This window comes from Strongylocentrotus purpuratus, unplaced genomic scaffold (assembly GCF_000002235.5).
Source record: "Strongylocentrotus purpuratus isolate Spur 01 unplaced genomic scaffold, Spur_5.0 spur5_scaffold_3, whole genome shotgun sequence".
NCBI classification, from domain to species: Eukaryota; Metazoa; Echinodermata; class Echinoidea; order Camarodonta; family Strongylocentrotidae; genus Strongylocentrotus; species Strongylocentrotus purpuratus.
Window position 1 is genome coordinate 36,697,501 of NW_022145609.1, and position 72,089 is coordinate 36,769,589.

General features: G+C 37.5%; 5 long non-coding RNA genes across 5 annotated transcripts; all 5 read left to right on the forward strand.

Moving 5' to 3' along the window:
- The first annotated feature begins 12,109 nt into the window (after window positions 1-12,109).
- On the forward strand, window positions 12,110-14,208 carry LOC115928872. The gene is made up of 4 exons (XR_004066264.1): window positions 12,110-12,184; window positions 12,817-12,984; window positions 13,431-13,496; window positions 14,027-14,208. It is a non-coding gene; the product is annotated as an uncharacterized LOC115928872 (long non-coding RNA).
- A 13,920-nt stretch (window positions 14,209-28,128) lies between these two features.
- On the forward strand, window positions 28,129-30,322 carry LOC115928871. The gene is made up of 4 exons (XR_004066263.1): window positions 28,129-28,187; window positions 28,861-29,028; window positions 29,494-29,559; window positions 30,136-30,322. It is a non-coding gene; the product is annotated as an uncharacterized LOC115928871 (long non-coding RNA).
- Window positions 30,323-38,514: 8,192 nt separating this feature from the next.
- Window positions 38,515-40,676, forward strand: LOC755440. The gene is made up of 4 exons (XR_972648.1): window positions 38,515-38,573; window positions 39,240-39,407; window positions 39,873-39,938; window positions 40,490-40,676. It is a non-coding gene; the product is annotated as an uncharacterized LOC755440 (long non-coding RNA).
- Window positions 40,677-48,181: 7,505 nt separating this feature from the next.
- On the forward strand, window positions 48,182-50,313 carry LOC115928890. Its single transcript, XR_004066273.1, has 4 exons — window positions 48,182-48,255; window positions 48,813-48,980; window positions 49,426-49,491; window positions 50,128-50,313. It is a non-coding gene; the product is annotated as an uncharacterized LOC115928890 (long non-coding RNA).
- Window positions 50,314-55,152: 4,839 nt separating this feature from the next.
- On the forward strand, window positions 55,153-57,583 carry LOC105443148. The gene is made up of 4 exons (XR_972647.2): window positions 55,153-55,203; window positions 56,133-56,295; window positions 56,740-56,805; window positions 57,398-57,583. It is a non-coding gene; the product is annotated as an uncharacterized LOC105443148 (long non-coding RNA).
- The last annotated feature ends 14,506 nt before the right edge of the window (window positions 57,584-72,089 follow it).

The window sequence follows — 72,089 nt, forward strand, 5'->3', positions numbered from 1 at the left end:
ACTAAAAGAGACCATAATTAAACAAATACCGTATCGGGACAATTACCCACTGGGCAATCACCCCCGGAGAATTACCCCCCGTAAAACAACCCTCCCCCACAAGTACAATAACCCCCCAGAAAATTACCCCCGGAAAATTACCCCCCCCCAAGACAACTACCCCCGAGGGCAATTACCTCCCGAGGACAATTACCTCCTGAGTACAATTATTCCCCAAGGACAACTTGGGAGTAGTTGTCCTCGGGGGGTCATTCTCCGGGGGTGGGGGGGGCGGTTCCAGGGGGTAATTGTCCTTCGGGGGTAGTTCTCTGGGGGGTAAATTCCGGGGGTGATATATCCCCCCCCCCCAATATTTGAGGTGGGGGGATGGCCTGTACAATCATCCCCCCCCCCAATAATTCACCATCAAAAAAAAAAGAGAAAATTAACGAGGAGAGCCCGGTAAGATTAGTTAATGGTTATTACTCGAAAGATGACCATCAATATACACATTTTGCTATCTCATTTCATAATACATACATATATAAATAGAAAACGAAGTAAATGAGACGACCGTATATGAGACAAGAATAAATTGAATTCTCGCTTATACGGCTTCATCAGGAGTTGATGAATTCATTCAATTTATTCAATCAACAGCATCATAGAAATGCAGTGCGCCAAATGCAAAGCCGCTGCGTTAAAAAGCAACGAGCTTAGTAAATGTTAAGCACGAAGCGCAAAAGTACAAAAAAGAAGAAGAGAGTGCGATAGAGAGATAATGAGAGACAGAGAGGATACAGGCGCGTAGCCAGAAGGTGGTGGGGGCGGACGCCCCCCCCCCAACCAAAAAACGCCGACCAACAAAAAAAAGAGAGAGAAAGAAGAAAGGAAGAGGACGTAGGAAGAAAAAGGATTAAGAGTCGAGAACGGTACAACGAATAATCTTCTTTCTCTAATAATTTAATGAAACGTCAAAGCTTCCGCGCTTCGCGCGGGAAGGGGGGGGGGGGGACTGAATTCAGCAAGGATTAAGAGTCGAGAATAGTACAACGAATCGTCTTCTTTCTCTAATAATTTAATGAAACGACAAAGCTTCCGCGATTCGCGCGGGAGAGGGGAACTGCATTCAGACAAGGATTAAGAGTCGAGAATGGTACAACGAAACGTCTTCTTTCTCTCATAATTTAATGAAACGTCAAAGCTTCCGCGCTTCGCGCTGGAAGGGGGTGGGGGGGGGGAGGAACTGAATTCAGACAAGTATTAAGAGTCGAGAATGATACAACGAATCGTCTTCTTTTTCTAATAATTTAATGAAACGTCAGAGCTTTTCATTACCAGGTTCCTCAGAGAGGACCTAAAGCCGTCGGCCGTCTGTTTGCTTACTTACAAGCATTTATGTTTTCTTAGCAGTCAGGTAAAATAATAACAACCAACCAACCAATCTTCAGTCTGTGTTTCTTCATTTAAGGATGCCTAACTAAATGAGGTCAATGTGCGATACGCTTGACGTATGTGGCGCCATCGAGAGCTTCCATGAGTCAGCTTGTAGATACAATATGCGCATGGGCAGATAAATCTGCGTATACAAAACTTGGTCAATCCACCTAGAGGAATATTTGATACGTGCTCATGACAGCTATGTACTTATTATTAATGCACGCACCAACGGCCCATTTCGTTGTGCCTAGGTTGAAGTATTCGTCGCAATAAGGCAAACGAAAATTATTTACGATGCAGAAATTATTCTAAAATGCCCAAAGTGGGACTAATCTATGTGTAACAGATTTTTGCATAATTGGGGTCAATTGTAATTATATACTTATTACGAAGTGGTCTATTAATCAGATATGTGAATTATATTATTATTTTGTTATTAATAGTGTTAGGAAGATTAACCGTTTCCGCTTATTAGCCAGTGATTTACCTAGCCACATTTACACCCGAACCAGTTTGTACATATAGTGTTTTTATGGAAAGCAAAAGTGAGTCCGATTTAATTTCTTAAGAAAATCGACATGAATTATTGTTATATCCCAACATTGCTGATTCAACCTTTGTTCATTTTTGACAAAAAATTCAATAAGTAAACCAGGAAAGTTAATCTGTACTGCTACCATTGTATAAAGCTTACATGCTAGAATAATTCGAGTTCATATTCATTGTCTTCTGTATTTTGATGTATAGCTTTAATGAGTTGATATTCATAATTGTTATTGAATATTGTTATGTACTAAACAGCTCTTAATAAAAACCACAACTATTGGTGAAATTATGCTGTATGAATATTAGAAAAAACAAATCTAATTGACTAATTAATTTTACGATACACATACTGATGATAATAATACTACTACTAATAATAGGAGTCATAGAAATAATGATAATGGTGATAGTAGTATTAAATCAAAATGATAATCATATCAATAATACTAATAATGAAAATGATAATATTAATTAACAAAAATGATCTCATTCACCATGGTTCGGCATATCATTATTAGATTAAAAATTTCTTTATTTCACTCATTCTTATAAAATACAATACCTGTAAATTACACGATTACATTATTAAGTATACAACTAAGAAGAACAAAACATAACGAGTAATAGTTTAGTGTAAAAACGACAAACATAGAATGAAGTATCCGACGTGTGATTATTGATATAAGCTCTATGGAAATCATCTAATAATATGCTTGAGCTTACAAACTTTCCTTCAATCAATCATTATATTCGTTTCATGAAGAGAATGCATGATGTCTCTTTGCATGAGAAGCTAAGCGAAAATAAATGAAGAGACTCTACTTTGTGTTTGTAAACCTCTCTCTTGTCACTCACGGAAGGTGGGCTTCAAGCAACATGGCCTCTGGCTGAGAATGCCTTATGTCGAAGTAAATGTTAACACAGAAAGATGACGATGACCCTGGCTTATGCCAGAAAACAATATCATAAGTTCAAGATCAAGCACGTTTATCCCTTACCTTCATAAGAAGAAAAAAAAGGATTTACTGAAAAACATATGGATTGGATATCCGTAGTTTTTTTTTTAAATGACAAGATGTTTTTTCAGGGCTTGTTACAAAAATCATTAGTCTGTTTGACTGGTATACGAGTAATCAAGTTTTTTTTACTTCAAATAAAACTGAAAACATTAAGACTCCCATGTTTAAATTTCTAATGTTGTGTTTATATTCTCGGAGATCAAAAGATGAGGGGCATGCCCTGATCTAGATCTAAACTTAATATATTTCATATTTTTATAATAAAATAAGGGTCAACCTTTATATGAGTTATGTTTCATTTCAGGTTGCAACATATTCAGTTTAATTTATTTATAGCTGATTGTTATATGAAATGTTGTCTTTTTAACTGAATGAAATAAAATTCAATTGAATTGAATTGAATTGATTTAATCGTTATCTGGCTGCCAAAGCATTCTAACACTATAATCTAAATATAAACTTATATTAGTCACAATTCTGACCAAAGCTTTTGATGACGCCATAATTATGTGGCATATGTATCGCACATTGACCTCACTTTACCGCTACTCCTGCTGTTAGGCATATTTAATTAAAGATTGTCGACCTAATTAGTTTTGCTGAATTAATAGGGTGTGACAATTGGTCAAAAACATATGTTATTCAACATGGTAAAATTACGGTGCTGAATTCCTATAAATACAGAATGTCTTGTGGACAACGTCGTTCAGTTGCAGATCTCAAAGATATTCAACACATTCCTACTCTTCTCAATGTAAGTCAATTTGTTTTTATTTTTGCACTCATTAACGATCTTTTGTTTAAGCCGGTGTGTTGGCAAGGCTCCTTTGGTGTCAAAATAATATAAGACTGTGCAGAACGGTATTCACCTTTGACCTAACATTTCATGATGACTGTTTCTTATGCTTTTTGTTGGTTACCCTGTAACTGGGTAAGCGCTTGTGCGTTATTATAACCCGGGTCACCGGACTCTGTTACGATTCTGCACTTTAAAGTGCACACCCTCCACTCCCTGGGAACATTCCGGCTAGTTGCTCATTTGACAGGCGCGCACGCGCTAATCCATCCATATTTGATATCATTTGTTTTTTTTATCAGGAACAAACCTTGCATAGGAAATGCTACCGAAAACCTCAATTGATTTTCATGTAAAAGAATATTCTTTACGCATCTTTCGAAACAGAATTTTATATAATTATGTCATTTCATAATCTCATATCTTGTTTACACGACAGATTATCTGAAAACCAATAATCGAAATGGCCAAGGCTCTGTTCATCGTCCTCGCTTGTGCTCTCATCGTCGCCGTCATCGCTGATTACGAGCTCACCGACGACACCCTTGAATTATTTGAGGCCGAGAAGAGGGGTCTGGGAAGGAAAATGAAGAAGTACAAGCGTGAGTTCATCAAGCCATTAAACTTTGTGCCCCCACCCCCACCGTCCTAAATCTTCAACAAATTCAAGAAACTTGGAGGAAAAATGGGTTTCCTTAACTTAAAAAGTAAAACTATTTTGAAACAACCATATTGAATCATAGCGTATGCATTTGTTATAAATAATTTGTGAACACAGGAACATATAATCCTTAATAGCATGTAAATAGTAACAGTAATGAAATCATTTTTCCTTTAAGAATTTATCCTTGTAAAAAGTTTCAGAGTTAATATATGGTTTAATTTTCTTGTTCGATTGACGCAAATAGCTCAATCATTATCAAAATTGTATTGAATGAGCGAATGCTTCAAGTTTTTGCCAATCACAAATGTGTTGGAATTTTTTGAAAATCATATCCTATCTTTTCCCTTTCAGCCTGTCAACAATATGGCATGGAATGCTGGTGCAACAGGCGTGGTGGTGCAGTCGTATTCTGTAACGGTAAGTTTGAAGCCTAACAAAGCCGCTTTCAGATAAACTGCGCTGGTATTTTTTTTGTGTGTATAAATGATGACATAAAATATAATACACTTTACATTGCATATCATATAGTTCAGGGCTAAGCAAATACGCGTAGGACTTGTGTTGCGCACTGGGGGTTGTTTATGTATGTTTGACCCCCCCCCCCCATTTGTTTCTTTTTTTGCGGCGTTTTAACGTGTCATATCTAAATGAACCTCTAATCCTTGGTGTGACATCCTTTTAATACCAAGCCGACGAGAAGTCCCATTTTAAAGAGGATCAAGCCGTCTTCCGATCATTAGTCCGGAGCCCCGAATCGAACCTCTTTTAGTAATTCTATATTTTAATTACGAATATATATACATACTCCAGTGTATTCTAACAAACAGTAATGGGATATACATGTATATTATATCGTACACAAGCAGTTACATTACCATAGCGAAATTGCATATGATCAGAACAATTCTGTACAGAGAATTGCTGTGAAGGGGTGTCGCTCTCTTCAAATCCCCAGACTGCAATACTGACTTACCATCTTGGGTTGTTTAAAGAGAATTATGGTACAATTAAAAAGGCGAAACCCCGATTTTCAGAAGGGTCGGGACGAATTGTTTCGAAACGAGGAAATCGTATAATCGTATAAATGGTCACAGTTCTCTTTCCCCCCCCCCCCAGACACAGGTGACGCTAAATAATTGATAACAGTAATAATAATACAACATATTATTATTTTTATCTGACATTATAAGCCCATCTGCCCTGTAAGAGGAGTTCTTACTGGGTAACCATTTACTGCACCTGGGTAGAGAGACATTGTAACCATGATATGTATCACGAAACTAGAAGGCATCTACGTCCGTCATGTTCTTCCTTTATTCTCTATTGCAGGTGCCGGAAATGGAGATAGCATGTAAACTCTCTGATAGCACCAGCAGACCGATACCGGATCAGAATGGAATGACGTACGGAACAGTCTTGACCAATCACAATCTCTCTTTTTCTTTGATTTTCTTTACTTTCAATCTTATGGATTCCAATATTCAGTGATACTGTAATAAAGATATTTTAAACAAATTTTTCTTTGGTATCTAATGTCTTTCATGACGGAGCTTTTAATTGTGTGTGCGTGTGTGTGCGTGTGTGTGTGTGTGTGTTTGTGTGTATGAGTGGCATTGGTGTTGCTATCAAGCCCATAATGGATGATCCATGAGTTTACGAGGAACATTTTAGACATGCAAGTAAAAGAGTGAGCAACCTGAGATGAACACTGTAGTAAAAAGACTAAACATTGACTAGTGAGACGGTTCGTTTGATTGATTGATTGATTGATCCACCCATTTATTCAAAACACGGAAAATAACAAGTTCTACTACTAGGCTCTTTGACCCCACAAATATTAATAGCGAATAGCGACCCTCATTTCGTATTATGAATAGCGAACCTTTACTCGTATTATGAATAGCGTCCCTTACTTCGTATGAATAGCGACCCTCTACTCCTATCATGAATAGCGACGCTCATTTTGTATTATGAATAGCGACCCTTATTTCGTATTATGAATAGCGACCCTCTACTCCTATTATGAATAGCGACCCTCATCTTGTATTATGAATAGCGACCCTCATTTCGTATTTATTTATTTATTTCTAATCTTTTGACAGGGTAGCCCATTCACCAACAAGTAGTGGTCTTCCATGGGGCCCTGAATGAACATATTTACATCGTTTATAACATTTATACAGAACAGTTACAAAAATGATACTCGTTTGCAAAATAAAAATATATCATTAACCTAGTAAACAGTAATGTCAATAGGAAAATATTAATTAAGTCGCATAGCATTATGAATAGCAAACCTCTTCTCGTATTATGAATAGTGACCCTCTACTCCTATTATAAATAGTGACCCTCATTTTGTATTATGAATAGTGACCCTAATTTTGTATTATGAATGATAATCCTTATGAATAATGAACCTGGTGAATAGCGAACTTTGGAACAGACAACCTTTAAATGTCAAAAACTGTCTAACTGTTAACTTTTTCAAAACTAGTCTTAAGACACATTTATTCAAAATCGCTTTCGATGATTAATTAACTCTGTTCACTTTGATGTGTATTCCATATGTATTATAATTTGAAGGTGTATTTGCACTTTTTTGTTTTGTTTTAATTGTTTATTCGTCTATTTTGTTTGTTATAGCGCTTAGAGACTTCGGTGGTAAGAGCTTTATAAGTAACGTTTTTATTATTATTATCATCATTATTATGAATAGCGACCCTCTCCTCATATTATGAATACTGACCCTCTTCTCTGATTATGAATAACGGTCTTTACAAATAGCGACATACCCGATTATAGCAGTGTAACATATAAAGTGAAAGTATGACGACGGTTTATCCTTCTAATATTCAGTTGGGAAAGTTCGTGTTATAATTATTGTTATTGTCATGATGTTGATATTCAGGTAACAAGAAAACATCCTCTTTTAAATCTCAAGTAACCGCAAAAACGAATTCTGTGTCCTTTGTTACTGGAATGTAATGTATATTATTAATAATACCCAGAATAGCCACGTCAGTTTTAATATTGTTCTTCATGCGGGCCCTTCAATTATTATTACTTCATCAATTGCCAGCCTGTGTGAAGATTGGCAAATTCTGATTTACATCATTAGAATCCATCTCTGTGGAGTATTGTCTCGCTAAAGGATATTGGTGCGGGGCTGGGATTCGAACCCTCAACTCTTGGATTGAGAAATAAGTGAATGAACTATACCATGACGCCTCCGTTTGATTTGTATTGTATCAAATGTCTTCTACAGTGGCGGATCCAGGGGGGGGCCGAAACGGCCGCGGCCCCCCCTATTGGCGGCGCAAAAAAAAAAGAGAAAAAAAAAGAAAGGAGAAGAGAAGAAAAAAAGGAGAAGAGAAAAGAAAGGAGAAGAGAAAAGAAAAGAGAAGAGAAAAGAAAGAAGAGAGAGAGAGAGAGAAAAAAAAAGATACACCCCCCCCCCACCTCACTCCCACTCCAGGGTCGGAGGAACCAATTTTGTGTTCCCAAAATTTCCGATAAAGGGTTACTTTTCACGCAACAAAGTCCGGCCCGTAATACACACAAAACCGGCCCGCACTGACTTTACACACCGAAGATAAAGGGGTGCTTTCAAAGTAAGAGAGGGAACATACATGCGCGTACCCTAGATAACACTGAGTGGGTGGGGGGGGGGGGGGGGTGGTGGGAAGGGGAAGAGAAAAGTCGGGTGAGAAAGGGGAAAAGACAAGAAAATGGCGCTAAGTGACAGTAACGACGAATAAGGGAAAAACTGTAATCGGGAGATTTGGGGTCATTCCAGAAGGCTTGGGAAACGTTATTGAATAGAGGAGGCCGGGCCGGCCGCATAAAATCTCGAGCCACGGATTCAAACAGCCCCTGCTTTTTGAAAAAAATTGAAAAGGGCACAATATTTTAGATGTCTTTCAAATAGAAGCTATATACTAAACAGTCAAATTTTAAATTAACGGTAGGGCCGCTTCACAACTCTCATGTTGCCCTTCATTTGGATTCAGCTCATAACAACTCGCTTCTGCTTATATTTGAACTCATGTTGGTAGTGAAAATGGACAGCGGTGGCGATCCTGGGCCCGATAGAGGGACACGTCCCCCCGGAAATTTAGATATATAGCTAGAAAGAAATATACATGTAGCGGAAAGAACGTACATATTGGACTAAACGATTTTCTAGAATGCATAATTTCAGCATTCTACATTGCAAAATCTCGCTTGGTCGCTACGCCCCGGCTCTCGCCCGATATTAAACACAAAACTAAGATATGACGCTCCCGGTCGCGAATATTTCATAGTTAGTGTATAAATAGATCTTTTTTCCCCTTTCATTTCTACTGACCTAATTGTATGCTATCACAATCATGATTGTTTCATTTTCCCTTTAAAGCATGCGTAGCTAGGGCGGTAGGGGCAGTAAGAGGACATAGGACAAAGAAACATTTTTGACAAGTCTAAAACGGTACAACAAATCATCTTCTTTCTCTAATAATTTAATGAAACGTTAAGCTTCTGCGCTTTGCGCTGGAGGGGGAAACTGAATTCAGAAAAGGATTAAGAGTCGGGAATGGAACAACGAACTATCTTCTTTCTCTAATATTTTCATTAAAATATGAAAGTTCAAAGCTTCCCCGCCTCGCGCGGAAGGGGGAAAATGTATTCAAACAAGGATTAAGAATCGAGAATGGGACAACGAATCATCTTGTTTCTCTCATAATTTAATAAAGCGTCAGAAGCTTACGCGCTACGCGCGGAAAAGGAGGAGGAAAACTGAATTCAGACAAGGATTTAGAGTCGAGAATGGAACAACGAATCATCTTCTTTCTCTAATAATTCAATGAAACGTCAAAGCTTCCGCGCTTCGCGCGGAGGGGGTATGGAAACTGAATTCAGACAATGATTAAGAATCGAGAACGGTACAACGAATCGTCTTCTTTCTCTAATAATTTAATGAAACGTTAAGCTTTTGCGCTTCACGCGGGAGAGGGGGGAACTCAATTCAGACAAGGATAAAGAGTCGAGAACGGTACTTTTTCTATAATGATTTAATGAAACGTCAAAGCTTCCGCGCTTCGCGCGGCAGGGGGTATGGAAACCGAATTCAGACAATGATTAAGAATCGAGAACGGTACAACAAATCGTCTTCTTTCTCTAATAATTTAATGAAACGTCAAAGCTTCCGCGCTTCGCGCGGGAGAGGGAAGGGGGGACTCAATTCAGACAAGGATTAAGAGTCGAGAACGATACTCTTTCTCTAATGATTTAATGAAACGTCAAAGCTTCCACGCTTCGCGCGGAGGGGGTATGGAAACTCAATTCAGACAATGATTAAGAATCGAGAACGGTACTCTTTCTCTAATGATTTAATGAAACGTCAAAGCTTCGGCGCTTCGCGCGGGAGGGGGTATGGAAAATGAATTCAGACAATGATTAAGAATCGAGAACGGTACAACGAATTATCTTCTTTCTCTAATAATTTCATTAAACTATGAAAGGTCAATGCTTCAGCGCTTCGCGCGGGAGGGGGAAAACTGAATTCAGACAATGATTAAGAACCGAGAATGGTACAACAAATCATCTTCTTTCTCTAATAATTCAATGAAACGTCAAAGCTTCTGCGCTTCGCGCGAGAGAGGGGGGGGGGGGGAAACTCAATTCAGACAAGGATTAAGAGTCGAGAACGGTACTCTTTCTCTAATGATTTAATGAAACGTCAAAGCTTCCGCGCTTCGCACGGGAAGGGGTATGGAAACTGAATTCAGACAATGATTAAGAATCGAGAACGGTACAACGAATCGTCTTTTTTCTCTAATAATTTAATGAAACCTCAAAGCTTCCGCGCTTCGCGCGGGAGGGGGTATGGAAACTGAATTCAGACAATGATTAAGAATCGAGAACGGTACAACGAATTATCTTCTTTCTCTAATAATTTCATTAAACTATGAAAGGTCAATGCTTCAGCGCTTCGCGCGGGAGGGGGAAAACTGAATTCAGACAATGATTAAGAACCGAGAATGGTACAACAAATCATCTTCTTTCTCTAATAATTCAATGAAACGTCAAAGCTTCTGCGCTTCGCGCGAGAGAGGGGGGGGGGGGGGGGAAACTCAATTCAGACAAGGATTAAGAGTCGAGAACGGTACTCTTTCTCTAATGATTTAATGAAACGTCAAAGCTTCCGCGCTTCGCACGGGAAGGGGTATGGAAACTGAATTCAGACAATGATTAAGAATCGAGAACGGTACAACGAATCGTCTTTTTTCTCTAATAATTTAATGAAACCTCAAAGCTTCCGCGCTTCGCGCGGGAGGGGGTATGGAAACTGAATTCAGACAATGATTAAGAATCGAGAACGGTACAACGAATCGTCTTTTTTCTCTAATAATTTAATGAAACGTCAAAGCTTCCGCGCTTTGCGCGGGAGAGGTTGGGGGGGGGGGACTCAATTCAGACAAGGATTAAAAGTCGAGAACGGTACTCTTTCTCTAATGATTTAATGAAACGTCAAAGCTTCCGCGCTTCGCGCGGGAGGGGGTATGGAAAATGAATTCAGACAATGATTAGGAGTCGAGAATGGTACAACGAATCCTCTTCTTTCTCTAATAATTTGCCAAAATAATTGCCCGAATAAGAATTTGTTATATCTTTTCTCGTATATTTTGGTTATAAATAACACTTTCACAAAATACATATTATCCTCAAATTTTTGCTCGCTCGCTTCGGTTACTAGCCGAATTGTGAAACCAGAAAATCACTTTTTCGGGCAAGAGGCTTCAGCCACCACCCCCCCCCCCCCCGATGAAAATGTCAAAAAAAAATACCGGTATGGTGCTTCTAATATGACCTTGTCAGTATTGGTATGTTGAGTTGAAAAACGGTCTGCGCAATTTTCCGGCCCCCCCCCCCCCTATTGGAAAATCCTGGATCCGCGCCTGTTCTATATGAAGAACAATCTCTTTTCTTGTGTCAGTCGTTTGTAAAGTCATAAAAAGTGGTTTTTATGTAATCTTGGTTTCTTTCAGTTTTATTATTAGATTAAATCATTACATCTTGAATCAACTTGTTGTATATGATCATTTATGTTCAGTAAAGCATACTGCCACGCAGCCGGTGGCAAGAATACAGAATCCGAGGTGTGACTTTTGATAAATATGCGTATGTGCTTGATCTTACAAACTTTCCTCTAATCAATCACAATTTATTCATCTTCTGTTTTTATGTTTCATGAAGAGATTGCATGATGTCTATCTGCATGATAAGCTAAGCGAAACTAAATGAAGAGACTGTACTTTGTGATTGCGTTCCTCTCTCTTGTCATACACGGAAGTTGGGCTTCAAGCAACATGGTCTCTGGCTGAGAACGCCTTATGTTGAAATAAATGTTAACACAGAAGGCGAAAGGTGACGATGGCCCTGGAAAAAGATATAACAGGTAAATCAAGCTGAAGTTCAAGCTCGTTTACTACAAACCTTCATAAGAAAAACATTGGCATCACTTCCCCACTACTCCTGCTGTTAGACATGTTTAAATGAAGAATCCCATACAGCTGACCTTCTTAGTTAAGCTGAATTAATAGGGTGTGACATTTGGTTTTAAAAAAAACATGTTATTCAAACACGATATCATTACGGTGCTGTTAGAGGTTGAATTCCTATAAATACAGAGTGTCTTGTGGACAACATCATTCAGTTGCAGATCACAGAGATATTCAAGATATTCCTGCTCCTCTCAAGGTAAGTCAAATGTCTTTTTGCATTCGTAAACGATTCTTTAAACCGGTTTTTGGTTACACTGTACACTCTCCACTCCATTGGAAGCATTCCAGCTAGTCACCCGTCTGACGGGCGAGCACATTACTACTCCGATTTTATCACATTGCTGTTCGGTTCCGACATGGTACCCATTTAACAACTGGACGGAGAGGACCAATGTAGATAAAATACCTTGCATCAATGTCGAACCCACGATTTCCAGGAAAATGATTAGACCACTCAACTACGACACCTCTACGTACGGTATCTTTTGAAAGACTGGTAAACGAGTAATCAAAGTCTTTCTAAGCATAGCATCATTCATGAACATTTTTGGCTTCGAGAACTGGTCTTGAGATCAGGGAAAATAGGGAGATAGGAAGGATGAACTAGAAAGAAGACAAAGATGCATGAGAGAGAGAGAGAGATATGAAAGCGATTATTGATCGTGGACGTGCTTTGATTTCAATTTGTATCAGGGAGAGGCTTCCGTATAAAGTGCTAAAATAAACCTCAATTTAATTTCTTGTTTAGGTATATTCTATACATAACTTTCGAAACCGATTACTACATGATAATTGAATTTATAAACTCATGTCTCATTTACACAACAGATTATCTAAAAACCAACTCACCAATCAAAATGGGCAAGGCTCTGTTCTTCGTTCTGGCTTGTGCCCTCATCGTCGCCGTCATCGCTGATTACGAGTTCAACGACGACACCCTTGATCTCTTTGAGACCGAGAAGAGGGGTATGGGACGGAGTCTCAAGAAGTACAAGGGTGAGTATATCTAGCCATTAAAATTTGAATTTGTGCCCTTCCACCCTCTTAAATCTAGAAGAAACACAAGAAACTTGACGAAGAAAAAAGGGATTCTTTTCATAAAAATAAAGCCTTTGCGCAACCATCAAATCAAATCCTAGCGTATGCATTTTTATTGAATAACACAAGGAAAACTGGAATTTCAAGAATAACAGTAATGAATTAATATCTTACTTTGAGAATTTCTTCCTGTAAACAGTACAGTGTTGATATATAGTTTAAAGGATTTTTCCGATTGGCATGATATCGTGAATTCAATTAAGAGGCGTCAGAACATAAAAGTGAAAGCTTCTAATATATCCTCCCAAATCATTGTCATGCTTGTATTGAATGAATGATTATTACAAGTTCTCTTGTATTGGCAACCTTTAAAAAATATATCATGTCCTCTCTGTTCCCTTCAGCCTGCCAACAATTTGGCATGGAATGCTGGTGCAACAGGCGTAGTGGTTCAGTCGTCTTCTGTAGCGGTAAGTTCTACCAGCTTTATAGTAAATAACTGCAAGGTTGGTCCTACTACATGTACTACTATACTTCTACAACGACTGCTACTACTACTACTACTACTAATAATAATAGTAGTACTGATGGTAGCCACAGTTACATTGAGTAATTGTTCCTATCAAGGGATGCTTGAGATACACTTCGTCTGTCGAATAGCATATTAAATTTAGGTCCCGTGTGTAGGGGAGTCCTTTCCTTTGTACGTTAAGAACCCTTTAATCTATTAAAATAAGAGTAGGAGGAAACTCCGATGCAAGACAAGTGATGATAATAAGTTATCTCGGGAGGAGAGACCCGGTGGTCTCATCTCCCCCAATAATTCATAAAAATAATAATAAAACAACATATTGCCTTTATCTGACTTGATAAGCCCATCTGCCCTATAATAGGCACTCTTGTGAGACCTTACCAGGTCACCACTCACTTCTACTGGGTGGAAAGATCCAATGTGAATATAATATATACCACGGACTTCTTCCTTTATTCTATTTTGCAGGCGCCGGAAATGGAGATAACATGTAAACTCTCTGATAGCATCCGTTGACCAATCCCGGATCAGAAAGGAATGACGTACGGAACAGTTTTGACCATTCACATTCTCTCTTTTTCTTTGATTTTCTAACTTTAAATCTCATGGATTTCAACATTCCGTGAAACTGTAATAAAACTATTTTAAACAAGTTTTTCTTTCGTATCTGATATTTCATGACGGAGTTTTTAATGTGTGCGTGTGTGTGCGTGTGTGTGTGTGTGTGGTGGTGTGTGTTTGTGTGTGAAAGTTTGTGTGTGCGGTAGTGTGTGTGTGTAGCATTGGTGCTGCTACCAAGCCAATAATGGATGATCCATGAGTTCATGAGGAATATTGGAGACATAAGAGTGAAAGAGTGAGCAACCTGAGATGAAAATTGTAATAAACAGACTAGACGTTGACTAGTGAGACGGTTCGATTGATTGATTGATTGACTGACTGATTGATTGATCCACTGATCTACTCTAAACAAGGAAACTAACAAGTTCTGCTACTAGCCTCTTTTACCAATTTGCCGTGTAGGAAATACAATCAGATATACAATCACATACATGCAAATATTGACTGCCTTGAGGAACGGTTTAAATTATTGCCCAAGGTGATCTCGAAGCCGTACTGTGACCCAAGACGTAGTCGATGGTCATAGTGTTGCTTCGAGATCACCGCAGAGCTATAGTTTTACCTGGGATCCGAAAAAGCACTCGTTATGTGTTTTGTTTAATTGAATTGAATTTGAAAGGTATTTATTAAGAAATCAGATTGCAGCTGAATTGCAAGAAATACATGCATGATACGAAAAAAAAACACAGAATAATTGACAATTTGATATACACTTTGATTTACATTCATAGTTACAAAAACGGCCATGAAATAACAAACTAAACAAAGAGATGCACACATCTGGAGAAAAAGAATGAGAGGGTTGTTCGAAACATGCCCCTGCGACAATGGCTTCACGTCAATTTACTTACCGTAGGCTTAACTTTAACTACACACCAAACACCATACCCAACTCTAACCCATATACCAAAACCAACTGCAAGCACTAACTTAGAGCATAGAAGCAGGTCCATAATATTTGTATTATTTTTACGTTTATCATGAAAATCATTCTCACAGAATAAAAAGTCAATGAATACATACTGTATATTTGCCACTTGTGGCTCCATCAAGATTTTGTAATACATTTTTTTAAATTATTAATCAGCGGCTTGTTTTTGATGAAAAAGAAACCAATTTGTTATGGGGCGTAACAATTTTTACCGGGAAGCAAGATAATAGTCTATTGAACATTTATCTGACAGTTCCTGGCTCAAAGTCAAGGTCAGCAATATTGTCTCTAATGTCTGAGTTACGTCTACTTTGGCATAAGGCACTCTCAGCCAGAGGTGATTGTGTCGAAAGTGCACCGAAAGAAGCAGAGAAGTTCAATATCATAATCTTTTCGCCTAGGTCTTTTGTTGCAGAATGGTGGGATATCGTGCAGTGTTTGATCCCAACTCACCGTGCTCCTTTTCCCGAATGCTTGCCCACAGCCGCCTTTGGGTCGGAGGCCAAATCCTTCTATTCGCACGTCTGTTTTTTTTTTATATTTCAATATAACAAAATGTAACATAATTTTTCAAACAAATACACATCAAACAGTCGACATAAGCAAGAAAATTATATGCCATTAAATTGAAAAACAATATTAAGAAGAACGAATGAACTTACAACGAAATAAACAAAACTAGAGTAACAGACGGCTGGATAGCCCATCTTTAGCTGCACTGGCATAATGCAGCTGGTATTCAAAGGGTACCACATCTTTGTTTACGATTCCTCGCGAGCGTCTTGTGCGGTCCTTTAATCACATACCCGCCTCGCACCTGCAAGAACCATTGAGGTGAGCGTACAACTCCCGTCAGGTCAGGTGCCATACGACTGCTGGCCGATGTTTTACGGCTCCTCATGCGGCACATTGCTCTTTGAAGTCACTGCCAGAAGCCCGTGCGAAGTTCGCAAGAAGCTATTGCCATGTTTTCATGAATACAAAGACTGCACATGTCACAAGCATTCATCAGGAAAAAAACCTGGCAACATACAGACCAAAGAATATTGCACACGTCCAACACACTCCAATAGGCTCTTTTGTGAACATGCGTCTGTGCGCCAATACAAAAAAATTGCAGACCGTGTGTCTGACGTAGGAAATTTCTGTGAAATTCCGTCGAAGATAGACGCAGGGAGGCCGATACACGGGCCTCAATTTAACTTAGAATCATGGATATAGAATTTGTTTTCATTGTCCTCCATAGTTATTGATTAAATATAATTCTAAAACATGATATATAATCGAGGAAATAGTCATGAGGGATATGACGTCATCTTATTAACTTGATTCTTATGGCGGATTACGAAAAGAATCTTGATTGTTTCTGCGATCTGCCACTAAACAACATCCGATCTAAAACGGTCTATATTTATATATGAATTCAAACAGGGTCGGTACTGTATTAGGATTGTGTTGAATAAAACAGGCCCTATTTAGATTCTTTCATAACAATTATCTTGCCCTATTAATTCGACATCAATAATTAGCTCTTCACTCCGTGTTTCTTCATTTAGCATGATCTAAGCATGCTAAATGAGGTTAATGTCCTATACGTCTGACGTATGTGGCGCCATCGAGAGCTTCCATGAGTCAGCTTGTAAATACAATAGGTGCATGGGTAGATAAAGTTCATGAAAGTTTATGAATGTTGTGATTTTCCAACACTGATGATTCGACTTCTTTACATTGTTGACAAAAATCAAAATAAGTAAACTAGGAAAATTAATAATTACTGCCGCCATTAACCAAAATTTACATTCTAGAATAATACGAGTTTATTTATATATTTTGTTGTGTGTTAATTCCCTCTTATAAATTTATATTCATGAATGTTATTGAATATTTACTAAACAGGTCCTCAATGAAAAGCATTACTATTGGTAAAAGAACATGGTTTTCCGTATGAATATGGAATAAGTTATTAAATTGATTGATAAATGTTGCGATTCAGAATAATGGTAAAAATAACACTTCTACTACTACTAATAATAAAATGATATTTGAGTTTGAGTTTGAGTTTGAGTTTATTAACAACAAAAATAATAACAAGTAAAACACAATGTATCAAGCATGATTACATAAAATATAACAATATAACACAAGATCGATAACATTACACATGAATAATATAAATATTGTTTTACAAAGTATGTCGTATACAAATGGAATAAAATATTATGTGTACACTTTTGTTGTTAAAGGGGGTACCAGAAGTTAGCACAAGTGCTAGTCGAGTCTGGTTCCCTGTCTTTGGCAAGAATTTTAAAACTATTTTTTTTTTAATTTTTTTTTTTTTTTTACTATACTACATTATATACATGTAACATAAACTATATAAGTAAACAAAGAAATAGAATTGTCCTTTAGAAATATTCCTTACTTAATATACATGGAAGTCAAATGTGTGTCGACTTCCGTATCAATACCAAACATACAGTAAATAAAAAATATATCATTATCTAGTGATCTTTTTAGAAATTCTCTAATCTGAGATTTATTTTTGCCATTTTAAGAAGTTTTAATTTTTGTTTAACTCAAAGTATTTAGATGTTTCGTTAACCCCTTCCGAAAAGCATTTTTAGATCGTATTCCTCTTAAATCGTATGGTATACTATTCCATATTTTCACGCCCATAAATGATGTCGAAAATTGACCTTGTGTGGTTTTGCATTTAGGCAGATATAGTTGTCCTTGTTCTTTGCCCCTTGTGCCATACCTGTGCTCTATTACCTGACAGTATTCAATTAAGGAGTGAGGAAGATTGCCATTTAATAAGTCATAGATGAAGGTTGAGACGGATAGGAAATGAAGATTGTAAATATTTAAAACTTTTATCTTTTGGAACAAGGGTTCCGAATGGGTACCTCTTGGGCTAAAAGTTATCGCTCTCATTGCCATTTTCTGGGTAAGGAAAATACAATTCAAGTTGGTTTTGTATGTGGTTCCCCATACTTCAATTCCATACAAAATATGTGGCTGGATTAACGCTTTGTATAATAGCACTAAAATGTTCTGTGGGACATAATGCCTTATTCTGAACAAAATTCCGACTTTTGAACGAATATTTCGATTTACCAATTTTATATGTTCAATCCATGTGAGATGCTTATCAATTTGTAGTCCTACAAAAGTTGCCTTATCTACTTCAAGTAATTTAGATCCAGATATTTCAAGAGCACCTTTTACTTGGACAGATCTCCTTTTGCCCTTTATTATCATATAATTTGATTTGCTTAGATTAATTGTGACTTTGTTGGCATAACACCACTGCTGGACCTTATTCAAATCCGTATTCACCTCATTCATATCAATATCTTTCTGACCAGTCTTAAAGGTATGGAACAAGTTTGAATCATCAGCAAATAACCTGAAGTTGAAAAATTTTGTAGAGTTTGGCAAATCATTTATATAAATGAGAAAAAGAGTTGGGCCTAGAACAGATCCCTGTGGAACACCGCATGATGTTTTAAAATATTGAGACATTGTTTCCCGGTATTTCACAAACTGAAATCTATTGCTGAGGTAATCTGCGAACCACTGGAGCGCAATGCCACGTATTCCGTAATGAGATAATTTACTAATTAGAATGTCATGGTTTATAGTATCAAAAGCCTTCTGAAAATCAATGAACACACCAATAGTTAGTTTTCCCTCATCTATTGATTTCAATAATGCATTTGACAAATTAACAACAGATAACTTTGTACTGTATTTCTTCCGGAAGCCATACTGATGTTGCTGCAGCACATTGTTCACATCTAAGAAATCCATCAACCGACTATTTACTATTTTTTCAAAGATTTTTCCAAGTACTGGTAATACAGAAATTGGCCTGTAGTTTCCTGGGATGTTTTTTGGCCCTTTCTTGTAAATTGGTGTTACTTTTGCTATTTTTAAGGCATTAGGAAATTTGCCTTCCTGTAAAGACAAATTAAATATGTGAGATAATGGTAAACTAATAAAGTGACTTGCATCTCTAAGCAGTCGCGCTGATATGTTATCATACCCACATGACTTGTTAACATCTAAGGCAGAAATGTGATTCTCAATTTCTTTTTCAGTCACTGGTTTCCAAAAGAGAGTTTTACTCAGCTTAGGTCCTAAATATGCAGTGTAATCTGCATCATTCTGTGGTATTTTATCTGCCAGGTTTTTTCCAATATCAACAAAGAACTTATTAAATTCAGAAGCAATCTCATGATCATCTGTTATCACCCTACTCCCACCGTTTTTATGAATAGTCAATTTTTCAATGTCGGTACCCTTTCCTGACACTTTTTTACCACACAATAACTCATGTATAGTCTGCCATGTTTTTCTGGTGTCGTGCCGGTTTTGTTTTAAAATATCACTATAATAATTACGCTTGGCATTTTTTATAACTAAAGTAAGAATATTCCTAAATTTTTTATATCTATCTCCAGATAGTGAATTAAAATTTGATCTTTTATACTTACAATACAAATTCTGTTTTTTGCGTATTGACTTCAGTATACCTTTAGTTATCCATGGTTTTTTGGCAGTATTTTTATTTCTGGTTGGTCTTTGTGTTACGATTGGTGCATTTTTATCACATATCTCTTGATATAACTTGTAAAACATGTCATATGCTTTATTCACGTCTTCTTGTCTGAAAACAAAATCCCATCTTGCTTTTGATAATTCTTCCTGAAGCTTTTTATCTTCATAATTTTTAAAGCTACGGGTAGTAGTTCTCCTACAACACGTGTCATTACTAGTAACTGTACAATGCTCAAAAATTACAAAGATAGGAAAATGGTCAGATATATCAGTTTCTATTACACCTGCATGAATTTTTGAAGAATTTACATTAGTATATGCATGATCGATCAAAGAAGAAGTCAGTTTTGTAACCCTTGTGGGGGTTGTAATTAATTGCTCTAATCCTAAACAATGCAATGCAGTTTGGAATTTTTCGACCTTCTGATCAGTATCTAAAAGATTGATGTTAAAGTCTCCCATCAAAATGCAATCTACCTTGTCAATTTTCAGATGTGAAATAACATTCAACAAACTATCTTGGAACTCATCCACATCAGTGTTTGGTTTTCTGTATATTATACCCACAATTACTCTTCTCTTGACAATATACATTTCAAGCCAAAGGCTTTCTGCATGTGATACTTCAAAATTTAGAGTGGAATATTTTAGAGATGAAAGAATATATGCCCCTACTCCCCCTCCCCTTGAATCTTTTCTACACTTAACCTCCTAGGTATATCCTGGTAAACCCAGTAGTGACATGTTAGACACATTCCAAACTTCTGATAAGCAAATTAAGTCAAATTTAGAATCTAAGTTATCATAAAGAAGGGATAATTCATCATAATTTTTCTGCAGTGACCGAATGTTCACATGAGACAAACTTAATGAGTTCGAAAAGAGTTTTCCTAAACCTTTATCAAATGTCTCTGGACATAAATTGTAGGAAGAAACTTCAAAGTTAGAGCCTTCGTTTTCCATTTATTGGTTATATAGGACATATTATTCAGAAACATCTTAACCAGGATTAATCAATGAGATGAAGCTGGAAATCTCGGTAGTTGACATCATCCAGGCCTACATTGAAGAGGTCATCCGGGGTGTGAAGCACCATATGGCTATTGTCAGTCATCTTGCACACAATTGATCCATGTTTGGATGAAACACCTTTCACCAGTGGGGCCTTTTTTGCTGCCATCAAGAGGGCGTAGCGCATGGATGTTAAATCCTCATTAATAAAAACACCTTTGTGGTCAAGATTTCCCTTCAATTTGAAGCGGGCGTCATAGAGGGCATCCCGTTTCCTTTTATGCGTAATGATATAATTTTAGTAATAATAGTAAAAATAATACTAATGATAATTATAGCTTTAATAACGATTATGGTGATAATGATTTTTTTAATAATAATGAATAATGACAAAGATATTGATAACAACTATTTGATCTCATTCACCACGGCTAAGCATATCTTTTATTTTACTCATCCTTATAACACTGAATTTGCATGATTGCATCATTAAGTATTCATATAAACTAATAAAAACAAAACACAGGGTTACATCTCGGTGTAAAAACAAGAAACATAGTATCCGAAGTGTGACCATTGATATAAACTTTTTAGAAATCAACTAATAAGCTTATATGCTTGAGCTTACAAGCTTCCTCCAATCTATCAGGCTTCAACCATCTTCTGTTTTTCGTTTCATGAAAAGAATGCACGTTGTCTCTCTGCATGAGAAGCTAAGCGAAAATAGATGAAGGGCATGGGTGTCGATCTGTAACTGATACCTATTCATCAGGGGGGGGGTGATCTATTCATTCATCCCCCCTGATGAATAGGTATTACGTAAGGATCGACACCCATGATGAAGGGACACGACTCTGTAAATGATATTCTTTTTTCTTGTCACTCACGGAAGGTGGGCTTCAAGCAAAATGGCCTCTGGCTGAGAAAGCCTTATGTCGAAGTAAATATTAACACAGAAGGCAAAAGGTGACGATGACCCTGGCTTATGCCAGAAAACTAAGTAGTTTAAGATTAAGTTCAAACTCGTTCACTCCACACCTTCATACGAATAAAGTATTTATTGAAAATCGTATAGATTGGATATCCGTAATTTCTTTTGAAAATAATATATTTTTCAGGGCTTGTTACACAGAATCATCAGTGTGTTTGACTGGTAAACGAGTAATCAAAGTCTTTACTAAATATAAAACTTAACACATTTTGACTTCCATGTTATCATTTATAATTTTGTGTTGAAATTCTCGGAGATCAGAAAATGTGGGGCATGTCCAGAACTTGAACGAAAGTAGTTTGGGTTCAATTAATCGATATCTGGTTGCCCAAGCATTTAACCCTTTAACCTAAATATAGACTTATATTAGTCACAATTCTGACCGAAGCTTTCGATGACGCCATCTGTGGCATGTGTATCGCACATTGACCTCACTTTACCGCTACTCCTGCTGTTAGACATATTTAAATGAAGACTGTCAACCTAGTTAGTTTAGCTGAATTAATAGGGTGTGACATTTCGTTTAAAAAAATATGTTATTCAACACTAAATTATTACGGTGCTGAAGAGACTGAAATCCTATAAATACAGAGTGTCTTGTGGACAACGTCATTCAGTTGCAGATCACAGAGATATTCCAGATATTCCTGCTCTTCTCAAGGTAAGTTAATGTTTAATACTTTTGCATTCATAAACAATTTTTTTTTAAACGGGCGAGTTCGCAAAGCCCATTTGTTGTCAAAACAGTAAAATACTATACAGTACGGTATTTACCTTTGACCTAACATTTCGTAATAACCGTTTCTTATATAGCGCTTTACCAGGTACAGCGTAACCAATCAAGAGCTTTTGCGTTATTATAACCCCGGTCACCAGACTCTCAGTTCAGTTTATTAAGAAACACATTGCATAGTAATCATGACGAACAAACATGATCCAAATTGAGACCCTAAAAAGCAATGCTTGTGAGTGGGGCCCCTGTGAAGAATGGACATCTTAATCCCAGCGGATTGGCAAAGAGACCAACGTGTTTCAAGGATCTGCGCAATTCAAAACATGAAAGATGACAGGGTACGATCGATGCTGCGAATTACAGTGCACATTCTTCAAACCCTTTGGAACATTCCGGCCAGTTGCCCGTTTGACGGACGCGCACACGCTAATCTGATCATAGGCTTTTGATTTCCTTTGATTTTTTTTATCACGAACAAACCTTGCACATGAACCGCTACCGAGAACCTCAATTGAATTTCTTGTATAGGTATACTATTTACGCAACTTTCGAAACCAAATACTTTATAATTATGGAATTGCAAAAATGTATCTCTTTTTTACTACGCAGATTATATAAAAACCAAACCACCAATCAAAATGGGCAAGGCTCTGTTCTTCGTTCTGGCTTGTGCCCTCATCGTCGCCGTCATCGCTGATTACGAGCTCAACGACGACACCCTTGAGTTCTTTGAGACCGAGAAGAGGGGTATGGGACGTAATCTAAAGAAGTACAAGAGTGAGTATATTTACCATTAAACTTTGAATTTGTGCCCTTCCACCCTCTTAAATCTACAACAAAAATAAGACACTTGAAAAAAAAGATTTCTTATCATACAAAATAAACCGTATGTGCAACCAACAAATCGAATCCTAGCGTATATATTGTTAATGAGTAGCATGAGGAAAACAGGAACGTGTGAGCCCCAATGGAATTTGAATAAAAACAGTAATGAAATGATTTCCCTCTTTGGGAATTTATTTCTGTAAACAGATCAGTGTTAGTATATAGTTTAAAGGATCTTTCGACTGGCATGATATCTTGAATACAATTAAGAGGCGTCAGAACATCTCCCCTCAAATCATTGTCATGACTGTTTTGCATGAATGAATACTACAAGTTCTCTTGTATTGGCAACCTTTAAGAAATATATCATGTCCTCTCTGTTCCCTTTCAGCCTGCATGCAATTCGGCATGGAATGCTGGTGCAACAGGCGTGGTGGCGCAGTCGTCTTCTGTAGCGGTAAGTTTGAAGCCTAATAAACCCTTTCTCACATAAACTGCAGCGGTAGTTCTTTTTTAGTGATGACATAAAGTGTAATAAGACTCACATTTCCTCACAGGCCTGATGAGCTCAATTACCATTTACTCACAATTAAAAATCGCGGCATGATTTCTTTGTTTTTATTTCTCTTCTTTTTGCGGCGTTTTACCGCGTAATATCTGAAAAAGCCTCAACTTCTTGGTGTGAAGTCCAAACATTTGCTCGTTTCGTTCACTCTTAAGTTCAACAAGCTTTTTATTGTTTTGGAACGGAAAGGTTGATGTCCTACTATTACACTATACTACAACAACTACTACTATTACTACTAATAATTATTACAATAATAACAATAATAATGATGATAGCCAGAGTTAACATTGCGCACACTGTCTCTTGGATAACATGTTAAATTGAGTCATTTCCAATGAACGTTGAAAGGCCAAATATGGTCACAGTTATCTTTTCCCCAAAATAATGAATACGAGTTATAATAGCACAACATTTTAACTTTATATGACATTATAAGCTCATCTGCCCTATAGAGGGAAACTCTTGTGAGTTCTAATCGGGTATCCATTTACTACACCTGGGTAGAGAGACATTGTGACCATGATATGTATCACGGACCAAGAAGGCATATACATCCGTCATGTTCTTCCTTTATTCTATTTTGCAGGCGCCGGAAATGGAGATAGCATGTAAACTCTCTGATAGCAGCAGTTGACCAATCCCGGATCAGAATGGAATGACGTACGGAACAGTCTTGACCAATCCAAATCTCTCTTTTACTTTGATTTTACTACTTTAAATCTTATGGATTCCAATATTCAGTGATACTGTAATAAAGATATTTTAAACAAATTTTTCTTTGGTATCTGATGTCTTTCATGACGGAGCTTTTAATTTGTGTGTGTATGTGTGTGCGTGTGCGTGTACGTGTGTGTGCGTGCGTGCGTATGTGTGTGCGTCTGTGTGTGTGTATGTGTAGCATTGGTAGTGCTATCAAGCCAATAATGGATGATCCATGAGTTTACGAGGAACATTTTAGACATGCGAGTAAAAGAGTGATCAATTTGAGATGAATACTGTAGTAAAAAGACTAGACATTGACTAGTGAGAAGGTTCGTTTGATTGACTGATTGATTGATCCATTCATTTATTCTAAAACAAGGCAACAAATAGAAAACTTTTAGCTACTAGGCTGTCTGTATAAAATGCAATCAGAAATACGATCAAATAATACAAAAACAATGCCTGCTTTGATACGCGCAATTAGAACTATTGCCCGAGGTAATTTCTAAACCTTACTGTGTCCCAAAACGAACTCGAAAGTCATAGCGTAGTTTCGAGATTAATGCGGAGCTATAGTTTTGAATGTTACCGAAAAGCAGCCGATATTTTTAATTCATCAAATTGAATTGAAAATGTATTTATTAAGAAACCATATGAATTACAAGGAATTTATGCATGATACCAAAAAAAGAAAGATAAACAATATGATGTACAAATTTATTAAAATTCATATTTGAAAAAATGGCCAAGCTATAACTCAATTAACAAAGTGATGCACGAAAATACAGATAAAGAATGGGAGGGTTGTTCGACAAATGCTCCTGCGGCAATGGCTCCGGGCCAATTTACGTACCAGACAAGTGGCGTAATGAACAAAAACTTTGAAGGGTCAGAACTAAATCCGCATCACAACCAAGTAATATAGTGCAGGGGGCCGCGGAGCGTCTTCCAAAATAGGAGGGGTGCACCAACAAAAAAGGGCACTTTCTGAAAAAGGGGCTCCTACAAAGGGAAAAAACATTAAATTATTTTTAGACATTGGTATATACCCCTACATCATCATGATTGTGATTACGCTACTAGGGATGATATCAGTATTTTTTTTCTTTACGTGGTACAAGATACTGCTGAACTAAGCAACATACTCTGCAGTTGGGTGTGATGGTCTGTAGTGGTCTGAATTTTAATTTTCGAGAAAGCGAAGCGAGCTAGCAAAATTTGAAAGATTTGTGAAGTCCCAGTGCAAAAACTTACATCTTATAAAGAAGACATAAGACAAACCCTGATGAGTATTTAGCACAATCTAATGAAGAACGACTGAAAAGTTCTTTTATACTATAACAACTGTGAATGCGAGCGAATGCTGGTGCACCCCTCCTATGCGATTTTTTAACGAAAAATGGGCTCTTATTCGCCTTGATGACTCGGGCGTGCATATTATGGAGAAAGGAAAAGTTGGCAATTATCAGAGTTGAAAAGGGCACTTCTTGCACCTAAAAAGAGACACTCAACAGAGATGAAAAAAGGCACTTGTGAGAATGGAAGTGGAAATGGGGAATCTGTTGAAGGAAAAGGGCACATATCAGATTTTAATAGGGGTATTTATCAGATGTTAAGAGGGGCATTTTGAAAAATGGAAAGGGGCTCTAATAAAAAAAAAAAGGAAAGAGGCACTTAACCGAAGGAAATATGGTACTTATGAGAAAGGAGAAGGGGCACGTGTAAAAAAGGGGCACTTATCAGAGGTGAAAAGTGGCATTTAAGAGAAAGGGAAGGCGTTCTTTTTAAGAAGGAAAAATTACACTCATTATAAAGGAAAAGGGGCACGAGTCAAAATAAAAAACGGCAAAAAATATCAGAGGTGAAAAAGGATTTTTTCGCACCTGAAAAGACTTGAAAAGGATCCGGTAACTTTGTCTCGGATTCTGAAACAAAATCCTAGATTTAGCTCATGCTGCAATAATAATTGTAAACCTTTAGGTCAGTCCGGAACCCCATGACTTTTACAAGCCGATCGTCTGTCTGATTATCAAGATATTAACGATTGGAAATCGAAACAAAATTTTGCGTTTGCCAAACGGTTTTCATAACACTACAGTCGATTGGGGGAAACGAGTATGGTAAAACCTGTCACTCAAAGTTTTTTTTACTTTTTTGAAGTATTCTTGATCATTTTGAGGACTTCAATATTACACCATATTACAGACACTGATAACACGTAGGGCCGTGCATCTCAGATTCAACTTTGTTAAACGATGCCTTTGAACAATTTAATCTGTTCATTTGTAATAAGTGCTCCTTTTTATCTCTGATAAGTGCCCCTTTTTAATCTCTAATAAGTGCCCTTTTCACGTAAAATTGATAATGATAAGAATAACCAGTTGACCTCATTCAGCAAGGGTAAGCCATTATTAATAGATTAAAGATTCATTTATTTTACCCATCCTGATAAAATACATAAACATTGCATAATCAAATAATCAAGTATACATTTTAACTATGAAAAGCAAAACACAGATAGTAAAGGTTAAGTGTAAACATAAGAAACAAATGAACCGGGATTACGATATAAGATCTATAGGAGATCTTTACCAATAATTAATACAAATGGATATTATTAATAATACCCAGAATAGCCACGTCGGTTTTAAAATTGTTCTTCATGTGGGCCCTTCAATTATTAGTACTTAGTCAATTACCAGCCTGTGTGAAGATTGACAAATTCTGATTTACATCATATGAATCCATCTCTGTGGAGTATTGTCTCGCTAAAGGACATTAGTGCTGGGCTGGGATTCGAACCCTCAACTCTTGAATTGAGAAATAAGTGAATGAACTATACCACGACGCCTCCGTTTGATTTGTATTGTATCAAATATCTTCTTCATTGAGAACAATCTCTTTTCTTGTGTCAGTCGTTTGTAAAGTTATCAAGGGTGGTATCTGTTTGCGCATGATCTCTTTCAGTCTTAGTATCAGTTTAAATCATTACACCTGGAATCAACTAGTTGTATATGATCATTTATGTTCAGTAAAGCATACTGCCACGCAGCCGGTGGCAAGAATACAGTATCCGAAGTGTGACTTTTGATAAATATGCGTATGTGCTTGAGCTTTCAAACTTTCCTCCAATCAATCGCAATTTATTCATCTTCTGTTTTTATGTTTCATGAAGAGATTGCATGATGTCTCTCTGCATGATAAGCTAAGCGAAACTAAATGAAGAGATTCTACTTTGTGATTGCGTTCCTCTCTCTTGTCACACACGGAAGGTGGGCTTCAAACAACATGGTCTCTGGCTGAGAACGCCTTATGTTGAAATAAATGTTAACACAGAAGGCGAAAGTTGACGACGGCCCTGGCTTAAACAAGAAAAAGATATAACAAGTAAAGCAAGCTCAAGTTCAAGCTCGTTTACTCCAAACCTTCATAAGAAAACATTGGCATCACTTCCCCACTACTCCTACTTTTAGACATGTTTAAATGAAGAATCACATACAGCTGACCTTGTCAGTTAAGCTGAATTATTAGGGTGTGACATTTGGTTTGAAAAACAGTTTTTCAAACACGATATCATTACGGTGCTCATAGAGGTTAAATTCCTATAAATACAGAGTGTCTTGTGGACAACATCATTTAGTTGCAGATCACAGAGATATTCAAGATATTCCTACTCTTCTCAAGGTAAGTCAAATGTCTTTTTGCATTTGTAAACGATTGTTTAAACCGGTTATTTGGTTACAGTGCACACTCTCCACTCCCATGGGAACATTCCAGCTAGTCACCCGTCTGACTGGCGAGCACATACTACTCCGATTTTATACATATATTATACATATACATAATACAATCATGATGACGGTTGGTTCCGACATGGTACTCATTTAACAACTGGATGGAGAGAGGAACAATGTAGTTAAAATGCCTTGCATCAATGTCGAACCCATGATTTCCAGGCAAGTGATTAGACCACACAACTACGACACCTCTACGTACGGTATCTATTGAATGACTGGTAATCGAGTAATCAAAGTCTTTCTAAGCATAGCATCTTTCATAAACATGTTTGGCTACGAGAACTAGTCTTAAGATTAGGGAAAATAGGTAGACAGGAAGGATGAACTAGAAAGAGGACAAAGACGCATGAGAGAGAGAGAGAGAGAGAGAGAGAGATGAAAGCGATTTGTGATGGTGGACATGCTTTGATTTTAATTTATGTCAGGGAGAGGCTTCCGTATAAAGTGCTAAAATGAACCTCAATTGAATTTCTTGTATAGGTATATTCTCTACATAACTTTCGAAACCGATTACTACATGATGATTGAATTTATAAACTCATGTCTTATTTACACAACAGATTATCTAAAAACCAACTCACCAATCAAAATGGCCAAGGCTCTGTTCTTCGTTCTGGCTTGTGCCCTCATCGTCGCCGTCATCGCTGATTACGAGTTCAACGACGACACCCTTGAGGTCTTTGAGACCGAGAAGAGGGGTATGGGACGGAGTCTCAAGAAGTACAAGGGTGATTAAATGTAGCCGTTAAACTTTGAATTTGTGCCCTCCTACTTTCTTAAATCTACAACAAACACAAGAAACTTGACGAAGAAAAAAGGGATTCTTATCATAAAAAGTAAACCCTTTGCGCAACTATCAAAACAAATCCTAGCGTATGCATTTTTATTGAATAACATACGGAAAAAAGGAACATATAAGCCCCAGTGTAATTTAAAGAATAACAGTAATGAAATAATATCTTCCTTTGAGAATTTCTTTCTGTAAACAGTATAGTTTTGATATACGGTTTAAAGGACCTTTCGATTGGCATAATATCGTGAATTCAATTAAGAGGCGTCAGAACCTAGAAATGAAATCTTTTAATATATCCTCCCAAATCAATGTCATGCTTGTATTGAATGAATGAATACTACAAGTTATATTGTATTGGCAACCTTTAAAAAATATATCATGTTCTCTCTATTCTCTTCAGCCTGCCAACAATTCGGCATGTCATGCTGGTGCAACAGGCGTAGTGGTTCAGTCGTCTTCTGTAGCGGTAAGTTCTACCAGCTTTATAGTAAATAAACTGCAATGTTGGTCCTACTACATGAACTACTATACTCCTTTATTACTACTGCTACTACTTCTACTACTACTAAAAATTATAATAGTAATACTGATGGTAGCCACAGTTACAGTGTGCAATTGTTCATATCAAGGGATGCTTGAGTTACCCTTCGTCTGTCGGATAGCATGTTAAATTTAGGTCCCTTGTGTAGGGGAGTCATTTTCTTTGTACGTTATTAAAGAACACATTAGACTATTAAAATAAGAGTAGGAGGAAACTCCGATGCAAGACAAGTGATGATAACAAGTTATCTCGGGAGGAGAGACCCAGCGGTCTCATCTCCCCCCCAATAATTAATAACAATAATAATAAAACAACATATTGTTATTATTGCCTTTATCTGACATTATTGGCCCATCTGCCCTATAATAGGAGCTCTTGTGAGATCTTACCAGGTCACCACTTACTTCTCCTGGGTGGAGAGATGCAATGTGAATATAATATATACCACGGACTCATAAGGCATCTACATCCGTCATGTTCTTTCTTTATTCTATTTCGCAGGCGCCGGAAATGGAGATAACATGTAAACTCTCTGATAGCATCCGTTGACCAATCCCGGATCAGAAAGGAATGACGTACGGAACAGTTTTGACCATTCACATTCTCTCTTTTTCTTTGATTTTCTAACTTTAAATCTCATGGATTCCAACATTCCGTGAAACTGTAATAAAACTATTTTAAACAAGTTTTTCTTCCGTATCTGATGTATTTCATGACGGAGTTTTTAATGTGTGCGTGTGTGTGTGTTTGCGTGTGTGAGTTTTTGTGTGAGCGTGTGTGTGTGTGGCATTGGTGTTGCTTTCAAGCCAATAATGGATGATCCATGAGTTCATGAGGAATATTGGAGACATAGGAGTGAAAGAGTGACCAACCTGAGATGAATACTGTAACAAACAGACTATACGTTGACTAGTGAGACGGTTCGATTGATTGATTGATTGACTGACTGATTGATTGATCCACTAATCTACTCTAAACAAGGAAACTAACAAGTTCTGCTACTAGCCTCTTTCACCAATTTGCCGTGTAGGAAATACAATCAGATACACAATGACATACATGCAAATATTGACTGCCTTGAGGGGAACGGTTTAAATTATTGCCCAAGGTGATCTCGAAACCGTACTGTGACCCAAAACGTAGTCGATGGTCATAGTGTAGCTTCGAGATCACCGCAGAGCTATAGTTTTACCTGAGATCCGAAAAATATGTGTTTTATTTAATTGAATTGAATTTGAAAGGTATTTATTAAGAAATCAGATTGTAGCTCCATAGCTGAATTACAAGAAATACATGGATGATACGAAAAAAACCAGAATAAATACAATTTGATATACATTTTGATTTACATTTATAGTTACAAAAACGGCCATGAAATAACAAACTAAACAAAGAGATGCACAAATCGCAAGGCGCATGGGTAGATAAAGTTCATGAAAGTTTATAAATGTTGTGATTTTCCAACACTGATGATTCGACTTCTTTACATTGTTGACAAAAATCAAAATAAGTAAACTAGGAAAATTGATAATTACTGCCGCCATTAAACAAAGTTTACATTCTAGAATAATACGAGTTTATTTATATATTTTGATGTGTGTTAATTCCCTCTTATAAATTTATATTCATAAATGTTATTGAATATTTACAAAACAGGTCCTCAATGAAAAGCATTACTATTGGTAAAAGAACATGGTTTCCCGTATGAATATGGAATAAGTTATTAAATTGATTGATAAATGTTGCGATTCATAATAATGATAAAAATAACACTACTACTACTACTAATAATAAAATGATATGCGTAATGATATAATTTTAGTAATAATAGTTAAAAAATAATAATAATGATAATAATAGCTTTAATAACGATTATGGTAATAATGATATTTTTAATAATAATAAATAATGACAAAGATATTGATAACAACTATTTGATCTCATTCACCACGGTTAAGCATTTCTTTTATTTTACTCATCCTTATAACACTGAATTTGCATGATTGCATCATTAAGTATTCATATAAACTAAGAAAAACAAAACACAGTGTTACATCTTAGTGTAAAAACAAGAAACATAGTATCCGAAGTGTGACCATTGATATAAACTTTTTGGAAATCAACTAATAAGCTTATATGCTTGAGCTTACAAGCTTCCTCCAATCAATCAGGCTTCAACCATCTTCTGTTTTTCGTTTCATGAAAAGAATGCACGTTGTCTCTCTGCATGAGAAGCTAAGCGAAAATAGATGAAGGGACACGACTCTGTGAATGATATCCTTTTTTTCTTGTCACTCACGGAAGGTGGGCTTCAAGCAAGATGGCCTCTGGCTGAAAACGCCTTATGTCGAAGTAAATGTTAACACAGAAGGCAAAAGGTGACGATGACCCTGGCTTATGCCAGAAAACAATAAAATAAGTAGTTTAAGATTAAGTTCAAACTCGTTCACTCCACACCTTCATACGAATAAAGTATTTATTGAAAATCGTATAGATAGGATATCCGTAATTTCTTTTGAAAATAATATATTTTTCAGGGCTTGTTACACAAAATCATCAGTGTGTTTGACTGGTAAACGAGTAATCAAAGTCTTTACTAAATATAAAACTTAACACATTTTGACTTCCATGTTGTCATTTATAATTTTGTGTTGAAATTCTCGGAGATCAGAAAATGTGGGGCATGTCCAGAACTTGAACGAAACTAGTTTGGGTTCAATTAATCGATATCTGGCTGCCCAAGCATTTTAACCCTTTAACCTAAATATAGACTTATATTAGTCACAATTCTGACCGAAGCTTTCGGTGACGCCATCTGTGGCATATGTATCGCACATTGACCTCACTTTACCGCTACCCCTGCTGTTAGGCATATGTAAATGAAGACTGTCGACCTAATTAGTTTAGCTGAATTAATAGGGTGTGACATTTCGTTAAAAAAAAATGTTATTCAACACTAAATTATTACGGTGCTGAAGAGACTGAAATCCTATAAATACAGAGTGTCTTGTGGACAACGTCATTCAGTTGCAGATCACAGAGATATTCAAGATATTCCTGCTCTTCTCAAGGTAAGTTAATGTTTAATTCTTTTGCATTCATAAACAATTTTTTTTTAAACGGGCGAGTTCGCAAAGCCCATTTGTTGTCAAAACAGTAAAATACTATACAGTACGGTATTTACCCTTGACCTAACATTTCGTAGTAACCGTTTCTTATATAGCGCTTTACCAGGTACAGCGTAACCAATCAAGAGCTTTTGCGTTATTATAACCCCGGTCACTCAGTTCAGTTCAGTTTATTAAAAAAAAACATTGCATAGTAATCATGACGAACAAACATGATCCAAATTGAGACCCTAAAAAGCAATGCTTGTGAGTGGGGCCCCTGTGAAGGATGGACATCTTAATCCCAGCGGATTGGCAAAGAGACCAACGTGTTTCAAGGATCTGCGCAAATCAAAACATGAACGATGACAGGGTACGATCGATGCTGCGAATTACAGTGCACATTCTTCAAACCCTTTGGAACATTCCGGCCAGTTGCCCGTTTGACGGACGCGCACACGCTAATCTGATCATAGGCTTTTGATTTCCTTTGATTTTTTTTTATCACGAACAAACCTTGCACATGAATTGCTACCGAGAACCTCAATTGAATTTCTTGTATACGCAACTTTCGAAACCAAATACTTTATAATTATTGAATTCCAAAAATGTATCTCTTTTTTTACTACACAGATTATTTAAAAACCAAATCACCAATCAAAATGGGCAAGGCTCTGTTCTTCGTTCTGGCTTGTGCCCTCATCGTCGCCGTCATCGCTGATTACGAGCTCAACGACGACACCCTTGAGTTCTTTGAGACCGAGAAGAGGGGTATGGGACGTAATCTCAGGAAGTACAAGAGTGAGTATATTTACCATTAAACTTTGAATTTGTGCCATCCCACCATCTTAAATCTACAGCAAAAATAAGACACTTGAAAAAAAGATTTCTTATCATAAAAAATAAACCGTATGTGCAACCAACAAATCGAATCCTATTGTATATATATTGTTAATGAGTAGCATGAGGAAAATAGGAACGTATGAGCCCCAATGGAATTTGAATAAAAACAGTAATGAAATGATTTCCCCCTTTGGGAATTTATTTCTGTAAACAGATCAGTGTTAGTATATAGTTTAAAGGATCTTTCGACTGGCATGATATCTTGAATACAATTAAGAGGCGTCAGAACATCTCCCCTCAAATCATTGTCATGACTGTTTTGCATGAATGAATACTACAAGTTCTCTTGTATTGGCAACCTTTAAGAAATATATCATGTCCTCTCTGTTCCCTTTCAGCCTGCATGCAATTCGGCATGGAATGCTGGTGCAACAGGCGTGGTGGCGCAGTCGTCTTCTGTAGCGGTAAGTTTGAAGCCTAATAAACCCTTTCTCACATAAACTGCAGCGGTAGTTCTTTTTTAGTGATGACATAAAGTGTAATAAGACTCACATTTCCTCACAGGCCTAATGAGCTCAATTGCCATTTGCTCACAATTAAAAATCGCAGCATGATTTCTTTGTTTTTATTTCTCTTCATTTTGCGGCGTTTTACCACGTAATATCTGAAAAAGCCTCAACTTCTTGGTGTGACGTCCAAACATTTGCTTGTTTCGTTCACTCTCAAGTTCAACAAGCTTTTTATTGTTTTGGAACGGAAAGGTTGATGTCCTACTATTACACTTTACTACAACAACTACTACTATTACTACTAATAAGTATTACAATAATGACAATAATAATGATGATAGCCAGAGTTAACATCGCGCACACTGTCTCTTGGATAGCATGTTAAATTGAGTCATTTCCAATGAACGTTGAAAGGCCAAATATGGTCACAGTTATCTTTTCCCCAAAATAATGAATATGAGTAATAATAGCACAACATTTTAACTTTATATGATATTATAAGCTCATCTGCCCTATAGAGGGAAACTCTTGTGAGTTCTAACCGGGTATCCATTTACTACACCTGGGTAGAGAGACATTGTGACCATGATATGTATCACGGACCAAGAAGGCATATACATCCGTCATGTTCTTCCTTTATTCTATTTTGCAGGCGCCGGAAATGGAGATAGCATGTAAACTCTCTGATAGCAGCAGTTTACCAATCCCGGATCAGAATGGAATGACGTACGGAACAGTCTTGACCAATCCAAATCTCTCTTTTACTTTGATTTTACTACTTTAAATCTTATGGATTCCAATATTCAGTGATACTGTAATAAAGATATTTTAAACAAATGTTTCTTTGGTATCTGATGTCTTTCATGATTGAGCTTTTAATTTGTGTGTGTGTGCGTGTGTGCGTTCGTGTGTGTGTGTGTGTGTGCGTGCGTATGCGTGTGTGTGTGTGTGTGTGTGTGTGTGTATGTGTGTAGCATTGGTAGTGCTATCAAGCCAATAATGGATGATCCATGAGTTTACGAGGAACATTTTAGACATGCGAGTAAAAGAGTGATCAATTTGAGATGAATACTGTAGTAAAAAGACTAGACATTGACTAGTGAGAAGGTTCGTTTGATTGACTGATTGATTGATCCATTCATTTATTCTAAAACAAGGCAACAAAAAGAAAACTTTTAGCTACTAGGCTGTCTCATATATTTCGCATGTATAAAATGCAATCAGAAATACGATCAAATAATACAAAAACAATGACTGCTTTGACAGGCGCAGTTAGAACTATTGCCCGAGGTAATTTCTAAACCTTACTGTGTCCCAAGACGAACTCGAAAGTCATAGCATAGTTTCGAGATTAATGCGGAGCTATAGTTTTGAATGTGACCGAAAAGCAGCCGATATTTTTAATTCATCAAATTGAATTAAAAAGGTATTTATTAAGAAACCATATGAATTACAAGGAATTTATGCATGGTACCAAAAAAAAAGAAAGATAAACAATATGATGTACAAATTTATTAAAATTCATATTTGAAAAAATGGCCATGCTACAACAAAATTAACAAAGTGATGCACGGAAATACAGATAAAGAATGGGAGGGTTGTTCGACACATGCTCCTGCGGCAATGGCTCCGGGCCAATTTGCGTACCAGACAAGCGGCGTAATGAACAAAAACTTTAAAGGGTCAGAACTAAATCCGCATCACAACCAAGTAATATAGTTCAGGGGGCCGCGGAGCGTCTTCCAAAATAGGAGGGGTGCACCAACAAAAAAGGGCACTTTCTGAAAAAGGGGCTCCTGCAAAGGGAAAATAACATTAAATTATTTTTAGACATTGGTATATACCCCTATATCATCATGATTGTGATTACGTTACTAGGGATGATATCAGTATTTTTTTCTTTACGTGGTACAAGATACTGCTGAACTAAGCAACATACTTTGCAGTAGGGTGTGATGGTCTGTAGTGGTCTGAATATTAGTTTTCGATAAAGCGAAGCGAGCGAGCAAAATTTGAAAGATTTGTGAAGTCCCAGTGCAAAAACTTACATCTTATAAAGAAGACATAAGACAAACCCTGATGAGTATTTAGCACAATCTAATGAAGAACGACTGAAAAGTTCTTTTATACTATAACAACTGTGAATGCGAGCTAATGCTGGTGCACCCCTCCTATGCGATTTTTTAAAAGAAAAATGGGCTCTTATTCGCCTTGATGACTCAGGTGTGCATATTATGGAGAAAGGAAAAGTTGGCAATTATCAGAGTTGAAACGGGCACTTCTTGCATCTAAAAAGAGACACTCAACAGAGATGAAAAAAGGCACTTGTGAGAATGAAAGTGGAAATGGGGAATCTGTTGAAGGAAAAGGGCACATATCAGATTTTAATAGGGGTATTTATCAGATGTTAAGAGGGGCATTTTGAAAAATGGAAAGGGGCTCAAATAAAAAAAGGGAAAGAGGCACTTAACCGAAGGAAATATGGTACTTTTGAGAAAGGAAAAGGGGCACGTGTAAAAAAGGGGCACTTATCAGAGGTGAAAAGTGGCATTTAAGAGAAAGGGAAGGGGTTCTTTTAAAAAGGAAAAATTACACTCATCATAAAGGAAAAGGGGCACGAGTCAAAATAAAAAAATGGCAAAAAATATCAGAGGTGAAAAATCATATTTTTCGCACCTGAAAAGACTTGAAAAAGATCCGGTAACTTTGTCTCGGATTCTCAAACAAAATCCTAGATTTAGCTCATGCTGCAATAATAATTGTAAACCTTTAGGTCAGTCAGGAACCCAATGACTTTTACAAGCCGATCGCCTGTCTGATTATCAAGATATTAACGATTGGAAATCGAAACAAAATTTTGCGTTTGCCAAACGGTTTTCATAACACTACAGTCGATTGGGGGAAACGAGTATGGTAAAACCTGTCACTCAAAGTTTTTTTTTTACTTTTTTGAGGCACTTCTTGATCATTTTTAGGGCTTCAATATTACACCATATTACAGACACTGATAACACGTAGGGCCGTGCATCTCAGATTTAACATTGTTAAACGATGCCTTTGAACAATTTAGTCTGTTCATTTGTAATAAGTGCTCCTTTTTATCTCTGATAAGTGCCCCTTTTTAATCTCTAATAAGTGCCTTTTTTACGTAAAATTGATAATAATAAGAATAACCTTTTGACCTCATTCAGCACGGGTAAGCCATTATTATTAGATTAAAGATTCATTTATTTCACCCATCCTGATAAAATACATAAACATTGCATAATTAAATAATCGGGGTATACATTTTAACTATGAAAAGCAAAACACAGATAGTAAAGGTTAAGTGTAAAAATAAGAAACAAATGAATCGGGATTACGATATTAGATCTATAGGAGATCTTTACCAATAATTAATACAAATGGATATTATTAATAATACCCAGAATAGCCACGTCGGTTTTAATATTGTTCTTCATGTGGGCCCTTCAATTATTAGTACTTAGTCAATTACCAGCCTGTGTGAAGATTGACAAATTCTGATTTACATCATATGAATCCATCTCTGTGGAGTATTGTCTCGCTAAAGGACATTAGTGCTGGGCTGGGATTCGAACCCTCAACTCTTGAATTGAGAAATAAGTGAATGAACTATACCACGACGCCTCCGTTTGATTTGTATTGTATCAAATATCTTCTTCATTGAGAACAATCTCTTGTCTTGTGTCAGTCATTTGTAAAGTTATCAAGGGGGTATCTGTTTGCTCATGATCTCTTTCAGTCTTAGTATCAGTTCAAAACATTACACCTGGAATCAACTGGTTGTATATGATAATTTATGTTCAGTAAAGCATACTGCCACGCAGCCGGTGGCAATAATATAGTATCCGAGGTGTGACTTTTGATAAATATGCGTATGTGCTTGAGCTTTCAAACTTTCCTCCAATCAATCACAATTTATTCATGTTCTGTTTTTATGTTTCATGAAGAGATTGCATGATGTCTCTCTGCATGATAAGCTAAGCGAAACTAAATGAAGAGATTCTACTTTGTGATTACGTTCCTCTCTCTTGTCACACACGGAAGGTGGGCTTCAAGCAACATGGTCTCTGGCTGAGAACGCCTTATGTTGAAATAAATGTTAACACAGAAGGCGAAAGTTGACGATGGCCCTGGCTTAAACATGAAAAAGATATAACAAGTAAATCAAGCTCAAGTTCAAGCTCGTTTACTCCAAACCTTCATAAGAAAACATTGGCATCACTTCCCAGCTACTCCTGCTGTTAGACATGTTTAAATAAAGAAACACATAGAGCTGACCTTATCAGTAAAGCTGAATTATTAGGGTGTGACATTTAGTGTGAAAAACAGTTTTTCAAACACGATATCATTACGGTGCTCATAGAGGTTAAATTCCTATAAATACAGAGTGTCTTGTGGACAACATCATTCAGTTGCAGATCACAGAGATATTCAAGGTATTCCTACTCTTCTCAAGGTAAGTCAAATGTCTTTCTGCATTCGTAAACGATTGTTTAAACCGGTTATTTTGTTACAGTGCACACTCTCAACTCCCATGGGAACATTCCAGCTAGTCACCCGTATGACTGGCGAGCACATACTACTCCGATTTTAAACATATAATTATACATATACATAATACAATCATATTGACGGTTGGTTCCGACATGGTACCCATTTAACAACTGGATGGAGAGAGGAACAATGTAGTTAAAATGCCTTGCATCAATGTCGAACCCATGATTTCCGGGCAAGTGATTAGACCACTCAACTACGACACCTCTACGTACGGTATCTATTGAATGACTGGTAAACGAGTAATCAAAGTCTTTCTAAGCATAGCATCTTTCATAAACATGTTTGGCTACGAGAACTAGTCCTAAGATTAGGGAAAATAGGTAGATAGGAAGGATGAACTAGAAAGAGGACAAAGACGCATGAGAGAGAGAGAGAGAGAGATGAAAGCGATTAGTGATGGTGGACATGCTTTGATTTTAATTTATGCCAGGGAGAGGCTTCCGTATAAAGTGCTAAAATGAACCTCAATTGAATTTCTTGTATAGGTATATTGTCTACATAACTTTCGAAACCGATTACTACATGATGATTGAATTTATAAACTCATGTCTTATTTACACAACAGATTATCTAAAAACCAACTCACCAATCAAAATGGCCAAGGCTCTGTTCTTCGTTCTGGCTTGTGCCCTCATCGTCGCCGTAATCGCTGATTACGAGTTCAACGACGACACCCTTGAGGTCTTTGAGACCGAGAAGAGGGGTATGGGACGGAGTCTCAAGAAGTACAAGGGTGAGTAAATCTAGCCGTTAAACTTTGAATTTGTGCCCTCCTACTCTCTTAAATCTACAACAAACACAAGAAACTTGACGAAGAAAAAAGGGATTCTTATCATAAAAAGTAAACCCTTTGCGCAACTATCAAAACAAATCCTAGCGTATGCATTTTTATTGAATAACATACGGAAAACAGGAACATATAAGCCCCAGTGTAATTTAAAGAATAACAGTAATGAAATAATATCTTCCTTTGAGAATTTCTTTCTGTAAACAGTACAGTTTTGATATATGGTTTAAAGGACCTTTCGATTGGCATAATATCGTGAATTCAATTAAGAGGCGTCAGAACCTAGAAATGAAATCTTTTAATATATCCTCCCAAATCAATGTCATGCTTGTATTGAATGAATGAATACTACAAGTTATATTGTATTGGCAACCTTTAAAAAATATATCATGTTCTCTCTGTTATCTTCAGCCTGCCAACAATTCGGCATGTCATGCTGGTGCAACAGGCGTAGTGGTTCAGTCGTCTTCTGTAGCGGTAAGTTCTACCAGCTTTATAGTAACTAAACTGCAAGGTTGGTCCTACTACATGAACTACTATACTCCTTTATTACTACTGCTACTACTTCTAATAATAATAATGGTAATAGTAATACTGATGGTAGCCACAGTTACAGTGTGCAATTGTTCATATCAAGGGATGCGTGAGTTACCCTTCGTCTGTCGGATAGCATGTTAAATTTAGGTCCCGTGTGTAGGGGAGTCATTTTCGTTGTACGTTATTAAAGAACACATTAAACTATTAAAATAAGAGTAGGAGGAAACTCCGATGCAAGACAAGTGATGATAATAAGTTATCTCAGGAGGAGAGACCCAGCGGTCTCATCTCCCCCCCCCAATAATTAATAACAATAATAATAGAACAACATATTGTTATTATTGCCTTTATCTGACATTATTGGCCCAACTGCCCTATAATAGGCGCTCTTGTGAGATCTTACCAGGTCACCACTTACTTCTCCTGGGCGGAGAGATGCAATGTGAATATAATATATACCACGGACTTCCTTCCTTTATTCTATTTCGCAGGCGCCGGAAATGGAGATAACATGTAAACTCTCTGATAGCATCCGTTGACCAATCCCGGATCAGAAAGGAATGACGTACGGAACAGTTTTGACCATTCACATTCTCTCTTTTTCTTTGATTTTCTAACTTTAAATCTCATGGATTCCAACATTCCGTGAAACTGTAATAAAACTATTTTAAACAAGTTTTTCTTCCGTATCTGATGTATTTCATGACGGAGTTTTTAATGTGTGCGTGTGTGTGTGTGTTTGCGTGTGTGAGTTTGTGTGTGAGCGTGTGTGTGTGTGGCATTGGTGTTGCTTTCAAGTCAATAATGGATGATCCATGAGTTCATGAGGAATATTGGAGACATAGGAGTGAAAGAGTGAGCAACCTGAGATGAATACTGTAACAAACAGACTATACGTTGACTAGTGAGACGGTTCGATTGATTGATTGATTGACTGACTTATTGATTGATCCACTAATCTACTCTAAACAAGGAAACTAACAAGTTCTGCTACTAGCCTCTTTTACCAATTTGCCGTGTAGGAAATACAATCAGATATACAATCACATACATGCAAATATTGACTGCCTTGAGGGGAACGGTTTAAATTATTGCCCAAGGTGATCTCGAAACCGTACTGTGACCCAAAACGTAGTCGATGGTCATAGTGTAGCTTCGAGATCACCGCAGAGCTATAGTTTTACCTGAGATCCGAAAAATATGTGTTTTATTTAATTGAATTGAATTTGAAAGGTATTTATTACGAAATCAGATTGCAGCTTTATAGTTGAATTGCAAGAAATGCATGCATGATAATAAAAAAAAAGAATATTTGACAATTTGATATACACTTTGATTTACATTTATAGTTACATAAACGGCCATGAAATAACAAACTAAACAAAGAGATGCACAAATCTGAAGCAAGAGAAAGAGAGGGTTATTGGAAACATGCCCCTGCGACAATGGCTCCATGTCAATTTACTTACCGAACTCTTAACTTTAACTACATACCAAACATCATACCCAACTCTAACCAATATACCCAAATCAACTGCAAGCACTATCTTCACAAGCAATTTGCTTTGAGTATAGAAGCAGGTCCATAACATTTGTATTATTTTTACGTTTATCATGAAAATAATTCTCACAGAATGAAAAGTCAATGAATACATACTGTATATTTGCCACATGTGGCTCCATCAAGATTTTTTAAATTATTAATCAGCGGCTTGTCTTTGATGAAAAAGGAAGCAATTTGTAATGGGGCGTAACAATTTTCCAACACTGACGATTCGAATTCTTTACATTGTTGACAAAAAATTAAAATAAGTAAAATAGGTAAAATTAATTATTACTGCCGCCATCGAAGAAAGTTTACATTCTAGAATAATACGAGTTTATTTAAATTTTTGTTGGTGTTTCGCTCCTATGAATTTATATTCATAATTGTTATTGAATATTAATATTACTAACAGGTCCTCAATGAAAAGCATTACTATTTGTAAAAGAACATGGTTTCCTGTATAAATCTGGAATAAATTATTAAATTGATAGATAAATCTTGCGATTCATAATAATGATGAAAATAATAATACTACTACTAATAATAACAAAATGATATGCGTAATGATAGAATTATAGTAATAATAGTAAAAAATAACAATAATTATAATAACTTTAATAACGATTATGGTAAAAATGATATTTTTTACTAATAAAAAATAATAACAAAGATATTAATAACAACTATTTGATCTCATTCATCACGGTTATGCATATCATTTAGTTTACTCATCCTTATAACACTGAATTTGCATGATTGCATTAGTAAGTATTCATATAAACTAAGAAAAACAAAACACAGAGAGTTACAGTTTAGTGTAAAAAACAAGAAACATAGTATCCGAAGTGTGACCGTTGATATAAACTCTTTGGAAATCAACTAATAAGCTTATATGCTTGAGCTTTCAATCTTCCTCCATTCAATCACACTTCAACCATCTTCTGTTTTTCGTTTCATGAAAAGAATGCGTGGTGTCTCTCTGCATGAGAAGCTAAGCGAAAATAGATGAAGAGACACGACTCTGTGTATGATATCCCTTTTCTCTTGTCACTTACGGAAGGTGGGCTTCAAGCAAGATGGCCTCTGGCTGAGAACGCCTTATGTCGAAGTAAATGTTAACACAAAAGGCGAAAGATGCCGATGACCCTGGCTTATGCTTTAACAAATATAATAAGAAGTTTAAGTTCAAGCTCGTTTTTCCAACACTTTCATAAGAAAACAAGGATTTACTGACGAACAAATGGATTGGATATCCGTAATTTATTTTGAAATAACAAGATATGTTTTCAGGGCTTGTTACAAAAAATTATCAGTGTGTTTGACTGGTAAACGAGTAATTAAAGTATTTACTAAATTTAAAACTTAACCTTTCATGTTGTCATTTATAATTTTGTGTTGAAATTCTCGGAGATCAGAAAATGTGGGGCATGTCCAGAACTTGTACGAAACTGGTTTGGGTTCAATTAATCGATATCTGGCGGCCCAAGCATTTTAACCCTTTAACCTAAATATAGACTTATATTAGTCACAATTCTGACCGAAGCTTTCGATGACGCCATCTGTGGCATATGTATCGCGCATTGACCTCACTTTACCGCTACCCCTGCTGTTAGGCATATTTAAATGAAGACTGTTGACCTAATTAGTTTTGCTCAATTAATAGGGTGTGACATTTCGTTTAAAAAATATGTTATTCAACACTAAATTATGACGGTGCTGAAGAGACTGAAATCCTATAAATACAGAGTGTCTTGTGGACAACGTCATTCAGTTGCAGATCACAGAGATATTCAAGATATTCCTGCTCTTCTCAAGGTAAGTTAATGTTTATTTCTTTTGCATTCATAAACGATTTTTTTTTGTAAGCGGGTGAGTTCGCAAAGCCCATTTGGTGTCGAAACAGTAAAATACTTTACAGTACGGTATTTACCTTTGACCTAACATTTCGTAATAACCGGTTCTTATACAGCGCTTTACCAGTTACACGTAACCAAGCGAAGCTTTTGCGTTATTATAACCCCGGTCACCAAACTCTGTTACGATGCTGCGATTTACAGTGCACATTCTTCAATCCCTTTGGAACATTCCGGCCAGTTGCCCGTATGACGGACGCGCACACGCTAATCTGATCATGGGCTATATGATTTCCTTTGATTTTTTTTTATGACGAACAAACCTTGCACATGAATTGCTACCGAGAACCTCAATTGAATTTCTTGTATAGATATATTATTTACGCAACTTTCGAAACCAAATATTTTATAATTATGGAATTCCAAACATTTATCTCTTTTTTACTACACAGATTATTTAAAAACCAACTCACCAATCAACATGGGCAAGGCTCTGTTCTTCGTTCTGGCTTGTGCCCTCATCGTCGCCGTCATCGCTGATTACGAGCTCAACGACGACACCCTTGAATTCTTTGAGACCGAGAAGAGGGGTATGGGACGTAATCTCAGGAAGTACAAGAGTAAGTATATTTAGCCATTAAAATTTGAATTTGTGCCCTCCCACCCTCTTAAATTTACAACAAAAATAAAACACTTGAAAAAAGGATTTCTTATCATACAGAATAAACTAACAAATCGAATCCTAGCGTATATATTGTTAATAAGTAGCATGAGGAAAACAGGAACGTATGAGCCCCAATGGAATAAAAACAGTAATGAAATGATTTCCCCCTTTGGGAATATATTTCTGTAAACAGATCAGTGTTAGTATATAGTTTAAAGAATCTGTCGACTGGCATGATATCGTGAATACAATTTAAGAGGCGTCAGAACATCTCCCCTCAAATCATTATCATGACTGTGTTGCATGAATGAATACTACAAGTTCTCTTGTATTGGCAACCTTTAAAAAATATATCATGTCCTCTCTGTTCCCTTTCAGCCTGCATGCAATTCGGCATGGAATGCTGGTGCAACAGGCGTGGTGGCGCAGTCGTCTTCTGTAGCGGTAAGTTTGAATCCTAATAAACCCTTTCTCACATAAACTGCAGCGGTAGTTCTTTTTAAGTGATGACATAAAGTGTAATAAGACTCACATTTCCTCACAGGCCTGATGAGCTCAATTGCCATTTACTCACAATTAAAAATCGCGGCATGATTTCTTTGGTTTTATTTTTCTTCTTTTTCGGCGTTTTACCGCGTAATATCTGAAAAAGCCTCAACTTCTTGGTGTGACGTCCAAACATTTGCTTGTTTCGTTCACTCTCAAGTTCAACAAGCTTCTTATTGTTTTGGAACAGAAAGGTTCATGTCCTACTATTACACTATACTACAACAATTACTACTATTACTACTAATAATTATTACAATAATAACAATAATAATGATGATAGCCAGAGTAACACCGCGCACTTATTCATATCAAGGGATGCTTGAGGTGCCTTCTGTCTCTCGGATAGCATGTTAAATTGAGGTCCCGTATGTAGGGGAGTCATTTCCAATGAACGTTGAAAGACCAGATGGTCACAGTTATCTTTCCCCAAAAATAATAAATACCAGTGATAACAGCACAACATATTAACTTTACCCTGACGTCCGCACCCCGGTGACTTAAGCTCACGCACGCCAGCCATTCTCCACTCCTGACAACGGATAGTCAACCTGTTCGAAACGTCGAGCCACTCATCCTCTCCAAGCGCTATATTTCTCCTTAGAACTATATGCTAAGAAAGATAACAAACCGTCCTTTTCAGGACTACCACACCCCCAAGAAAGATTACTGAGTCAGAGTCCTTTTCAGGACTCCTCAACCTCTCTCTCTCTCTCTCTCTCACACACATGGTGCACCCGCAAACCTACTGTATATATTAACTTTATATGACATTATAAGCTCATCTGCCCTATACAAGGAGGTCTTGTGAGTTCTAACCGGGTATCTATTTACTACACCTGGGTAGAGAGACATTGTGACCATGATATGTATCACGGACTAGAAGGCATATACATCCGTCATGTTCTCCCTTTATTCTTTTTTGCAGGTGCCGGAAATGGAGATAGCATGTAAACTGTCTGATTGCATCAGTTGACCAATCCCTGACCAGAATGGAATGACGTACGGAACAGGCTTGACCAATCATATTCTCTATTTTTCTTTGATTTTCTTATTTTCAATCTTATGGATTCCAGCACTCAGTGATACTGTAATAAAGATATTCAAAACAAATTTTTGTGTCTGGTTTCTGACTTCTTGCATGATGGCGCTTTTAATGTGTGTGTGTGCGGATGTGTGTGTGTGCGTTGTTCTTGGGTGTGTGTGTGTGGCATAGGGTGAGCTATTAAGCCAATAATGGATGATCCATTAGGAGAAATATCGGAAACCTGTAGTAAAAATGACTAGACATGGAATAGTGAGAAACTTTGATTGATTGATTGATTGATTGATTGATTGATCCATTCATTTACTTTAAAATCGGCCAGAAAGAAAATCATCTGCTAGGCTTTTATCACACAAATTTGCCGTTTAATAAATACAATCAGATATACAATCTCATAATATAAAAATATTGACTTCTTTGAAGGTCACAATTAAAGTTATTGTCAAAGGTGATTTCGAAACGGTACTGTATGACAAAGTCGTGGGTCATAGCATAGTTTCGAGATAACTGCGGAGCAATATTTTAAACTGTTACCCACCACACTTCTTAAAGTACCGCAAAGGTGCCCCTTTTTAGGCGGAAAAATTGCCCTACTTAAATTCAGGAAGGTGCCCCTATTTACTCCTAACACAGGTGCTCGTTTCACATTTGTAAAAGTGTCCTAATACCACCTCTGATAAGTGCTCCCTTCACCTATGATAATTGGCCCTGTCTAAATCTAAGAGTGCATTTTTTCTTTGTAAAGAGTGCCCCTTTTCACATATCCGATAATTGCTCCTATTCAAATCTTAGAGGTGCTCCTTTCCTTCGACAAGTGTCCAATTTTCTTCGTAATAAGTGTCCCTTTTCCACTTCAAAATGAATTATACTACGATATCTCCATTTGATTTGACAGAGCAACATCGATCTGGCGCTGCTCAGTGGCTGCCGGGCTCACGATCAATTGGGCAAACAGAATTTCCATTTTCGGTTTAATAAAATTTGGAGTGGACTTTAAAATCACTATTATTATTGTATTGTGTCAAATATCTTCTTCATCAGAATCAATCTATTTTCTTGTGTTCGCTCATGTTACAAGCACCAATCATTTTAATGGTTATGTCATTTGTTTGTAAATTCATTAAGGGTGGTAATCGTTTAATAACAATAATCTCCTTCAGTTCCATTTTTTTCAGTTTGAATCTTAGCACCGTGAACCAACATGTTGTATATAATCATAAATGTTCAGTAAAGCATACTGTATCGCAGCTGATGTCAAGAATAAAGTATCCGATCTTTGAATTTTCATAATTATAAACTCTATGGAAATCAAGTAATAGCTATATGCATATGTGCTTAGGCTCACAAACTTTCCTCTAATCAATTACATTTTTTAATATTTTTTTAATTTATTTATTTCCACATACGGGTGGAACACCATACTCTGCTATTCGTTTTATGAATAGAATGCACGTTGTCTCTCTGCATGAGAAGCTAAGCGACAAGAGACGGGGAGACTCTACTTTGTTTTTGTAATCCTCTCTCTTGTCACACACGGAAGAAGGGCTTTAAGCAACATGGCCTGTAACTGAGAACGCCATATGTCGAAGTAAATTTTAACACAGAAGGCGAAAGATGACGATTGCCCTGGCTTATGCCAGAAAAAGATATGACAAGTATTTTAAGTTCATGTTCGAGCTCATTCACTCAACACCTTTATAAGAAAATAAAAATCTTATACCGAAAAACATATGGATTTTACATTGGTAATTTCTTTTTAATATAACAATATTTGATTTGATTTGATTTATTTATTTCTGTTTGATTTTCTTTTTCTTTTGCATTTTTACAAATATATAACAAACAAATATTGCAAATTTACACATGACAAAAGAATATATGTAGAATAAAGTAAGGCTGGGTGTAACTAATCGAGAACATCAAACAGGAGGGTTGACAAAATAAGCAAAGCTTGATAGTATGACTACCCTCAAAGGATACATAATAATACAAATATGGAGGAACAAAATATTGGTAAAAGGAGGAAAAGACAGAAAAAAGAAGAGAAAAGAAAGAGAAATATAAAATTGTTGTCAAGGCTACACAAACAAAAATCAATGTGTTTGACTGGTGTACGAGTAATCAAATTTGTTATTAAATCTAAAATCTAAAACAATTACTTACTGAAATCCTCAGAGATCAGAAGGTGTCGGGTGTGCCCGACCTTGTTGCAAACTGGTCTGGATTAAATTATTCAGTGTCTGGCTATCCAAGCATTCTATCCCTTTAAAAACATAATATAGTCGTTTATGAGTCACATCTTTGACAGAAGCTTTCGATGACGACACATGTGGCATATTCATGTATATCGCACATTGAACCTCACTTCGCGCTACTCATTTTATTATGAATGTTTAAATGAAGGAACACAGACTGCAGAACTAATTAGTTTACCTGATTTAACAGGATGTGACATTTGGTTTTTAAAACAACATATGTTATTAAACACAATCTCATTACGGTATTCTCGGTGGCTTGATCACTATAAATACAGAACGTCTCCTAGAGATCGTCATTCAGCTGCAGATCACAGAGATATTCAAAATAGACCTACTTTTCTAAAGGTAAGTCCAATTTTCTTTCTTTTTGCGTTCACAAACGATCTTTTATGCCGGAGATTTGACAATGCTCCTTTGGTGCCTAAAATGTAAAGCTATTTGACACGGTATTTACTTTTGACTTGTCATCAGCTATTTATTGCAGATTTTCCTGATATTTCTCAGAATTTCGTTTCTTGCAAATTATCTCCCTTTTCGAATTTCAGCGTATATAATATTTCAACGATATAAGTATGGATACATTATGTTTTCACACTGGGGAAACTACCTTCTAAATGAAACATTAACAGGTATCTAATAATACTAAGGTTGATAGTAGAGTAGAAGGAGTTTGTCTTCAGATTAGGGAAAATAGAAAAGGATAAAAACACATGAAACAGAGATGAAACCGATTAGTGTTGGTCGATTGATATATTTTTAAATAAAGAACAAGCTTTCATAGGAAATACCACCAATAATCTCAGTTGAATTTCTTTTATACTTGTCTGTTCTTTAAGCAACTACCGTAACCGAATGCTACATAATAATGGAATTTATAATTTCATGTCTTATTTACACAACAGATTATCTAAAAACCAACTCACCAATCAAAATGGGCAAGGCTCTGTTCTTCGTTCTGGCTTGTGCCCTCATCGTCGCCGTCATCGCTGATTACGAGATCAACGACGACACCCTTGAATTCTTTGAGACCGAGAAGAGGGGTATGGGACGTAATCTCAGGAAGTACAAGAGTGAGTATATTGAACCATTAAACTTTAAATTTGTGACCTCCCACCCTACAAATCTACAAAAAATACAAGATAGTTGATGAAAGTAAAGGATTTCTTTTCATAAACAATAAACCGTTTGTCCAAACACCAAATCGAATCTTAGCATATTAATTTGTAATGAATAACATAACGAAAACAGGAAAATATAAGCCCCAATAAAAGTTAAATAATAATAGTAATAAAATAATTTCTCCCTTCGAGGATTTCTGTTAATATATGGTTTAAAGGATCTTTCGATTGGCATGATTTCGTGAATACAATTAAGAGGCGTTAGAACCTAGAAATTAAAGCTTCTAACATCTCCCCTCAAATCGCTGTCATGATTGTATTCCAAGAATGAATATTCCAAGTTCTCTTGTATTGGCAACCTTTAACAAACATATCGTGTCCTCTCTGTTCCCCTCAGCCTGCCAACAATTCGGCATGGAATGCTGGTGCAACAGGCGTAGTGGTTCAGTCGTCTTCTGTAGCGGTAAGTTTGAAGCCTTATAAACCCTTTTCTCACATAAACTGCAGCGATTTTTCTTTTGTAGTGATGACATGAAGCGTAATAAGACTCGCATTTCCACATATAGGGCTAAAGCGCACAGTTGCCATTAGGTTACAATTAAAGCTTTGCGGCATGTTTTATTTCTACTATACTACTACTAATGATAATAATAATAGTAACAGTTACGTCGAGCAATAATTGATATCGAGGGATGCTTGAGGTACCTTCTGTCCCTCGGATAGCATGTTGAATTGAGGTCCCGTGTGTAGGGATGTCATTTCCTATGTGAGCATTAGGAATCCACTGCACTATTCGAATAAGAATAGGAAGAAACTCCGATGCAGCGGTACACCTGAACATGATAACTAGTAAGATCGGGAGGAGAGACCCGACGGTCACAGCTTTCACCAAAAAAGAAATAATGATAACTGATGACAGTAATAACAATACGAAATATTACCATTATCTGACATTAGCCCATCTGAGGCGCTCTTCTGAGTTCTTACCAGATAACAATTTACTACACTTGGGTGGAGAGAGGCAATGTGATCATATGATATATCACGGACTCAGAAGGCATCTAAATCCATCATGTTCTTCCTGTATTCTATTTTTCAGGTGCCGGAAATGGAGATAACATGTAAAATCTTTGCTAGCACCAGTTGACCAATCCCGACTTCAGAATGAAATGACGTACGGAACAGTCTTGACCAATCAAATTCGCTCTTTTTCTATAATTTTCCTACTTTCAATCTTATGGATTCCAATATTCAGTGATACTGTAATAAAGATATTTTAAACAAATGTTTCTTTGGTATCTGATGTCTTTCATGACGGTTATTTTTTAATGTTTGTGTGTGTGTTGTTGTTGTTGTTGTTGGTAAATGTTTTATGCGTTCATTCAGTATTGAATATATACGCCATAAATATCTTCAATTTTATAAGAAAATCAGTTATAGTCTTCGTAAGAAAACTGAGAATAAAGATTTGTAATGAAATAATTAATTAATAAGTAACGCAATTTATTAGGAGTCTCTGGATGGTTTGCAACTTCGTGTTTGTGTGTGTGCGTGTGTGTGTGTGTGTGTGTGTGTTTGCGTTCTGTGTGTGCGCGTGTGTGCGTGTGTGTGTGTGTGTGTGTGTGTTTGCGTGTGTGGCATCGAATGACCTATCAAGCCAATAATGGATGATCCTTGAGTTCATGAGGAATATTGGAGACATGTGAGTGAAAGAGTAAGCAAAGAGTGAATACTGTAGTAAAAAATAAAAGACATGGAATAGTGAGAAAATTTGATTGATTGATTGATTGATTGATTGATTGATTGATCCATTCATATACTTTAAACTAGGCCAGAAACAAAATCCGCAGCTGGTCTTTTTTATACATATTTGCCGGGTAACAAATACAATCTCATAATATACAAATATTGACTTCTTTAATAATAATGATAATAATAATAATAATAATAATAATAATAATATTTAAATTTTATATAGCGCTTATTACAAATGTCTCTAAGCGCTTTGCAAATATACTTTTGAGAGTCACGGTTAAAATTAATGCCAAAGGTGATCTCAAAACCTTTTGTATACATATTTGCCGGGTAACAAATTAAATCTCATAATATACAAATATTGATTTATTTAATAATAAAAATAACAATAATAATAATTTTTTTTTTTTTATATAGCGCTTATTACAAATCTCTCTAAGCGCTTTACAAATATACTTTTGAGAGTCACGGTTAAAATTAATGCCAAAGGTGATCTCAAAACCGTACTTTGTCCGAAGACGAAGTCGATGGTCATAGCATAGTTTCGAGATCACTGCAGAGTAATATTTTTAACTGTCACCCAACACACTTCTTAAATTACCCCAAAAGTGCTCCTTTTTACGTAGGTAAAGTGCCCCTATTATTTATAATATAGATGCTCGTTTCATATTTTCATAAGTTCCCCTTACCATCTCTGATAGGTGCCCCCTTTACCTATGATAATTGCCCCTATTCAAATCTGAGAGTTGCCCCTTTTACATATCCGATAATTGCCCCTATTAAAATCTGAGAGGTGCCCCTTTTCCTTCGACAAGTGCCCAATTTCGATCGTAATAAATACCCATTTTCCATTACTATAAGTGCCCCTATTCATCTAGAATGAGTTCCCCTATTCAGGTACAAGAAGTGCTCCTTACCACCTCTGATGTGCACACTTTACCATAGCTCATAATTGCCCCTTTTCAAATCTGAGACGGGTCCCTTTAATTTTTACTACTGTCCCTTTTCCTTTGTAGTAAATTGCCCTTACTCCTTTATATAAGTGCTGCTTTTCATTTCTAGTGAGTGCCCTTATTAAAATCTGAAAGGCTCCCCTTTTCCTTTTTTAATTGGAGTGCTTTTCCCTTCTCATAAATGTCCCTTTTAGCTCTGTCAAATGCCTCTAAAATATGATAGGTGCCCCTTTTCCTCATAAGTTTCCCTTTCCAGGTAAGAAAAGTATCCCTTTTAACCTTTGATAATTACTCTTTTTACCTTGGCATGTGTTCCTTTTACATCCTAATAAGCGCCTGTCTCCCTCGTGATAAGTGCCTCCTCCTCCATTCTCCATTATAATATCATTATTAGTCGCTTTTAGTTAGGGGCATATATTATATGCCCCTAACTAAAAGCGACTAATAGCAACTTTTTCTCCAATTTGTTACGAAACTGGTCAACCTATTAAAGATATGGCTAATATATTGTTTTAAAGGACCAAGGGGCTAAGCCCTTTCTGCTGATTAGCCTGTGATTCAAATAATTATACTCGGCCACTGAGCTCCCGTGCGAATTTCCCTAAGCCAATCGCTTGCTCCCTCGCTTGCACAGTTACGTAGATAAACTTTGGCAGTAAGGGGGTGGCAGTTCCATTGATTATTCTGGGCGCAATAATCCATATATATGCCCAGTGGCGGATCTAGGGGGGGGGGGGCATGTGCTCCCGGCCCCATCCCCCCTCCCCCCCCCAAAAAAAAAATAAAAAATAAAAAAAATGAGATGAGAGCTCATCTTGACAACATTCTTCACATCAATCCTCTGGCCACGTTAGAGCAAATGAAGAGAGACATTGAGGCGGCATTGCCCCCAAAAGCCAGCAGTTTCCATTTCGACCATTTCTATTACCCCCAAATTGGCTGAAGAGGTGTCATAGGGGGGATTCACAAGCAATTCTTGATCGTCGGTTGGAGTATGCTCAGTGGTTTGTGGCAGAAGGCAACCGGATATAACATGTGGACTAGTCGATCCTTGGGCAGGGCAGTACAGCACGGTCACCGGTTCAAAGAATTGTGCATGGGCTACGTGGTAAGAGGTGCAACGTAACGTTTGTTGTGTCAAGAGAGGTAGGCCTGGTGCACCACAATGTGTCATGCAAGATGACTACTAGAGAGTCAGCTTCGAGGACTTCCTGGCAGAAACGGCACGCCAGTGTTCTACTATATTTCCTCAAGGGGAACCAGTCGTTTTGATCTACGACATCGCCAGACCAATGCTGAGGGCTCAACTTCCGCCTGGCGTTGACCCACTCATCCAGGTTAAGCACCTGCCTCCCTTCTCTTCGTTCCTCAACTTCACCGAGAACGCCCATTCTGCATTTAAATCAAGAGTTAAGAGGCATTTGGCACGTCCTGATATGCAACATGCAATAGGCGATCGAGAAGCTGCTGAATAGGCAGGACAGACGATTGAGAGGTGGCGAGTAGACATCGTTTTCCGTATAGCCAGGATAAACGTTGACGCCCTCACGAAGGAAGAATACATGTGATGGTATAGCAGGATGCAGACCTACATCCTCTGATGCCTTGCCCGCCAGCAGATCAAGGTATAAAGACTTGGCTAAATAATGAATCATGCTTGAATTGTGTGACACTGGTCCCTACCCCAGGCACAATATTGTACCCTTCCTCCATAATAAAATTATGATAAAGTTATTAAAAAAATGATGATGAAACACAAGCCCAAACAACTTCCTTACACGAAAACTAACAAACCTATTGAGGCCATCAATTAGGCCGTACATGCGAGCTTTTTTAAAATTAACAATCAAACTTAAATGCTGATAGGTATCAAATAAATCTATTAAAAGTGTAAGTGTATAAATGCAAAAAAATGAAATATGATGAAATACACATGAAAAAACAATCTTAATAGAAAAGGAATGAGTTATAAAAAGTGTGTAATAAACGAGAAAATGTATATTGACCATCAATTTAAGTTCACAAAGTGCTAATTTGAATGCTGCAAATGAATGAGAATGCTAAGAGTACACCGTTGCAATGTCAGAAAATCATGTTGCGCCAAATCGAATACCCAATTAGCGAAAGCAGCACATTGTTAGTTCATTTAAATGAAACATACATAGATACGAAAACTTCATATATTTGAAAACTAGAAAAAGGAATATAAACTCGAGAAATACCTGACAGTACTTGACCGTCGAATTTGAATGCAAGACAGATTATAATGACCAACTCGCGAATTTTGCCGGGAAATCCTATAATAATAATAATAATGATAATAACAAAAATTATAATAATAATAATAACAACTATTTGATCTTATTCAGAACGGGTAAGCACATGCTTATATTAAAGATTCATGTATTTCATACATTCTCATAAAATACAATACATAGTGATTGCATAATTATGTATACACATGGACAACCAAACACAGAGAGTAACAGCTTCGTGTAAAATTTGTTTTTGAAAAGATAAAAGATCTTTAGGAGATCGTGACCATTAATTGATAATGATAAATATTATTTATAGTACCCAGAGTAGTAATAATAATGTTGTTACTGCAAGCCCTTCCATTATTGTTACCACAGCGATTCCCAGGCTGAGTGGAGATTGGCAAATTTTGATATAAATCATAACAATCCATCTATGTGGAGTATTGTCGTACTAAAAGATATTAGTGCGGGGCTGAGATTCAAACCCTCAACACTTGGATTGATAAAAAGGTGAATGAACTATACCAAGACACCTCCATTCAAGTTGTATTGTTTCAAATGTCTTCTTCATCAGTAAGAATCTCTTTTCTTGTGTTCACTTCTGGCACAAGCACCGATCATTTTATTGGTTATGTCATTTGTTTCTGAAGTCATCAATAGTGGTATTTGTTTAATCATGGTCTCCTTCAGTTTTATTATCAGTTTGAATCTCAACACCTTTAATCAAAATGTTGTGTATAATCATTTATGTCCAGGAAGGCATACTGCCACGCAGCTGGTGTCCAGAACAGAGTATCCAAACTTTGACTTTTGATCTAAACTCTATGGAAATCAACTAATTGCTATATGCTTGAGCTACATACTTTCCTCCAATTAATTACATTTTAACCATCTTCTGTTTTTATGAATAATCAAGACAATGCATGATGTCTTTCTGCATGAGATGCTAGGCGAAAAAAAGATGGACAGACTTTACTTTGTGTTTGTAAACCTCCCCCACAGAAAAAACACAGACTGCAGAACTAATTAGTTTAGCTGAATTAATAGGATGTGACATTTGGTTGGTTTTATACACAACGTATGTTAATTATCACAATTTCATTACCGCGCTCTTAGTGGCTTGATTGCTATAAATACAGAACGTCTTGTGAAGATCGTCATTCAGCTGCGGTTCACAGAGATATTCAAAATATACCAACTCTTCTCAAGGTAAGTCCATTTTCTTTCCTTTTGCATTCATAAACGATCTTCTAAGCATGTTATTTGGATATACTGCTTTGGTGCCTAAAATGTAAAACTATTTGACATGGTATTTCCATCTGACTTTTCATTAGCTCTTTAAAGCAGGCTTTCCTGATTTTTTTTCTTCAGAATTACGTTTCTTGAAAAGTACCGCGCTTTTCGAATTTCAGCGTAGTAAATATAAGTATACATACATTATGTTTTCACATGGTAGCAACTACCTTCTAAATGACGCGTTAACAGGTATCTAATGATAATATTGTTGATAGCAGTTACAGTAATAATGACTGTTTCTTAACAAGCGCTTAACCAGTTACAGCGTCACCAACCGATGCGCTTATAATGTATTATTACCCCAGTCACTGGATTCTGTAACGATCATGCCTTTACAGTGAACAATCTTCACTCCCTTGTAAGCATTCCAGTCAGTCGTCTCTTTGACGATCGCGCACATGTTTATCCAATCGAATTGCCGTTCGATTCATACCAGGTACCCATTTAACACATGGATCATTGGAAAAGAGCAATGTAGATGAAATCGCTTGCATGAGTCTCGAACCTGCAAACTTTGCAATCTCGGTCAAGTGATTCGATCACTGGACTACGACAACTCTACGGTATCTATGAATGATGTAGAGGTCTTTTTTCTCTTTTCTTAGCAAAGCATCTTTCCTAAACATATTTAGCTACTAGAATTTTGTCTTAAGATTTGGGAATATAGGAAGAATAAAATAGATCAATTAGTTTTTTTTTAAATCAGGAACAATTTTCCATAGGAAATTCTACCAAGAACCTCAGTTGAATTTCTTTTATAGGTATGTTCTGTACGAAACTATCGAAACCGAATACTATATAATGATGTAATTTCATAATCTCATCTCTTTTTTACACGATAGATTGTCTGAAAACCAATAATCAAAATGGCCAAGGCTCTGTTCATCGTCCTCGCTTGTGCTCTCTTCGTCGCCGTCCTCGCTGATTACGAGCTCACCGACGACACCCTTGAATTCTTTGAGACCGAGAAGAGGGGTCTGGGAAGGAAAATGAAGAAGTACAAGAGTGAGTTCATCAAACCTTTAAACTTTGATTTTGTGCCCTCCCACCCTCTTGAATCTACTATTTAAAAAAATACTTCAAAAAGAACCCTTTGTGCAACCACCGAATCAAATCCTAGCGTATGCATTTTTAATGAATAACATGAGGAAAGCAGGAACATATAAGCCCCAATGGAATTTAAATAATAACAGTAATGAAATAATTTCTCCCTTTGAGAATCTCTTTCTGTTAAGTAAACAGTTCAATGTTAATTATATGGTTTAAAGGATCTTTTCGATTGACGTGATACCCTGAATTCAATTAAGAGGCGTCAGAACATAAAAATGAAAGCTTATAATATCTCCTCTCAAATCATTATCATGACTGTATTGCATGAATGAATACTACAAGTTCTCTTGTATTGGCAACCTTTAACAAATGTATCATTTCCTCTCTGTTCCCTTTCAGCCTGCATGCAATACGGCATGGAATGCTGGTGCAACAGGCGTAGTGGTTCAGTCGTCTTCTGTAGCGGTAAGTTTGAAGCATGATAAACCCTTTTTCACATAAACTGCAGCGGTATTTCGTTTTTGGTAATGACATAAAGCGTAATAAGACTGACATTTTCACACAGGGCTTAGGCGCATACTTGTTATTAAGTACTACTACTAATGATAATTATAGCAATAGTGATAATGGTTGCCACAGTTACATCGTGCACTTATTCATATCAAGGGATGACAGTGGTGCCCTCTGTCGCTCGGATATAATGTTAAATTGAGGTCCCGTGTAAAGGAAAGTCATTTCCTATGAGCGTTACGAACCTACTGCACTATTTGAATAAGAGTAGGAAGAAACTCCGATGCTGTGGTGCACCTACCCATGGTAATTACTTAGATCGGAAGGAGAGACCAGATGGTCAAATTATCTTTTTCACCAATAATTAATATCAATACAACATATTACTATTATCTGACACTAGCCCATCTTCCCTTTAAGCAGCGCTCTTATGTGTTCCCAACGGGTATCCGTTTACTAGACATGGGTGGCAATGTGAGCATAAGATGTATCACTGACTCGGAAGGCATCTATGTCCATCATATTCTTCCTTTATTATCTTTTGCAGGTGCCGGAAATGGAGATAACATGTAAACTCTCTGATATCACAAGTTGACCAATCCCGGATCAGAATGGAATGACGTACGAAACAGTCTTGACCAATCAAATTCTCTCTCTTTCTCCGATTTTCTTAACTGTTAATGTTATAGATTCCAACATTTAGTGAAACTGTAATAAAGCTATTTTAAACAAATTTTTCTTTGGTACCTGATGTTTTTTATGATGGTATTTGCAATGTGTGTGTGTGTGTGTGTGTGTATGTGTTTGCGTGTGGGTGTGCGTTTGTGTGCGTGTGTGTATGTGTGTGTGTGCGCGTGTACGTGCGCGTGTGCGTGTATTTGTGTTTTGGGAGGGGGTGTTTGAGAAGGGAGGAGGAAGATATAGAATTAGAGAGAGGTGGGTGCGCAAGAGAAGGAAGCCTTAGCTGATTAAATAAGAGAGGAAGTGGAATATATTATAGAAAGAATGTGAGTCCGTTAAAATTCAAAACTAAGTTCCTTAATAAATAAAAAAAAATACGTGTCTAGCAAGGAAAACATGGGCAAATTAAAAGATTATTAATAGTATGGGCACACCGAGGCTCTTACCTTGTCCAAATCAATATTTGTATTAATTGGCACTTTTTTGAGGCAGTTAATATGGACCCAACATACAGTTTATTAAGTTTACACTTTACAATTCGATTCATCTCTCTCTCTCTCTCGGGTGTTCGGTCAAAGGCAGGTCCACAAACCAGAGTCTTCTTTAAACTTCCCCCATCCCTTTATATCTTTAGCTTTCTTCTTCTTTATGTCATATGATACATTTACTATCAGGTCCGACACCATCCCAATATGTGACATTCTTGTTCCATTTTTTTTTTTTTTTTTTACTTATCCCCAGTTACATCCATATTTTCTTCTGATTTATTATTATTCATATAAAAAGCCATTTAAACCAATATTAATCCTCTTTAAAACGAGCTACTTAACAAACAAGCCATGCTGTCTAACAGTGTTTCTTGAACTGGTAAAAATATGAAGCTATCTGCATCAAAGGTGATGTAACGTTAATCATCTTTTATTTTAGAAGAATGGCTGGATAATTTAAATCGAAGCCTTTGGTAAAGCATTAATCCTCATTAAGGGGCTGCAATCTACAAGCCCACTTTTCAGCAATCCCCTCCATGACCAAGATAGATAGAAAGATAAATGATTCATTTATTAAATTAAATGATTCATTAATTTATTCATTTCCATGTATCCCAGTTACAAGTAACTGAATTGCATATAGATAAAACATTAATGAAAAAAGACAAGCATATATTTCAAGAGATATCACAGTAACAAGTAACCGAATTGCACATAAATAAATTGATGGAAAAGACAAGTATATACATTTCAAGAGATTTTTTTTGTGTGTAGAGCATGGAGGGCATACGGTACTGTAATACATTTTTCATCATGAATAAAAAGATCACCAGTCCAAGGGCAAGGCTCATTCTCCAACACAAGTGGCGTAGTAATTTAAATGTGTCAAATATTGACGGGGACTGTGGGCCTCACCATGCAGAATTTTTCAAACATGCAAAAAAAGAAAGAAAAACAAACCACTGTGATTGTGGAAATTTAGGGGGACAGTGGCCCCTCTCCCCCCCCCCCCCGAAAAAAAAGTCACCAGTACGCTGTTCTCAGACGATACCGTAAACGATATGTGGACAATAAATACCCATTACCCACATTAATTATGAAGACCTGATCTGTACTAATGTAGTATAAAATCAAGCCTGACCAGTATCCAATTTGACTTGATCAACCACTTTGATCAAGTCAGCTTGGCCTCAATTTCGAGAGCATAGCATTTTTTTAGATAGTAGAAATTACCCGGTAGATATTCTAATCTAGACTCTCTTTTTTCTTGATTCTAGTTGTAACGTTTAGGGCCGGAAAATAGACATATGACATAGATTCTAGACAAAGATTCCAGGTTCGACTCTCCCACCCGGGCGGATGGCTGAAGCCTGCGTTGTGTGTTAACGTGCCCCTTCCTTTGTTAGACGCAGGTTATGTCAAGTGGAAAACACTCCGTCCCTCAGATAGTATGTTAAATGGAGGCACGTTAAGAACCCATTGCACTATTCGTACCGTCACTAAGAGTAGGGGGAAACCCCGGTGTAAATAATAAATATAATAAGTGGAAGAATCTTCAGTATTATTTGAAGCCTGAAGGAGGCAGATTATCTCGAAGAAGAAGAAGAAGAAGAAGAAGAAGAAGAAGAGGAGGATTAGAGTTATTCTGAACATGCTGAAATAGTTATCTTCGGAATGACATAGATCTAGGCCTACCTCTTTTTTGTTGAACTTGTTGCTGTTCGAACACCTCCCTGGTACACTCCTCCGCCCGAGGCGCCGGGCGAGTACTGCTCTGTCTGCGGCTCGAACGAGTCGAAGTCGAAGTTGACCGCATCCTGCAATCGCAGAAAATTTGGTTTTCTAGTTCAAACCCAAAACTGACGTTCTCCCAAAAATCTGCACACTTCTTGAATTTTCTGTAACTCTTCCCACTGAAAGATATCACCTTTCTGTGAGTCGAAATTGTATGCATACAGCAAAACCTGTGTTTTCCTCTGAAACATTCAGTTGTTGACGACAGACTACACAGGAAGTTCGAAATAGCGCGCGCCAGTGGTACGTGCACAACACTGCCTGTGATTGGCTAAAAAGCTTGAAGCGCTGTAACCTGTACTTGATATATGCACAGTGATTGGACAACCTTCGTGAAAAAAAGAAAGATTTTAGGCACCTTTTTCCCATGTTTTGAGCTTATATGCATTTTTTTCGGTTGACGAGTTGTGACAATAATATCAAAATATATTCTTTAATAATATCCACTATTAAGAAAGTAGATGCCGAGCCGAGGTCACAAAACTGACGAATTTTGGGGCTCACCCGGCGGTCTATCAAGGATTGGGTGAATATAGCCAATGAAAATAGTAATTACATTCAATTCAATTCAATTCAAAGTTTATTCAACACTCTTCATAAAAACATTTAAAACATACAAATACAGAATGGAATAATATAAAAACAAGAAAGTGATAACAATGGCAATTTATTAAAGCATTTGGGATAGGCAGAAAGGAGGGATTCCTTATATAAAAGCCTACCCCTAAAAACGATTCTTATTTCTAAATATTGTACAATTCAGCCCCTAGGCTGCGATGCATGTTTCTGGAATATATAAACCATTACCGGTGTGTTGGCTCAGTAAGTAGAACGTCCGCCTCACAACCGGGAGGTCGTGGGTTCGAACCCCGGCCGCGTCATACCAAAAGACGTTAAAAGACAAGACTTGCTGCTACCTTGGTTTGTGTTCAACAATAAGGGATAGAGCAACGTCGATCTGGCGCTGCTCAGTGGCTGTCGGGCTCACGATCAATTGGGCAAAACGAATTTCCATTTTCGGTTCTACTTTTACTAAATAGAATTTGGAGTGGATTTTAAAAGATTATTATTATTATTATACATATATATGCATATATATATAAATGACCAAAAATTTAATATCTTGTTTTTATCTAATTCTACCCCAATTTTGTAAATGTAACGACAACCTGCCTACCTTGATTGCTAAATTCTTTTCCTCCTCTATAAAGCCCGTAATGAATGCAAGAAGGCTAATGACCTCTTGCTCCTGGTTTTAATATTCTTAATTTCAACAACATTATGATAGTGTTCACACACTTAATTCAGTTCGAGTTACACAACAATCCTAAAAATAAATCTTGCCATTCCATATCCCTTAATTCAACTATCTCGAAGTGTTCAATGATAAACTGCCATAACTGTTTGACATTCACACAATTTAGAAATAGGTGTAGTAGGTGTCTGGCTCTTTAAGGTACACACGTGTAAATACACCCACACCCACATAAACACACACATACATACACACACGCATATCTGACTTCCCCATTAATTCATCGTCGTATCAATAGCTTGTCCTAACTGTACAAAATTCGGTCGTATCCTTTTCTCTTGGTTGGAAATCTTATGGTCAGGGTTTTGGTCCCGTTCCGACCCACTGGTTGACTTTAAAGCTTTGTATGGTGGGCCGCGATGCCGGCCAAATATATTTTCATAATTTAAAAAAGAAAAAGAAAAACGTGCCTGCTCTCATCCCTGTATACAACAAGTTAACACTTTTTCAAATATTTATGACCTTACGAAATGGGCGGAGTAGTAACGTTGAAGAATTACAAGTGACAGTGGCACGGCACATATACTTACCACTTAATGGGTTCTCTATTTTAGTTTCACGTTTTAGTGTCATATTCTTCTCACTATCATAAACATTAAAAAGATAAAACTGCCGTGCGTAATCAGACACACAAAAATATTATGCTATTATGAAAGTGAGTCTAGTGGGTTGGTTTCTCATCTAAAGTAATCAGAAATTTGCTTTTCCTGTGTATTAAAAATAGGTAAGACCAAAAGTGAAAGTATGATAAGGAGCGAACCCTTCTTCATTTTGGTATGATCTGTTGCGTAGCGCATCGGAGGAAGCAAATTGCCCACTTGCATCTTGAAATGAGCTTGTGTTGCCGAATTTAGTATACATGTTTTATGTGCATGTGTGAGAGAACCGTTTAAAGGGACCGGTAAACATTGTTGAAGGTCGATGAAAAACTGAGTAATTTTTGTATGAAATCTTACTCTAATTATTTCTTCTACTGTACTAACCCTCTAACATGCAACATTTCCTGAAAAAAATCTCAAACCACAAAGATATTTAGGGTTTTCTTTAGAGGCGTCACTAGTTGTGCGACGCCCTCTAATTGTAAATTTACCAGATCAATTTTTCATGAATATAGGACATAAAACAGGCTTTTAACATTAGTCAGTACTAACATGTGTGGAATGGTACATAAAGCCAATTCATTGCTTTGTGACGATTTACATTCACCTAAAATTTAATTAAATTACCATAATATAAAGTTGGAAGAATTAAGGCATCGATCAGGTCGGTTTTCCCCAATTTTCATCATCTGTTTTCACTCAAACTTTCAGATTATCTTTAACTTTGCATCTAGCATTGGAGTCACTACCTTAGCACCATCTTAACAATGTTACCAAAGTCCCTTTAAAAGCTTTGTTGATTATTACTTGTCCACATTTTTTGTGTACTCGTAAGAATGACTAAGAGGTCGACTGTATAGGGTCTGGGCATACAATAGGGACTTTTAGATTCGCACGAAGACAATGGGGATTGCTACCATCGACGTCCTTTTAATGCACTGCCTTGAATGGACGTCACACGTATTAGTCCACGCAAAAGTCCCTAATAACTCCAGGGATCTCCGACGCCGATGTCGAAGGCGTCAGAGCTCCAGAGCCCATGATTTTGAAAACGATTCAAACAGCGGGTTGGGTCACAGTTTTGTCGCAATGTAGAGAAGGAAGTAATTACAATTTTGACTTACAATGGTTTTCGACTCCGCTGGGCATCTTTTCAACCACTTGAAATCATAATTTGAAGAAGGCTTCAATGGGAACAAGAATGATTCTTCGTCCTAACCCGACGATTCATTCACGTTGTATTGTCGATTAAACATGGTGAAGAAAAAGTACGAATGCGCGATAGCGGCGGAGCAAATACGAATATTCATGATAGAGAGCGCCGTTCGCTCGAAATTGCTGAAAATGCAAGTGGTTGAGAATGAGATCTTCATGCATATTCAGCAATTTCGAGCGAATGCACAGACACGATGCACAAAACTGTCGAATAAGTTTCGCCAAAAGAGAAAATAAGTTTAATAGAATTCTAAGATAATTTGTCATTGATTTCGTAGTATTTAAGCCAGGTATTCATGAAATAACTGATGAGAGCTGTGTGGAGACGATAGAGAATCATGCTGAATGAATCGATGATCGGTTAAGAAATCAGAGCGAGAGGTGGTAGTCACATCACAATGGGTATGGTATTCGTGAATAAGTGGTGGAGTTGGAGGGGGGTACGACGAGGAAGATGGTAAGGAAGACGATGTTAATGATAGATGGGTCCAGGAGTACAGGGATTGATTGGCGAACCTACGACTTTGTTGCCTTTGTGAGCAGGGATTGTCACCAGGGAATTCTTCATAATTACTTTCGTTCAATTCTATCTCATTGCTAATTCCAGAATCATCTTGGAAAGCGAAATTTTCGTCCCGGCTATTCTTGATTTTGTTTAAATTCTTTATCTGGAAACTTGGATAGGCATAATCACCCAATGAATCAACAAATTCAATTTTTGTCTCTTCAGTGTTTGGTGCTATGTTAACATCAGTATCATCTAAAGGGGATCGAGCTTTTGGCTTGAATGTTTTGACTCTGGAAGCTTCAATTGGATTCCGATATAAGTTCCGTTTTAGAGTACTCGCAGCAATCCAAGTAAAGGCAACGAGGGCCATTAAACCACAGATACTGATGAGTACTACCAACAGCAAGGAACTTGCGGAAAGATCGGACAACACTGGTTTAGTAGGGGTTATCTGAGGAAGGGACTTCATAACTAGATCATTGGTTGTGTAGTTGATCCTTGAAGCGATGTCGTTTTCAGGTGTTGTATTAAATAATTCAGTGAAAGTGCTCCGAACCCGAGTGATGTTGTCATCCAACAGGACATCGCATACCACCAGATCGAAGGAGTGATCAACGTGGTAGGTAGATTGCATTGGCCTAACTTCACAGATGTTTGAGATTCGTCGCTTACCATCAATATACCACGTGAAAATAGGTTCATCTTTCCCTGTATAGTTTGCAGTGCATTTAAGAATATAATCATCCTTTGAATTCGAATGTAATTGGAGTAATACTCTAGTGTCTGCGTTGGAAGGCATAACCGTCTGTTGAGTATCTGATTCGGATAATGGAGAATGGATTGTCAAGGTTGCATTAGATTCTTTGGAGACGCCCGGGATGCACTGTACCTGGCAGTTTACATTAATCTCATTCTCTGGAACTGACGATTCATCAACAACAATGATGATAGTATCATTATTACTTTGGCAACCAGAAACCATGGGTTGACACGCCCAGATGTAAGTGCAAGATCGATGATTGAGACCTATCACATCGCACCAAAATTTGGCCTCATTCACAAGCCCAAAACTCAGGCTGGTGTTTCTGGGAATTATTTTAGGTTGTTGGACGTTTTTAATAAGACCAATGACGCATGGCTCTGGCACGATTGATTCCCCGTATGTCGTTGCGTTACAGTACAAGATGACTCCATCCAACAGTTGATTCCATGTCAGAGATGAGTTTATGTATCGATAGGTGCCTGTGATAATGAAGATACAAATTAATGTCTACAGTAAGGTCAACAAAATGAATTAGGATGAGTGAATAGGGCATACAGAATTACGGGTGTAAATGATGACACAATTTAAACTCTCTTTACAATAATATTAATAACTATGATAATACTAATGATAATAATAAAAATAATGACAATAAAAATAAGATAATAATAATACAAATAATAATTGTTACAATAATAATTTGGGTTTAAATAGCGCTTATAAATCTACGATGTCTCCAAGTGCTATACATGAATATTATCCCGGTCATCGATTCAGCCTTTCCTGTACACAAAGTATGCACATTCTCCTCTCCCTGGGGAGGACACAAACAAGGCGCCATATTACAGACGCTCACAATGCTGAGCAACTTACAGTGACTTGTGCACTCTACCCGGTACCTATTATACCTGGGGCCCGTCTTAAAGTTGCGATTTATCCTAATCAATCGCAAATCCTCTAATCAATCACAAGTTTACAGTCCCCTATCTCTTATGTACATAGTTGCGATTGATATCAATCGTACATAAGTTAATTAATATCAACTATTTATAAGACATGGCCGAGTATGGATAGAAGCAATGTAGATAGAATACCAGCGCTAAAGGACTAAAGTGCTGTGCTGGGATTTGAACCCACGACCTATCTCCAGACAAATGTAAGCCACTCGACTACGACACTTCTAGTAATGCGTAAACTAACTCTTTTAACTATTTGATAACACATCGTTTTATTTTCAAAAGATATATGTTTATTTTGATAATTCATATGTATGTACAATTTTTAATATTTAAATTATTATATTTATGTTGGCTTATGTTCCATACGTAGTTTGATCTATAGATACAAACTTGGACCCAAAAGACATAATGATTGGAGCTAGAAGGACCTAAAGTAATTTACTTTAACAAAGAGTTAACACCCTTCTGGCTTTGAACAGACTATATCATACTGACCATCATCAACACGGTCAAATTCAAGCTTTATTTTATCGTCTGTATCTCTCTGTAGAGTATTCCATCTCAACTCGGGAACCATGGGTTTTCGTGACACTTTACACGAGATGTTAACTGAAGGACCTTGATGGAACAGGTGGATAACTTTCCCTTGACCGCCAGACTTGACACACTCCGATTTCCTTTCAAAAATGCTCCGGGATATCACAGACTGAGCAAAGGTTACCAGACCCCCTCCTCGACCTGTATAGTGCAATTCACAAAAATACAACACCGTGATGAAATTAGGGCCTGGTTTTGATAGAGTCAGTGACGATTTGAGTGTTCTAGATAGAGTGTCCTCGACTAAAGTTATGTTGCTTTGAAGAGGGTAGGAGCTGTCCTGCGGAGTATGACTCCACTTTATCGTATAGGAACGAGTGTTAACATCACTGACATCGCATTGAAGGGTAACGTTTTCTTTATCAGAAACGACAGCGTTTGTAGGTGTTAAGGCAACGTTCACCTCCCCAGAACTCTCTCTTGTCAGGCCATGCAAACACATTACTAAGAGAGGGATCCACATTGAATCGGATTTCCTCATGGTGCCTTAATAATTTAGATTTTGTCTCAAAGATTGATAATCGAATGGAAATAGGTTGGTTTTAGATTATCCCAGTCGACAACAAAACAACCAATAGTTTATGACTAAACTGAGAACGAACATACACCGAAGACGTTTACACGGATAAATCAGAAAGCAAAACTGCAGTTCAGTTCTTGCTGATGATCAACTGATCAAAATATCCACTTAATGATGACATGCTAAGATAAACAAGTACAGTTTATATTTAAAGACACAACACCTAAGTATACGTTTATGTAGGCCTAATGGTGTTATAACATGTATATGATTAATAGTGTTTATACTCCAAACACTTTTCTCACTGCATGAAAGAGAATATAAACTCCAATCGAAAGTAAATTATATTGTGGTTTCAGCAGTGCTTAGATAATTGATGTATGAATCTAATAATAACCTTTTACGTAAATAATAAATCATAAATAACAATTCACTTAAAGCACTTTAGTTGTCGGAAATGTCCCTTACTGTTGTCCGATACTAGGAAGTTTTGTTTTTCTCAGGAGTTTGATATAGTTTATAAGTGCTATATAAGTCGTAATTAGAATATTTATTTTAATCACCACTTATCATCCCCACAAAGACATTTACATTTAATAGTGCGATTAAATTTCGAGACAGGAAAGGAGGTATCTCTGACTAGATAATTAACTTTACCATTGTATGGACTGGGATATAGATAGGTTACAATGGAGAGAGTGGGGATATTGTGTATATGTGTGTGTGTATGTGTGAGTGTACGTGTGTGCGTGTGTGCGTGATGCGTGTGTGTGTGTGTGTGTGTGAGAGAGAGAGAGAGAGAGAGAGAGAGAGAGAGGGAGAAATGCTATAATTTAGATATCGAGAGAAGCGTTGAGTGCTACACAAATAAAGAAGAGACAACAGTTTTGGCATTTGTCATTTCTATTTAGTTTGCTATCGCTAATGCTAGGAGTCCACTGGGCCGGCGCCAGTTGGTGCCAGTTCGCGCCAAAGATTATGTGATTGGCGCGTAGTGGCTCGCTGTGGCGCCGAATTAATGTCCGCTCGGCATGTGTCGCCAAGTGGAATAAACTGGGTGCCATATGGCGTGCGCCAAATGCCACCCGGCTTGCTCCAAAATGTTGCGCCAGTTCGCGCCAGTTTGCGCCATTACACGGCCATTTGATTCCAAAATTCACCCTGTTGGCGCCATTCGCGCCAATAGACGGCTACTTTGCGCCACTTGGTGATTAGTTTGTGCCAAAGGTCGCCAAATTGGTTTGAACTTGCCGCCGCTTGGCGCTACTTGCCGACTAAATAAATACCGGCCATTGGCTACCTGGTTCAGACCCTCCTCAGCTGCTGTATGAACAACATCTCTACTAAATATTAACAATTTTGATATGTCTGAGGCTTTTGATAATGTTGGAGTGATGATCAGTGGCGTAGACAGGTCTGTACACCTGGGGGGATGACTCAGGGGCGGATCTAGCTTTTTGCTAAGGGGGTTGACAAATAATGACGATGCGGAGCATCGTCCACGAGCCGCGAAGCGGCGAGCCGATTTTTTTGGGGGGTGTTTATTTGAACCCCGTAAGTGATGTTTTCCTGGCATCTATTAACACAATGGAGACCATAAAAAGCAGTGCATGATAACGTCTTTTTAAATCAAGTAACAGTTAAATACATAGATATATCCAGAGTTATCATGTGTTTGGTTAAGTTACCAGATGAGTTGAATATCTTCTCACAATATTTGCACTTGAAAGGGTTTCTCTCCAGCGTGCGTTCTTTTTTCTTTCTTTTTTTCTTTTTTTCTTTCTTTTTTCTTTTTTTCTCTTTTTTTTTGTTTGTTTTTTTGGGCCGCCCAAGGGGGGGGGGTTTAAACTCTCTAACCCCCCCCCCGTAGATCCGCGCCTGTTTAATCTTGTGGTTATCTTGTGGTTTCCAAACCACAAGATAACCACAAAATACTTGTAAGATTTTCTTTTCTTTTACCGTCTGAATTGGCTTTCACCGTGTGAATGCGGCTAATAACAATAAACACAATTACAATAATGATGAGGATTATTATTATCATCATCATAATTATTATTATTATTAATATTATAATTGTTATCATTATTATTATTACTATTATTATCATCATTATGACTTATTAAGTAAGCAAATATCATTCCCCAAAACCTGGGGGGGGGGGGGGATGATTGTACATGCCATCCCCCCCACCTTGTGAGGTGGGGGGATGCATCCCCCTCATCCCCCCCGTTGTCTACGCCCCTGGTGATGATGCTACTCCATCAGAAGATGATGAGAGATTCTGAGGTGGCCACTGCCTATCAACTTATGCTGGCCAATCCTGAAGAAGAAGAGCCTCCTAAGAAGAAAAGGAAGCACAACTGGTGGTTTAGACCCATGCTCCACCCAGTTGAGGGCCGAACGTGGACAGTACCACACTTTGATGGAAGAGCTGAGTGAGAATGACAGGAGGAAGTTCAAGAACTACACCAGGGTGTCCCCAGAGATGTTTGATGACCTGTTGGTCAGGCTTACACCCCACTTGCAGAGAAAGGACACCCACATCAGGAAGGCCATTCCCCTGGTCTCAAGTTGTCCGTCTTCCTGCGCCATCTCGCCAATGGGGCCACCTATGCCGAGCTGTCTTTCAACTTCCGAATGGGCAAGGAAACCATCCAGAAGTTTGTCCCTGATGTAGCCAGAGCGGTAGTGGATGAGTATGCTGCAGAAGTCATCTCCCTCCCCACAACCAATGAAGGCTGGCTTGAGGTTGCAGGTGATTTTGAAGCCAGATGGAATCTTCCTCACTGTCTTGGAGGCTATGATGGAAAGCACATCCGTCTCCAGAAGCCCAACAAATCAGGCAGCCTTTACTTCAACTACAAGCAGTTCTTCTCGGTTGTCCTGATGGCTCTGGTAGATTCAAAGTACCAGTTCCTGTGGATCGATGTGGGTGGGGTTGGCCATCAGTCTGATGCCCAGATCTACAACAACAGTGAACTGAAGGAGTGCATTGAAGCTGGCACTTTAGGCATCCCAGATCCAGCTCCTCTTCCCCATGATGATGAAGAGCACCCTATGCCGTACTTCTTCGTGGGAGACTATGCCTTCGCCATGAGGACGTACATGATGAAGCCTTATGGCCGTCGTAACATGGACCAACAGCAGAAGATCTTCAACTACAGGCTGTCCAGGGCAAGGCGTGTGGTTGAAAATGCCTTTGGTATTCTGGCTCTGCGGTTCCAGTGCTTCCTTGGCCAGATGAGACAGGAACCAGACACAGTCCGCTTGCTCATTGAAGCTGCCGTCATGCTGCACAACCTCATCAGGAAGCACTATCAGGCATGGGACGTCCTAGAGCTTGGAGAACTGCCGCCATCACTGTGAGAAAGTCCTGCGATGCCGCCCTGCTGTTATAGGCGGCAAGTGGCGCCGAATGGCGGGCAATCAGGTGGCATTTGGCGCGAAGTAGTCACCAATCGGGTGCCGTTTGGCTCGCGTAGTGGCGCAAACAAGGTGCCCCTTGGCGCCAAGTGGCGCCATGTGGCGCGAAATCTCATTGGCGCAACTTGGCGCGCGCCATTACATTCCAGTGGATTCCAATAGGCGGATTGTTTGCGCCAAAGGGCGATTTGTTCGCGCCATTTGGTGCCACTTGGCGGACACTTGGCGCTGATTGCTCGATGCAAGTGGCGCGACGAAAATTTCAAACATTTTGAAATTTTCTTGCCGCCACATTCAAATTTGGTGCCGTTACGGGCCACCACGAGCCAGTTGGGAGGCAGTTTGAGCCACTACACGCCACTAGGCACCTTATTGGCGACACTAGGCGCCACAGTAAATTGCATTGGCGCAAACTGGCGCCAACTGGCGCGGCCCAGTGGACTCCTAGCATAACATCCATCGCGTGAAAACTACCAATCTTCATACCAACGGCTGAAAAACCATTAAGGATTCGAGAAAACGCTCGTTTTGAAGCAAGAAGCGAAACTAAACAAAATGAATAAAGGATGTTGTAATAAAATGCAAAAAAGGGGACGAAGTATTCAAACGGCGACGGTACTCAAGAAAGCTGTGTATGGTGGTGGTTTCAGCTGAAAGAAAAACATCGTTAAGTGACTCTCACACTCTGCCGTGTAGGCCTACCGTGTGCCACCGTGCGCGAAAATGTCTGCGGACGGTGGAGAACGGCGAGGGCACACGGTGGTTCGTTATCAAAGCGGGCAACACGTTAATAGGGCGTTGGCGCTTATTTACACCCGGTGAGACCCGGTGAAAGTTTTGGGCATGTTCAAAACTTTGGCCGGCTGGCACCGGCCGCAAGTAAGCGGCAAGAGGACGGTGTTGAACGTTATGAGGACGGTAAGAATACGTTATGAAAACGGTCACACTGTATGAACACGTTCACAACACGGTCATAACCCGTTACAGAAAGGTGATGAAAAATGGAGAGCGGACTGACCGTTGCCGTTCAAATCGGGGTATTTATGGCAGTCGTGTCATGACGTTAGCAGTCTGGGGACTCGCTCACAGGACGCTCCGAGCGGTGAGGGGACGCTAAGTGACTGGTAGGTGGCTGCTACAAACCCGGTGCACACGTTCGAGCCCCGGTATTGGCCCGGTATGGAAACGGCCAAAATTTTCAACAAAAGTCAATCTGGGCGGTGAAGACGGTAGAAGCACGTTCAACACCCGGTATGCGCCCGGTGAGAACGGTCAGAAGATGGAAATGAAACGGTGAAAAGATTACTTTTATGAATTTTTTGTTGCGGCCGGGGACAAGTTCGCTCAAAACCCAACGTTCTGGACTCTGTTTTTTTTTAATAGCCCGACAGGTGGACGGTAGGCCTACACGGCAGAGTGAGAGAGCTCCATTAATTAATGACTGACCCAATTTCGTCAGCAAGGAAATGGATGCATGTTTTTCAATTAGATCTCTCAAAGAAAATGAACTAGAACTTATACTGCGTACCTTTGCTGATATTATATCGCTATCTTATGTCTAAATCATTTAAAAAAAATATATTGTGTGATACATCATTTTACAGTGACGAGTGATGTCAACCCACCAGTTATTCATGCGCTTATAAAGTCAATCATGTGTCCATCTGCATACTCCTCACTAAAGTAGAAGGGCTGTGGTATCGTGGATAAGTCACAGAGCTGTAGATCACAAAGTATGGGGTTCAAATCCAAGACCGGAACTTTTAAATGGCAAGTCCATTCCAAAAATTAACTTACTTTCAATAGAAGCAGAAAAATCATACAACCAAATCAAAGAGGTTTGAGCAAAAGCGGATAACTAATAAGAAATTTATGAATTTTTAATGACATGAAAAAGTTTGAAAATCATAAGACGAATTGGCAACTCACTCATGAGTCTGTGATATCGTTGTCTTACTATCCACTTATTGTTTTCATTATATTGATAACATAAATTTCCAATTTTCCCCCTAAAAATCTTGTTTGCTCATACCAACATCCAAGTTATATTGAAAGTAATATATTTTTGTGTGGATGCACTAATATAGAGCAATTTTATTTCAGTTAAATCATGACAAAATTCGATAAACTATTTATATTGAAAATCAATTATTATCAGAAAAAAGTATCAATTCTTCAAAGTTCATAAAGATTTTGTGAAATGTCATGCAATCATATAACCTGGGCAAAGGCATGGGGAAATCAAGTCTTAAGGGATAAAAATGGAAATCAATGGGATAAAAATATAATTAGGCAATTGATAAATAGTGAGGCAATGACGTAACCAACTGATAACCAAATCGACAATTCGTCTAGTGATTTTCTAAGTTCCATAGTT